The following is a 72,089-nucleotide window of genomic DNA, read 5'->3' on the forward strand; positions in this document are numbered from 1 at the left end:
CATATAGTAGTTTTGATCTTGGTTCCCTTACCTTAAGTTCTAATTATCTTGAGTAGACAATTGGCCCTTGGCTTGGAAACTCGCCAACTCTCTATCTAGGTACTTTTCCTCTTTATCCGTTTCTGAAGCATATGACTTAGAGGACTTACCCTATGAAGCCACAACATTAACCTTCTTAGAATTCATAGTTGTAAATTATTTTGTCAGTAGCACAATATTTGTCCTCAGCTGGGTAACCTCCTGAGCCACCGAATTATCAACAACCTTAAACTCATTGGAAGCCTTAATGGCATAAGTTCCAGAACCTCTCTCTACCTCTCGAGTATGCCACCTTAAGTTGGTGAGAGAGATTTGATCTAAGATATTCGATGTATCTTCCCAATGTAGGTTCATGAATGCTCCACCAGTAATAGTATTCACCATAGATTTTGAATTAGTATTCAGGGCATGATAGAAAATCTCCAGTATATTTCTCCCCAAAATTCTGTGATTAGGCACCATCATTAACTTCTACTTAAACTGAAACCATGCCTTACACATTGGTTCAGAATGCAGTTGCCTAAAGTTATAGATCTCATCCTTTAATTATAGCATTTTATTCAGAGGGAAAAAATGGTCTAAACACTATTTCTGTAACTTATTCCAAGAAATAATAGACCCACAATGTAGTTCCCATAACCATAATGTAGCTTTACCAGTTAGAGAGAATGGGAACAACTTAAGTCTCAATACTTCCTGATCCACCTTGGGTATATTATATGAAGTACAAATCTAACAAAATTAATGAGGTGCATGTTTGCATCATGAGTCAGCAGGCCAACAAACACACCTTTTAGAGTCAACAACTAGATCATAGCACTATAAATTTCAAACTTTACTCCCTAGGGTAACTCAGGAGAAATGATGGCTCCTATCTCGATAGGCTCTACATACCTTTTGTCTTCATAAGTTGGGAAATACTAAAAAGTTAGGGATAATGAAGCTCTGTCTCTTCTACCTTCGTTGAATGCTGCTTGATAATCTGCTTTTTACCTCTGTCTTATTCTCTTTTCCTCATGAGCTACATGATGGGTAGCTTTATTAACCCTCCTTACATTTTCTTCTGCTAATAACTATGCAGTAGTTTCTACAGCTTCCCCCTGAGGAGGTGGGGGAGTCAAGTTTTGTGGATCATTTGGAGGTAGCTCAAGATGAGCTTAACGTCTGTGGTATGATATTCTACGATTCTATTGCAGGATTCTTTCTGGCTTTGGATTAAATGGGAATAAGTGAATTCCTTGACTCCTAGTACTAGGCATACACCGATGTACACCCCAAGAAGAATAGAAAAGTAAAATCCAAAAACCTCAACAATTTCAATCAATAAATATGCAATCGTATTCCCCAAAAATGATGCTAAAATTTGATATCGCACAAACTATACCCTCCATAAAGATACAATATGGTCGCTACCAAATTATAGTAATCCAACTAGATTTAGGTCGATCCCACAAAGAATAGGTCGAATCTGTCTCTTGAACTTGCTGAAGTAGCCAAAAGTGTAGGAAAGTAAATAGGGGGAATTTGTAGTAAATAGTAAAAAGTAACAAGTTGTGAATGCTTTTAGTTGTAAACAATTTGAGATGAGCACTAAGACTGTGTTTTCCTGGCTTCCTAACTCTGTAGGTTTCTTGTGTTCAATCCAACTATCTCATTGCCACACATGTAGAATCTGACAAGATAGGTATTACCAACCGTCTTATGAATGTGGTGATAAATCTCACCCTTCACCTTGTGAGTCTCAAGGTGACGCCTTACTAGCCCTTGTATTTGATACCAATTTAACTATCACCTTGTGGGTATTAAGTTATTAGATGAGGGTTGATAACATTAAATCACCATTGTATCTTGTTTTCCTAATCTCAATCTCTCTTGTGAAGATAATATCGAATACAACTAGGTTCTTAGCATTGAACATTGCTATAAGAATAATTAAACTGAAGAAGATCACAATGCAAGTCAAAATTTTTCGTTGCCTAGGCAGTCTTCTGGAACTTGTGCATATTTTTTGTCTTTTCCATTCTAATCACATCCAACCCTAATCTCCAGCAAAACTACACCAAACACATCATATCTAGATAGACATACCTTCAGATTTGTGAGAGTCCCTTAGGAAAACAAAATCATAATATAACTAAGACACTTAAAATAAAAATAAGACCACTCTGACAGTATACTTTCTTTTAAAACTTATTCAGGATCACACATGCAAACCATTCAAGTATTCAACATCCTCTATTCTTATCAAAGCCCTTAATGCAGTGTAAATATGATACAAGTACTTGAACACAATGGTATCAAGACACAACATTACATTGTGTATAGACACCCCAAGCTATCGACCTATTCACTACCTAAACAAGCAATAACTAGACTACAACCCCTATTTTCTTACATCAAAGAATTCTCGACTTACTCAATTTATGTAATGAAATCCATTACAGGGACTATGTAAAATCTCTCACTCTCATAAATAAGTCAGGTTGTGTGCATTTAATACCATAGGCTTGCTCTTATTTCTATGCTTTAGCTTTTAGATAGTAAAGTTAGGATCACTATAGGTCTTTCCTAGTCTTGTAATGTAGGCTTAGGGGTAGGTATGATACATTTAGGTACAATGATTTATTCCTTCTGGACACTACACTACTCTTGGCTCCACTTTATTATTTCTTTTTTTATCCCTTTTATTTAATATACATACTCAGATTAGGTATGGTTTTGTTTTTAAATTTCTATTATTAAATATATATTTTCTTCAAACTTTATTCATCATAGAATTACCACATCTAATTCTATTTTTTTTTTCTTTTCTTAACTTCTTTGTCAGATCCACATCCAACTATGCACCCTTATGATAGCTACTTCAATTTAGGTGATTTTCTTGAGTTAAGGTACACAATGTCCAAGAAGGGACCAGGCCCAAAATAGGTTCATTGCAATTAAATGAAAAGGTGAATAGGTTAATAAAAGAAAATGGTCACTTTAGGCTCAAATTCGGGATCAAGGAATACTTATTTCTTTTGGTCAGTCCTTTAGGCTAAAGTGCAATAATTCAAACATGGCCTACGATCCTTTCATACCCTTATATCCAACAACTTTTAATGAGACTAATCGAGCAAGTTCTAGATCGCACATACATACCGACTAGGTAATATACCTTTTTCACTCGTGGCTCAAATTTTGTCTAAATTACTGCCTATTCAGTTCATCTTAGATCAACCAGGTTATCCTATTAATAATTTCTAATGCTATGTCTAGATTCTAATTTGGTTACAACCCAACACATGCAAACACTACATTAATATTATTTTGGAGGGATATAATTTTAAATACAAAATTTAAAATAGGTATGCATGCTTATTCATATAGATTGCACCAAGTTATCTCAAATTACTCTAAGTTACAAAAAAATCAAAAACAATATCGAAAAAGTAAAAATATCTAAATATGCTAGTTTTAACTATGATAGCGCAACCCAAGGAGAAAAAACATGACAACAAAAACCCTTGATTGTGGTACACCTTATCCCAACTTTGAGATGATGCACTGTATCTAGTTAAAGATATGAAAATACTTATAATAAAGAAGTAAATACACGCCTATGGCACACAATCACAAAGTCTCCTCTACTGGGGCCTCATAAAGAACCCTAATTTCAGCAATAGTGGCCTCGATAGTGGTTGAGGTGCTCATGTTAATGTGGGCCCCGATGATGGCTGGTGCACTCAATGGTGGAATATAATTGATGTCTAATATAGAACCCCCGCTCATATCAACAACACCATCAACCATTATATCACCTATTTGGGAGCTGCCAGCTCCTCCTTTTATCTCATAGACCAACAACTGGTCGTGTGCTGACTACTTACTTACTGGAACAACCACTCTTAAATCATTTCTTTAATATATACTTTTCCTAATTTTTCTCCCTCTCTCTTCATCCTCATCTTAAATTCTTTCTTTTCCTTTCATACCCTACATATCGGGTACCTCGTCTACCGAGATCTCATCAATAATAGGTATCATAGGAATTGAAATAGTTGGGTATGAACTTGCAACCATATCCTTTATGGTAGTTCTCAAGGTAGTCAACTCCTCATGAATCCCTACTAGATTTGAGGGTTGCTCCATTTTGAGCTTCTTGTTCATTCTCTACTCAAAATTGTCAAACTTGGTCTCCATCCCTCATATCTCATCTCGAATATATTTTTTCACCCAAGGCTACACTTATTCCTCAATATTATATAATTTCTATTCTAAGGTGACTAATCATTTTAGCACATTACTCAGAAAACTCCTACAGAACCAAGGCATATCTATTAATAGGTGGACATAAGAAAATAGTCTTAAGGTTGATAGAGTCGGGGCTAGTGGGGCTAGTGGCATCAGTAGTAGCCTATGGATTAAGTCATTAAATCTTAATGTGTGTGTATCTAAGGGCTTCAAAACCCAGAGTATTAATATCCATGTGCATTCCAGACTAAAATGCACACTGTAGCAATGCCACACCCACCTTTGCTTTGGAAATTAGGTTTGCCTGATCCCAAATCAACCCTAAATTAGTGGTCTGGTGGACCATCACAAATTTATTCACATTGGGTAGCATAATCACCCTTTTATCTAAGCAAATATTCTTCAGCAGATAATGGAAGATATAATCGTATTAGTACTTACGACCTTATCATGGGTCTCTCTTGTAATGATCTTGGCAATGTCGATATCATAGACCTCTATAATACCTTCTACCAAAGCAACCCTATTGATGCTTAAAATGTTCTGTCCTGCTATCAAGATCAATCTGTGGTAAACCAGTGTCTACCATGCTTTTGCCGCAATCTTATGGCTATACTTTGTAATCTTAGAAGATGGCCCCACAACCCATGGTACATTCTCTTGTGCTAAAGTAATGGTACTAGAAATCCAACACAGATGCATAAGCTTGTCTTCCATACCAATTTACTTAGTTTTGACTTTTTTTATTTCCTCAATTCGTTGATCGATTTTGGATGTGTCAGTGGGAAGCTCAAACTCAAAACCATGCAAGAATTCAGAGATTATTTGTGTTGAGTTATTTACCCAAACTCCTAAAATTATCAAAGAGTATAGTGGATCACCACCCTTTTAAGAAAACCTAAGTTTCCATTGTTTCATAGAACTTTTGACGCTTAAAACAAAAAATTATGCAATTACTTAGCTCTTTTTTGTTAGATATGATGTATTTTTGTGTTTGTTTTATAGGAAAATAGGGTCAGGAGCAAAAGAGGAGCAAATGAGTTGAAGTGTTGAAAAGGTACCCACTTACGAGCCATAAGCGGGACTTACACCCATCATTGGTCCCATGGTAAGTGATAGAGAAACATTCTAAAAGTTTGAAGTTTGATTTTGAGATATACAAAGGCTACTTATGGGGTGTAAGTGGCACTAACGACCCTTGTAGGTATCCTCATAAGTGGATGTTTTGAAAGTTGGAGTTTCCTCTGAGACCTACAAACTCATCTAGGTTCCATAGGTAGTAGCTACAGTCCGTAGGTAGGTGCTGACCTAGTTTTTCCTATTTTATTTTGGTTAGGATTTTTAGATGTTTGATGTATTCTAAAAATACCCCATTGATGTTTAGTTATAATTTGACACACTTTTACACACTCTTTATACTTACAATATTATATTGATTCTAAGATACAATTTTGATCTTGGAATCCTTATTCTTGATTTTTATGGTTTGAGATTAATTTGAGATTCTAGTTTTCATTCTTAATTTATTGAGAGATTATTCATTTGATTTCTTTTATAAATTATATGGGTATTCTTGCAAACATGAGTGGCTAAACCTCTTAAATAGGGTCGTGGGAACCCTGATGGAATAACAAAGTAGAAAAAGTGCATAGTCTTTCTTAATTGGTGTTCTTGAATGTATTATGAATTTATTTTGTTTGATTGCTTTCTTAATGATTGCAGAAGTTGAGAACCTACTTGTATTCGACAATAACTCTAAAATAGATATTGAGATTAGGAAAAAAAAGATCAAAATAGAAATTTAAAGCTATCGACCTTCATCTAATTAGCTTAAGACTCAAAAGAAGATAGTTAGTCTGGGATCCAAAATAAGGGTTAGTAGAGAGACACTTTGAGACCCAAAAAGAGATAAGTGAAATTCACCAATGGTGTTCAAAATATGGTTGGTTATACATAACTTGTTAGATTCTGCATGCAAGGCATCAAGATAGTTTGATAAAGCATGATAAGTGAAGTTAGGTGAAACACAGTCCTAGTATTCATATCATAGTGATTTTAACCTAAAGTTATCAAGATTTACTAATTCTACTTTTGTTCTTACAAAATCATCCTATTTACTTTTCTGTACTATCTAGCTACTTCAGTAAGTTGTTGATAGAAAATTTTTTCTTATTTTAAGTGGGTTAGACCCCAACCTTTGTTGGTTGATTTATTTGACAGAGATTGAGTTATACTTTTTGGGAGGTGTAATTTTAGGCGATATCAAATTTTGGCACCATTGCCAGAGAATATAGTTAAAGATTGATTGATCAAAGTTGTTGAGGTTGTTGGTTTTTAGTTTTTTGCTATTCTTGGGATGTATGCTAGTGTATTCCCATTATTTGGAGTCAAGGAAATCCCTTGATCCCATTTGACATTGAGCTAGAGTAAACCTTATGACAGAATCATAAGATAAAGAAGGATGAGCATGGGGTTAAGGATGACCTAAATCTCTTGAATCTACTACCTTTGTATGGTGTTTAAGAGACAATTGTGAAGACCACTACTAAGTTATTGGTTGAAGATAATTGGAGGAGAGAAAATACCCATTGTGAAGCTCAAGAGAAAAGAGAGAAACAAAAAGAAGAGCATTGAGCAACAATCGACAGAGATAGAGATAGAAAAGATAAAGCTCAACAACCTCCAATATATCAGTATTTACCAGTTTTTGATGATCTAAAAGAAAAATTTGGCTATGTCGAGTTTGTCGAGATAGGTGATTTAATTCCTTCTGAGTTGCCTTAAGTAGTGAAGTTTGACATTATAAGTTCTATAATTTATCTGCTTAATCTGAAGGGTGTGTTTGATGGTTTGCTGATTGATGATGCAAACATACACATCATGAATTTTGTTGGAATTTGCACTTCATAAAATTTACCTATCATGAGTTAGGAAGCTTTGATACTCAAGTTGATCCCATTATCTCTTAGAGGTGAAGAGATGATATAGTTAAGGAAACTACCTTGTGGGTCCATCACCAATTGGAATGTGTTGCGAAAACAATTCTTGGACTAATTTTTCTAGCCTTCGAGAATACTGCAGTTGAAGGATAAGATTTATAATTTTAGGCAATTGCATTTAAGGAACTGTACAAGTATTTGTTGAGGTTCAATAAGACGTTGATGAATGTTTCTAATCACAGAATTTCAGGGAGGAATTTGCTAGAGATATTTTTTAAAGCCCTGACTATGAAAACCAAAGCTATTGCTGATACTATTATTTGTAGGGATTTCATGAGCCTTTTTTGGGAGCTAGCTGCAGAAATCTTAGATTAGATCTCTATTATCAATCGATGGTGACATACTCGAGAGGCAAAAAGAAGAGTTAGTACTTATGCTATTGGTCCTTCTAGTGAGCAGAGAGCCCTAGATGATACAGTTTCTCAAGAGGTAGCACTGTTGAGAACAAAAATTGGGTTACTGACTAAGCAGTTTGCAATTATGAATGCTATTGACGTACACGGTAAATATTTAAGGTTTTGTAAATCTGATACTAAGGAGGAATCTAAATAACTAGATAGAGAAATATTGGGTTTCTAAGCTAAGGGTCAAGGTTCCACTCAGGACACTTGGAACTCGAGGCAATAGAATCAAGGCCAGAAATATCATAAGAATAAATATAGGGATAGGAAAAAAGAAAGAGATAGTGATTGGTAGAATTATAAGGAGAAAAGTGGTGCATATGTTCCATCAAGAAACTGGGATGCTGATTCTAAGATGGAAGCAATACTTGATAAGATAGTTAAGGCTCGATAGAGCAAAGAGAGTTTACTTAAAGAGATTAAGGTAGATATTTTAGGATTTATCCAGAAAGTGGAACGCATGTTATTGCCATTAAACAGCTTGAGTAGCAGTTTGGTCAGATATCGACTACTTTGAATGAACATTAATTAGGCACTCTTCCGAAAAATACTATACAAAATTTGAAGAATGAGAATCACTATTTAGCCATCACTACTCAAAGTGGTAAGGCTACTATTGATCCTCACATGTCGATAGTTTATGAGGTAAGGGATACTACTATTGATATTAATGATGCACCTGGAGCTTAAACAAACTGAGATGTTGGTAACTAATGGTGAGACATCACAGAAATCGAAGGGTATTGAGATATGAATTAATAATGATAAAAGAAAGGGTAAGAAGTTTGAACCAGTGTTAAAGCTTATTCCATGACCTCCACCACCTTTTTCTTAATGGTTTAAATAGAAAAATGAGTAAGAAAATTATAACAAGTTTATTACTATACTGAAGGAGTTGAGTATGAATATCCCTCTTCTTGAAGTTATTAAGTAGATGAGTGGGTATCTAAAATTTATGAAAGATTTGGTGACAAAGAAAGATATTGGTGGTTTGCATCCTTGTAGTGCAATTATATCTAGATCTCTTATGCAACAGAAAGGTGACCCGGTGTTTTCAGAATTCCATATACGATTGGGTGATCTAGATTTGCCAGAGCTTTGTGTGACTTGGGTGAAAAAATTAACTTAATGTTGCTGGCAGTGTTAAAACACATGGGCTTGAGACCTTCCAAACCCATGATAATGCAATGACTGATGGCAGATCATACAGTTAAGAAGCCTGTGGGCATATCTCTTGATGTTTTGGTCAAGGTGGACAACTTTATCTTTTTGGTCGACTTTGTTGTCTTGGATGGTAAGGTTGATTTAGATATGCCCATAATTTTGGGGATACAATTTTTAGTCATGGGTAGGATATTGGTGGATATAGAAAGAGAAGAGAATAAGTTCAGGTTGAATGATGAGGAAGTCAGTTCAATATACATAGAGCTATGAAGTATCCAATAGATATGAGGATGATTTTGGTAATAAACTGTGTTGATGACCCTGGAGGCCAACCCTATGGAACCTTGATGAAGTTTGACTAGTCAAGGTACCCGCATCACGCTGCGACGTTAAATCAGGTGCTGCTTTGGAGGCAACCCAAGGTATTTTGTTATTTCTGCATTTGTGATGATTAGTATTAGTATGATTAATGTCATATCTATGCACCTAAGGTGCCGTAAGTATATTACTAACTCTCTTACTTCATAGTAGCTCAGTGCATTGGGGATAATGCATGCTTATTCGATTGGGGGTGGGGCTACTTATAGGTCTGGATGTTCTCAAATATACCCTCACAGGTATCGTACCTGATCTTGGGCATATTATATGTCCAAATACCTATATCTACCCATATTTGGACTTGTTTTGAGAGCAAAAATGTACTAATTTTATTGTATTTAAGCCTAAATTGTGTTTCATATCTAACCGAAATTATTAGTGATGCAGGGTAAATTTCTTATGGATTTGGATAAAAAAATTAGACTCATATATAAAGAAATTGGTGATTGATGGTGTGGAATTAATTGTGTTGATGTGGAAGACCAATTTTATTGAGTCCAAGAGCATGTATAGACGCACTGGAGCAAGAATAGAAGAAAACAGTTGAAAATGAATTGATTTATGACTTAACCAAATTTTTAGTGTGCAATTCCAATAACACGATGCGATATCCATCGCGTAACATCGTCCTGATGATTTGTGACTTAGCCAAAATTTTGAATTGAAGTTCCAGAGAATTGATGCAATAGCGAACGTTGCGTTGCTACTCAACATGATAGTTAATGCAATGCGATGGCGTCCTCAATGCTATAGGCGACGTGATGCATTGGACTAATCAACGTGATAAGTGTCGCAATGTGTCGGTTATTCTTGTACAGGCTATTTTTCCAGCTATATAAAGAACACGTGAACACAAATTAAAGCACTTTTTAGCAAGCATAGCAGCGGTGGAAAAGCATAAAATTCTCTCTGTTAGGGTTCTTAGACATTTTCTGAACTTTTTCACTTCAAGATTAATTTTGGGTATGATTAATTGCTTATTTTAGATGTTGAATTCAAACATGAGTGGCTAAACACCCTTGTTCTGGGGTTGAGGCCAAGAATCTAAGTACTCTTTAATGTACTTTATCGTAGTTTCTTGTTGGATTATCATATGGGTTGCTCAAATTTCTTGAGCTTACTATTTTGATGAATGGATACCATTAGAATAAATCTATATTCCTATGTGAATCTAGGAGGAGAATCGTAGGATAGAACAAAGAAATTAAGGAGCAAGGTTCTTATCTTTTTTATGAAATAAGAGGTTTGGATTAGAATCTAGGATAGGGATATACCTAGAAGCCTTGCTTGGTTCAATTGCAAGAAAACAACTTTATGAATCTAGATGAATTGTTGTATGTCTGCAGAAGTTGTAGTTGTAATATTCAATAGAAAGAAGATTTGAGACTGGTAGACCAAGATTGGACTATAAACCTTGCGAATCAACAGCCTAATAACCAACTAGAATGTGATAAGAAGATAGAATTGTATCATTGTTCGATGTGCTTCAACCTTGGGATTCTCATCAATATTGTTTACAATGATTGCTTGCTTTGCTATTGTCACAAATTACTATTTCTTATTTATTTTTAATTTTTATTCATAATTTCACAATCATCTTGATACGTTACAACACTTAATACCTCTTTGTATAAAACTAAAAGTTGGTTAAATTTCTAGTTGCGTAGTCCTCATGGGAACGATATCTGACTGTCTACATTACTATATTACTTGCACAATTACATGCACTTGTGTGTGCATTTCATCCACAATAAGTTTTTGGTGCCATTGTTGGGGACCAGTATAATTAGTAAATTGCTAAATTTTTGATTTTTGATAATAAGTTTGAGTGTTAACGAGTTGATCTTAGCGGCTGAATTTTGCAGGATTAGCTGACTACTTGACTGACGAGAGATAAAGAGTTGGTAGAGCCCTTTACAGAACCAAAACTTATATTTTAACAAAGGTGAACAGCTCAATATCCCACTCAACAGGTTCAAATAGCTCATCCAGTTGATCCAAATGATCCAGTCGATCCAAATGCCAAAAATGTCCCAGCTCCGGTTATCCCAGCTATTTCTACTCAACCAGCTACTAGACTTATTTGTGATGGGGAAATCCCACTCACGAACCATGAAACTAACAGTATTCGCAAGCCTGATCCAGGTGGTCGATTTGAATTGAAGAAGAATATGGTGCAATTGCTGAATTCCATAGGGCAATTCTTTGGCCTTTCACATGAAAACCCACAGCAAGACATACAGACCTTCCTGGAAATAAGCAATACTTGCATTTCTCAAGAGGTGAATACTGATTATGTCAGATTGACACCTTCTCTTTTTCTTTAATTGGGGAAGCAAAGAGGTGGTTACATGCCAAACCACCACTGTCCATCACTTCATGTGAAGATCTACCTCAGAAGTTCCTTATTTGATTCTTTCCTTTAGGGAAGAGTGCATGTTTGAGAAGTAATATTCTGAGTTTCAGAAAGAAAGGAGAGAATCTATACCAAGCTAGGGAGAGATTTAAGAGTATGCTTAGAAATTACCCTCACCATCACCAGTCTAATGATGTTCTTGTTCATACTTTCATTGAGGGGTTGGACCCAAATACCAAGATTCTCTTAGATTCAGCAGCAGGTAGACAAGCTCTTGAGAAAACTTGTGATGAATTGTACACATTGTTGAATCAAATTTCACAAGGGAATCCTGAATGGCATGATGACTTGAGGAGTGCTCCTACGAAAGTTACAAGGGTATTAGAGGTAGACTAGTTTACTGCATTATCAGCGCAGATTGCTGTAATGCAAAATCATATGGTTACTCAGCTTAATAACATAAAGTTGAGGGTTCCTCAAGCAACAGCTATAGAAAATGCAGTCCAACTGGCAATTTCTTAGTGTGAGGTTTGTGGAAGTAGTGAGCACACAATAGATGCTTGTACTGCTACTCCAAATTCTGTTAATTATATGGGGAGTGCAAATTATCAGGGACAATAGAATTTTGGTAATACGTATAATACCAACTGAAGAAACCATCCCAATTTCTTATAAGGTGGAAATTAGGTACAAAATAATAATCAGTATAAGGGTCCAGTACAACAGAATCAATAGCAGGTTCAGAATAATCAGCCTACTACTCAAACAAGTAATATGGAGGAGATAATGAAGCAGTCTTTAGCTAATCAAGGCAGTTTGTAGTAGAAGTAAAGAGTCAACAACTATAGTTTGCAGCAGAGTTGAAGAGTCAATAGTTGGTTACTTGAAATTTGGAGTTGAAACTCAGACAGATGGCAGGAGCACAACATACAAGACCTTAAGGAGGCTTACCTAGAGATACAGAGGAAAATACAAAATAGGTAAATATAGTTACAACAAGGAGTGGGTTGCAGTTAAAGAAGGCGGTACCTGAGCAGGTTAGTCCCATAGCCGATGATGATGATCTTAAGGCTAATGAGGAGAAGAGGATCAAGGAAAAAGCTACAAGTGATAAAACTAATGTGGCAAAGGAGACTCTACCTCTACCATTCCCTCAAAGACATAGGAAGCATCAAGAGGAGGCCATTTACAAGAAATTTTTGGATCTTCTAAAGTAGGTTCAAGTGAGTCTTTTTCTTGTTGATATTCATCAGAGTGTTTCAAAATATACAAAATACCTAAAGGACATAGTGGCAAACAAGAACCGATTGGCAGATTATGCTATAGTTGAACTTACTGAGGAGTGCACATCCAAGATGCAAAACAAACTACCTATAAAGCTAAAGGATCCAGGTAGTTTTACTTTATAGATCACTATTGGATAGACCATCAGTGCTCGTTGATTGTGTGACTTAGGGGCTATCATAATATTATGCCCATATCTTGGTACCGAAAGATAGGTCTTAGGAGTTCCAGACCCACCACTATTATTTTCTAGTTGAAAGATAGGTCCCTTGCAAGGCTAGATGGAATTATTGAAGATGTCTAGGTGCAAGTGGGATCACTAATCTTTTTGGTGGACTTTGTGATTCTTGACTTTGAAGCTGATCCAGTTGTTCTATTTAGTTTGGGATGCCGCTTCCTAGCAATAAGGCAGTCATTAATTGATATAGCAGCAGAGAAGATGACAATGAGAGAGCTTGACAAAGTGGAGGTTTTTGATGTGTACAAGACATTGAAATTGCCAGCTATATATGAGGAGTTGTCTGCTATATCCATTATAGACCTTGAGTCTGATCATAGGCTGTTGTTGTTAGATGATCCATTAGAGCAAGCTTTAGTGGGTCATGATCTTTATGGAGATGTAGAGGCATTGGAATTAGCCCAAGTCATGGATTTGGCGGTGGTTGAAATGCAAAAGATTCCTTTTGAGCCATTGAGCAGGCCAATTGGCCTATCCCCTAAAGCTTCAATTAATGAAGCTCCAAAATTGGAGCTTAAGGTTCTTCCTCCTCACTTCAAATATGTTTACCTTGGTGATAATGATATCTTACCTATCTGATATGTAGGTAAAGAAATCAATGATAGTCTTGAAAAAAAGGAAGAAGGCGATTGGGTTGTAGATGTCTGACATTACAGGGATAAATTTAGTTTTTGCATGCACAAGATATACATGGAAGAAGGTTTCAAACCAAGGGTATAACAACATCGTAGGTTGAATCCAATAATGAAAGACGTGGTGCAAAAAGAGGTCATCAAGTGGCTCGATGATGGTATTATTTATCTAATTTCAGACAGCAAGTAGGTAAGCCCAATACATTGCATCCCAAAGAAAAGTAGGATGACCATGGCTATTAATGAAGCAAATGAGTTAATTCCCACTCGCATGGTGACTGGATAGAGAATCTGTATAGATTATCGGATGCTAAATGAAGCCACTGATAAGACCACTATCCTATCCTATTCATAGATCAGGTATTAGATAGGTTGGCAGTGTAGGAGTATTATTGTTTTCTTTATGGTTACTCGGGATATAATCAGATCACCATTGCATCTGATGATCACGAGAAGGCTACTTTTTCTTATCCGTATGGCATATATGCATTCGAACACTGCCTTTTGGCCTCTGTAATACATATGCAACATTTTAAAGATGCATGATGGAAATATTCTATGACATGGTTGAAGAATTTGTCGAGGTATTCATGGACTATTTCTCTATTTATGATAATTCTGATAAATGGTTGCAGAATGTTGATCGAGTCCTAGCTCAATGTGAAGAGATAAATTTGATGCTGAATTGGGAAAATTGCCACTTTTTGGTAAAGAAAGGAATAGTCCTTGGCCATAAAGTGTCATGTAAACAACTGGAAGCATATAGAGCCAAAATTGAAGTAATTGAAAAGCTGTCACATCCAGTAACAGTCAAGAGGGTGCAAAGATTCTTGGGGCATATAGGTTTCTATAGGTGTTTTATTCAGGACTTTTCAAAGATTGCAAGCTCGATGTGTAAATTGCTAGAAAAAGAGGCCAAATTTGATTTTGGGGAAGAATGTCAAAAAGCTTTTGAGAAGTTAAAGAAAGCTAATAGAAGCTCCTATTTTGATTTCTCCAGATTGGGAGTTACCATTTGAATTGATGTGTGATGCCAGTGACATGACTGTTGGAGTAGTTTTGGGGCAAAGAAAGACAAGATATTTTTCTCTATTTGTTATGCTAGTAAAGTCTTGAATGATGCCCAGATGAATTATACAATCATTGAAAAAGAGATATTAGCGGCGGTTTATGCATTCGATAAATTTAGAGCGTACTTGGTGGGCACCAAAGTTATTATTCACGCAGACGATGTGAATGGACAACGTCTAGACCATTTGAGGTAGTGTGAATAACGCCTCATGGAGCTGTTGAACTGTGGAATAAAGAGAAGACTAAAATATTTTTGGTGAATGGACAACGTGTAAAGAATTATTGGGAAAATCATGACGATAACCACAATGTGTCTATCACCTTGGCGGATAAGTGAGGCTGAGTTGAGTCGTACGATGATATAAAATAAGGTGCAGCGTGGGAGGCAACCCATGAATGTAATGTAACAAGAGTAGTTCTTTTTCATTTTAGTTGTTAGGAAAGAAAAAGGTATCAAAAATACAAAAAAATGACTTATGCCACGACCAAAACTAAATCGCTGAGTGGGAGAAAACCTACTTTATCTAACATAGTTTGTTATTTTTATTGAAGTACAGGAATGAGAAGTTTGATGGTGGATAATTTCAATTAAGGGCCCTGGAGTAAGTGATATCAGGCTATGAGGTGAAAAAGGTAAGGGGGAATAAAATATTTCCCCCAAAATAATAAAATTTTGCCTTAGAAAAAATTTTGAGGGTAAATTCCAGTAGCCCAATGTGTTACCCATCGTTTCGTGTCCCCATGCTCATGCCCAATACTTAGATAAATTTCAAGGGGGCAATAATTCCAGTGGCTCAATGTGATTACATCGTGTCGCGTTGACCATCATTGCGTTTTCTATCACATCACATCGATTATCAAAAATCAAACACTTAGAAAAATTTTTAAATAACAATTCCAGTGGATCAACATGATAATGTTGTGTCGCATCGCCTGCCGATGCTTTCACTAATGCTATGCGTCGGCTGCCCCAGATTGGTAACCTTTATAATACCCCTTCACGCTCTCATTTACCCCTTTCTTAGAAACCCTAGCCACCGCCCTAAAATCCCTTAAGCGTAAATTATTTTCTTTAAATTGTGTTCTCTCCTGGTAACAAGAACAAGCCTCTTGCTTCATCTTGTACTTCATAACCAAAGGTAAGTTCTTTATTTTTATTTGTTCTGGTCTCACAAACATGATAACTAAAGTTGATTCATGGAGAATTAGTTTGATTCATGCCATGATGATATGAAGTTCACTTTCGAAATTACAAGCTTTAACTATTGCACATTCAGTGATGTAAATGCTAGTTAGTTCTTTAATTTGTGCAGTTGTTTCCCTATATAGGTGTATTTGTGATGATAAATCAATTAGTTAATATACGGGTAGAGTGATTGTGATGATGTGATACGTGAACTCATATCTCACTAGGTGCATAAATGTTAGTTTGAAGGAAGTATGGTTGACATGTAGTTTTTGCATCTTGTGGTCCAAAATGGTGGTATGTTATTATTGCTTTGTCGTACTATAGTTCTTAGGCGTCCATTTGTGTGGTTGATAAAGATTTGGGACAAAATATGATTGCTTGTTGGCTTGATTTGGTTAAAAAAATAAAATGCGCCTTAAGTTGTTTTATGGAGTAAGGATGATCATACATGTTATTCATTGATATGCAAATGAGTTATTTTGCTGCACCATGAAATGAATTTGAACAAAGTTGGGATATTAACGTACACTACATGATGGAAACTAAGTGTGGGGTGGATCCTAATCTCACACCACCTTAGTGGTAGCTATAAATTATTGAATTAAGTGCCATTGACTTGAGTTTATGTTTGACATGTTGAATGCATGTATTTGAGATTATTGAAGAAGGAGAATATGTTAGTGAATGGCTGTGTGTTCTGTAGAGATACTAATGTTGTTAGTTCATTCAGTTTTTTGTGATAAGTAGTTGATGGCCACTGCTATGAGAGGAACAATGGGAAGAATGTATGATTGATTGATGTAGACTAAACTATTATGCTAAGTGTATGTTGAACAGGGGAAGTCTGAGTACTCTGGTTTACTTACTCATGCACTAGTGCTAGCAACTAAGTGTGGGGTGGATTTCACACTTAGTGTTAGCTAGTTTAACCAAGGTGCAGTGTTTTGATGTGTTTGTTGACCATTGTAATTAATAGGTGAAATGTCTAGCCAACCAAGAAAAGGTAAGGCTGAGGCAAAATCCTCTGAGTCCGGATGAAAAAGAAGTACGATAGCACCAGTGGATCGTATACCCCAACCCTCATCTATTCTATATGGGCAGTTTAGGAGGTATGTAAATAAAGGAGTTATGGAAGTAAGAAAGAAATGGTACTCATTACACAAGGAGTCTAAATACTCAGCTGATCAGTTCTTTGACCGACTTGGCTTGATGAAAGAGTTCCCAAGTATAGTACGCTGACTAGAGACACTACATATGCAATTCTTATTTGAGTAGCCCACAGAATGAAATCTTAGCCTTGTTTACAAATTCTAAGAAAATAAAGTCCCGAGCCATAGGGATTCTCTAGTTTAGATAAGGGGTAAGGTGGTCACATTTACTGCTAACACGTTGAATGTTGTCCTAGGTATGCCCGAGGTTGATTCTGAGCCATTGAAGTTGATGAATGTTGAGCCACCCTATCAACACATTTGATATGTATTATGTGACAATCGTTCGACGGCCTGATGAAAGCGTCATAGGGAAAATAGTACTCATGTCTCCCTCCTCTTTTCTCATTTGAACAGGGAGGCCTGTTTATGGGCCAAGATCTTTATGCTTTCCTTATCCACGTGACACATATGATTGAAGTGACACGAGATAGGGTATGTATCATTTATTCCTTTATGCGTGATGATGTTAATGTGAATGTGGGTGTAGTCATCTTTTCAGCTATGAGGAAAATGCGATTTTAGGGAACTCGCCATTATGGATTTGGTGGATTACTGACACGGTTTCTACGGGAGCATGGTGTAGAGGAGAAGGATAGTGATTATAGACCAACTATAAACACTAGTTTATTAGATTTGTCCCGTACTAAGGGGAGTTCACCTTATGGTAATACGTTGACTATGCCCGAGCGCCAGGCTCAGAACGATGAGATCATTGCTTTTATGTATAGGCTTCAGATGTTGTAGTTGAGGATAGGTAGGTGATCTACTACTGAGCAGAAGATTCGAGTGGTAGAGTAGGATTATCCACTCGAGCATCATACCTAGACTATGCTGAGGATAGGTCCTAATTTTGTTGAGCCTATTGATGATGACGTCCCAACGGACGAGGAGCTAAGGCAGTTGAATTCAGATGATGATTCTGAAGAGTCAGATGCTGGTGATGAGTTAGATTCAGAAGCGGGAGAGTCGGATACTGACATAGATAATGGGGATGACATGTGACCAGGGAGTCCTTCCCCACTACATTCTATGCTTATTTTGCAAGCACTAGGACAATGCTACTTTTTAAGTGTGGGGTGGGGCGGAATATTCTCATTTCTTATCTTTTTTTGTGGTTTATGTTGGTTTGGAAAGATTCACCTTTATTTTTGTTTTTGGATGTTTTATTTTGTTGTTTGGATGTAATAGTTAGTAAGATTTCTTTTAGTTTAAAGTATTTATTTTCACTCTTCTTAGCAATTTTAGTTTAAAGTATTTATTTTTGCCCTCTTTGGCAATTCTTGTTTTTTCTTCGTCATAGTTAGTTGTCCTCCCTTATGATAGATGGATGAAATCTGTCCTAAGGGGAGTTCATCTTTACAAGCTGAGAAAGTGATGAGAACACAATTACGACTTGTGAGAAGTAGTTTGTGTTGGGCAATTCTTATAGTGACTTCGAACTAAGTTGTTCTGAAACAAAAGGAAAAATGTGTTATTTTTAGATGCTAAATCTTAATTGGTGTAATATGATTTTTTGGCTTAAATTTGAATTTGACAAATAACAAGATCAGGAACCTTAAGGATCTAACTTGATTCCCAACATGCACCATGAGTGTGAGCACTACCAGAAATTGGGCCTATGGCAACAGACTTTTTAGCGACGCTTGCAAATTCGTTTCCATAGAATACCTATAGCAACGGTTTGAACCGTTTCCACAAATAATTGTTCTATTAGTATTATAATCATTGCTACTGAAAATAAACCGTTGCAATAGATATATGTATAGCAACACTTTTTAAAACTGTTGCCATAGAAGCATCTATGGCAACACTTAGTGAAAAAAAACATCTATTGCATCACTTATTAAGTCCCCTAAAATATTTAATAGAAGTCCGCCAAAATAAATTAATATCGAAACCCTCTTTTTTTCTCCTAAAAATGCTTTCACTCTATCCCTTCCTCATCGACAAAAACTCATTTCTTAATCAATCAAATACCCATTTCTCATCAATCAAATACCTATTTCTTTTGGGTTTGAATTGGCTGTGAGTACAATCGTTTTAATTTCTTTAAACTAGGGTCTTTAATTCCCATCATTGTAATTTCCATTATTGTTGTAAAGGAGTAAAGGAGACAGAAATGGAGTGATGGAGCTGTAATTCATTTCTCATCAATCAAATACCTATTTCTTTTGGGGGTGAATTTATAGCTCCAATTTCTGAGAAAGTGGGAGAGGATTTAGTCCAAATATTTTTGGGAAAATTGAGAGCTTCTAAGAAGGGAAATTCTGACCAAAAAGGTGCTCCTTTTAGCATCAAATTTGGAAGGTTAACTAAAGGTGAACATTTAGCTGCTGGATGGCCTATTTGGTTGACTGTCGTTGCCCGTGAAACAGTTGATGGATGGATTCCTCTTAAATCAAACATGTTCTAGAAATTAGAAAAGGTAATCAATTTTTAGCTATGAAAGTTTATTGTTTCAACGGGAATCACAATGTTGTAAAAGAAAAAAATGATTCTTTTTCCTTGTATCACATAAATTTTTCAACAATAATGATTTTCTAAGCCTCAGAGATCACCTCAAATTGAGCTCTAGAACTCGAAAAATGATAAAATAACTTCAAATCCTGAGCAAAGACTGCATTAGTCACGACAAGTGCAAATAGTTTTCGATAATACTTTTTAAAAAGAATATCTTTTGATAACTTATCATTTTACAAATTTGTTTTCATGTGTATATGTAGTATAAAAAGTTTTATAAATTAGGTATTACTTCAAGTCATGGTCTTGTATTTTACTGGAATTAATCATGTAAGGAAGCTAATAAGAGAGAGATTTGAATCTGAGCTGCGATTTAGTTGATATGGTTTATGACTTTATATTGAGGAATTTAACCTCATATTTTGGCCTTGGTTGCTTAGTTTAATATTTTCTTTGTCTGGTAATTTTAATTGTATATTATTGGCCTATTAATGTAAATTATTTTCTTCTTACGAAGATTCTTTCGTCTTTCAATATCTATAGATTGGACAAGGTACATATAGCAGTGTTTACCGAGCACGTGACATTGAAAATAGTAAAATAATTTCCCTAAAGAAGTTCAGATTTGACAATTTCCAACCAGATAGTGTAAGATTTATGGCATGAGAAATTATAATTCTCTACAAACTTGACCATCCAAACATCGTAAAGCTGGAAGGGATTATCACTTCTCGGTTATCATATGGCATTTACTTATTTTGAGTATATGGAACATGATCTATTCGGATTATTATCATGCCCTAACATCAAATTTAGTGTAGGTTGGTGCATCTTTGACGATGTGTCTTAACACTAAATTTTGTGTTAGATCACTGTTTGAGTGTATCTTGTCTTGCAAATAAAAATGGAAGAAGATTCTATTTGTTTATTGAATTTACTTTTTGTATGGAAGTAGATAAAGTGCTACATGCCATAGTTACTGAGTGGCTTAGAGCACTGCCATTCACGATGGATAATGCATCGGGATATTAAAGTCTCCAACATTTTGGTTAACAATGAAGGATTTCTGAAAATAGCAGATTTTGGAATTGCGAATTTCCTAAGTTCAAGGCACAACGAACCACTGACCAGTCATGTGGTTACATTATGGTTCGGCCTTCTAAACTTCTTTTAGGATCAACGAGTTATGGGGTCACTGTGGACTTATGGAGCATTGGTTGCGTCATTATAGAACTCTTTTTCAAAAGGCTCCTCCTAAAAGGGAGGACCGAGGTCAGTAGTTTCCAAATAACTTCAATCAAACTTTGTGTATTTATCTCACATCTCTTTGAATATGTTTTAGAAATGGGCCATGGGTGATTATAGTGCAAAATTAAAATGACTCTGAAGCCTCCCAAAATCATTCTTCTCTATTGAATGCCTAGTAATTCACTGTTTCTTGTTAATTGTGAAAAGATTCTTATTTTGTCAATCCTGCAGGTTCAGGAACGACATAAAGTTTTCAAGCTTTACGGTTCCCCTACCGATGATTACTGGAAAAAGTATAAACTTCCATTTGCAACTATATTTAAGCCCAAGCAACCATGATAGTACACTTCGAGATAGATGTAAAGAATTACTTAAAAGTGTTGTAAACCTTATTTAAACACTTCTTTCAATAGATCCTCACAAACGTGGAACTACTTCATTTGCTCTCAATTCTAAGGTAAACTTAACAAGGACAACAATGTAGTATGTGAGTTCTTATCTCACTGGAAAATTTTCATTTTGATGGAGTTACCTCATTCTTGTTATTTTACTTTGTGATTTATAGACATATACTATGTTGCTCAGACTCTTCAAAAATGTCTTTAGGTGCGTGTCGGATACTCCAAAAGTATGGCATTTTTGGTGAATCCGACATGGGTGTGACAACGTTTTTGGAGAGATCTAGCAACATAGAATATAGAAGCATCTTGATTGAGGAACAATGGATTTATAGGAATTGCTTATTAGCTTCTCCACTCTTCTGGTTCAGTTACCCATATTGGTATGAGAGATTTCTTGTTATGACTACGTGGAATATTGACAATATTGGTATTTTTGAGAGAAGAAGTATGGGTTGAAGATTGTATTACTCGATATGGTATGCAAATTGGACCGACAACTTCCTATATCATAGTGATAAGTAGACATGATTGTGGTAGTCCCCGCAGTCATTACTTTGTGCGATAATTTAAAAATAGATTTAGAACTTCAATATTAGCTTGTCGTTAAGGTTTTGATATATAGACTAGTGTTTACATACTTTGCTGGTTTACTTCCATATCTAGTCTTAAGCTTTCTTGTTAGAGGCCTCATGTAACAGTATTTCAGTTCCACTTTAACCAAAGCAAACCATTTTGCTTTAGTTTTCAATAACTCTTTACATTTTTCTTCTTGTTATTTATAGAATGAAGGGTAGTTGTTCATTTAACCTTCTCATTTCATAATTTTATATCTTTGCTTGGATATTATGAGTAAATTGAAAGGTGGATAAACTCAATGCAATGAGGAAATTAAGAAGTTGAAATGACCAAGTAATTTCTAGCTTAGCTTTTATACATCTTGTGTCCTTGTTATTCCATTAATAAATGATGAAGAGGAAAGAATGTACTAGTTTAATCTTATTATTTTTTCAATTTCTTTCTGTCTGTTTAAAGCCCAAACAAGTCAAAGGGATTTATAAATTTCTCTTCTATGTTTGTCCTTTTTCCTTTAACTTCCTAACACAATGTTATGGCCTCGTGTGACTAGTTTCTGCCACCTCCATTTTCTTTATATGCTACTACTGGTTTCCTACCCTAAGGAAAACCGTAAAGTGGTAACCAATAAACCAACGTGGTTTTTTCGGTTTTAGGTTCTTGTTGGGGATATAGAGGTAGCTGATTCATCACATCGTAAATGTTTCAAGGTTTGGAAGAAATATAGAGTTCTTCCAAAAAGGTAAAGATGTTTCTCCTCCATTCTTTCCTTTATTCTCTGTGTCTTTTTTCCTGCTTCCTCCTCTGCTTTCCATGCAATCAGCTAGCTTTGGCATAATTGGTTTTACTGTGATTGTTGTTTTTCACTTTATCTTATAGTATCCTTTTCAATAATTTAGGTATCTGCTGGACCATCAAATGTTGCATCCTACTGAAAAATACTATCCGTTACGTCTTGAATAGGAAGAATCCACATTTTACCTATTCCAAGCAACCAAAGGTGTGTCACTTTTCTTTTTAAATTTTACAGTCATAATTTTGGGGTCTTCAAAATAGCCATGTTAAGCTTGTAACTTTTTTTTTTTGAAAAACATCCTTTTCTCGAAACTTAACTAATATAGTAGTTTTCTCATTAACAAATCTATGGTATATAGAAGTGGGTGAATCAATGATGAATTCTTTGAATGTACATACAAGAGTTAAAGGTGGCTTTGCCAGTGTTAGGGATATGACTATAATGCAATTAGAAGACCATCAGGATAGTTTCTTCCTTCTAAAACATAAGTCTTTTTGTATCTTCATCTTATCGTGCAAAGCGTATAGTATGGAAGCTGACTAATGTTTGGTAAAGTGTCCCTCCTGATATGATTGATCATCCATGTACTTATAGAAATATAATTTTTTGTCTAATTTTTTCTGGGGGAAGTATTTGTATCTACTTTTTGATGGATCATTTCTCCTGAATCAAAATTACATATTTACAACTGATGGTCATCCCTTGCCAGTTAGAAGTAATTGGCATGAGAAAATTCCTGAGGCTTATAATCTAAGTTATGGAATTTCTATAAAGGTACATTACCCTTTCCATTAACAAATTATGATTAGTTTGCGTTCTCTAGTTTTGTAAGTAAAGTTGTTTCTTCTTTAATGGCCTTCTGGCTTTTCCTTCTGATTGTTTTTTTCTTCATTTCCAACAGCACGTAGGTGCTCCTGAGCTATTCCTTAAAGCGAAGTAGTTGTATCTGATGCATCAAATCATATACTTGCGCATATTAATTCTGTTGCATCTGATCACATACTAGCACTGATGTACAAATTAATGCTGCCCCTATAGTGTTGATACTTCTGTGTTTACCTTTAACTTTGTGATATTCTTTTTTAGTTTCTTAAATATTACCTAGAGATGGAAAACAAGTAAAGATTCAATAAACCATCCTATGCCAATCTTTTTTAAATGAAATTCAGTGATTAATATTTTCCAAGTTTGGCAACCATTAAAACCTTTCTTTTCCCCCCTTTAACAGCAGACAATGCTTTATAAGAGAGACCACCACGACTATGGAGATAATGATGAATAAAAGGGATAATCTAGTAAGCTTTCTTGTGCATAAGCATTTTAGCATTTTGGCATCTTTGCCTATAGCTAAAGAGGCTATTATTAATGCTCCCACTACTTAAATATTTTCTTTACAAACTTCTGCTACATATTTGTAAGATTAGGATTGCTACCCTTAATAAATAGTAATGATTTGACATGTGTTTGCTTTGTTTCTTTCAGCGTGCTATTATATTTATTTTTGTTTTAATACAGCGTGCTATTAGTTAATGTTTATTTTTGAATCCGTACTTCTTTGCCAGAATGGAGTATGAATTTTAGCTGATGATGTTGTGTTTCCACAGTTAAAGGAAGCTTCAAATGCCAATGGTGTACAAAATGGAGGTTCAACAACATTTGTAACATATTGCAAAGATGACTAAGTCGTGGATCTTCAAAGGCCTTGTAGTGTAATAGTCTGGTAAAGCTCCTTTGAAGTATTAGTTGTTTTAGGTTGACCACATATGCTATTCAGAATGTGTTAAAGCAGTAGGTAGGAAGTTTACTTCATTGTGCTTATGAGTAGTGCTCTTTGTTGTCCATAAGGAGTGTTTGGACCCCAAACATTTTTTTGTATGTAGATAGTATTATATTCATGTATACTTTCTAATTTGTGATGTTTACATATTGTGTTATACTTTTTTTATGTATGTAAATAAAAATTTACATTAATACAAGTGACTATTTTATATAAATCATTTCAATTTAATAACATGTGGAAACAATCGTTGCAATAGATCAATAAACCGTTGCAATAGGTAGTTTAAAAGTATTGCTACAGAATGACAAAAGTGTCACAATAGATGTTATTGAAATGATTTAATGTTATTGCAATAGCTTCTATTACAACGGGTAGTAACCGTTGCAATAGATGAAAATAGGCATCTCAATAAGTGAAAAAATAACTATTGCCATAGGTCAAGATATGGTGACGGCTGTCTAAAACCGTCACCATAGCTTGACCTATGGCGATGGTTCAGAAAACCATCACATAAACCATTGCCATAGACCTATTGCAACACCCGCCTATAGGGCGCTTGCTGAACCATTGCGGTAAAGCTATGGCAATAGTTTTTCTGTCTATTGTAACAATTTTGCAACCGTCACCATAGGGGTAATTTCTAGTAGTGGAGAGTGTTTGCTTGTATTCTACATATATAAGAAGGTTTAGAACTCACCCGGTGTGTTTACAAAGAGAAATAAAGGATGTTGGGTGTAGGAATTGATTTAGGCATGTCTTTGTTAGCCGAATTGTAAGGACTTTCTTTACCTACCCTTATGTATATCCCTAGTTAGCCCCATTGAGACTATAGCCTAATTTCTTTGCTAGCCTCAGATGTAGCCTAATCTTTTCTTTGGTAGACCTTGATTTGATCCATAACTCCCAAGCGCTTTAGTGTAGATGACTAAATGAGTAGGGAGTGTGAAATTGTATTAGAAAAAAGGTGAAAGTAAAGCCCTAAAGAATCGTTATTTGTGTGTTTAATTGTGATGGTTAGTAGTTATAGAAAATTTGAAAGAAATTTCAGTTTTTGTAGCCTAATTTTTGGTACAATAAACCTGTTTTGGCCCTGGTTCGTCTTAGACATTGTGCACCTCAACTGAGGTAAATAGCTTAGGTAAAGGGTGGATATTATAGGGGTGTGTAGCAGTAAATGGGTATAGAACATAGATGAAAGGTGAATAGTGATGAAAAAGAAATATATATACTCCTACCATAGTTTATTTTCAGGGCTTAATGAGAGTTGGGGTGAAACAAATGATGTTTGGAAATAATAAAGTGGAAATTGGGTTGATAAAGTGTGGTTTTTATTGTAGATTGAGATGTATTAAAGCTCATAGGGAAGATAAGTCACTATTCTCCTAAATAGTTCCTACCCATCCCTTAGCCTACATTACAACCATGAAAAACCTATTTGATCCTACATTTCAACATCTGACTATTAGTGGAGTATTACACTAAGGGAAAGCTTATGGTTCATTATCTATCATATATGAATTTTTTTTGTTGAGAGTGAGTGATTGAATTTTGATGTTCCCCTCATGAGAAATATTGAAAAACTATGAGTAGTATGGGGTAATTTTGTTGTTGTGATGGTGCATGCGGATGAAAGTCCAGATTACTTATTGCGTTGTTTGATTGAGTGATTTGATTAAGTTTCCCAACAAATCGGGTGTCACCATTGAGATAATGAGGTTTGAAAAAAATTGTGTATGTGCACAAAAGGGATTTAACATGTTTTTAGAAGAAAAGTCATTGTTGTGTAAGTGCCTAATGCTAGCATAACTCTTATGTTCTGATATGAAGATTGATTGATTGAGTTGCGTGAAATTGTTCGAGGACGAACAAGGTTTTAAGTATGGGGTGGTGATCTTGGGCATATTTATATGTCTAAATACCGATATCTATCCATATTTGGACTTGTTTTAATAGAAAAAATGCATTAATCTTATTGCATTTGAGCCTAAATTGTGTTTTGTATCTAATCGATATGATTAGTAATGCAGGGTAAATTTCTTATGGATTTGGACAAAAAATTAGACACATATTATGAAGAAATTGGTGATTGATGGTGTGGAATTAATTATGTTGATATGAAAGACCATTTTTATTGAGTCCAAGAGCATGTATAGACACACTGGAGCAAGAATAGAAGAAAGCAGCTAAAAAGAAATTGATTTATGACTTGACCAATTTTTTAGTGTGCAATTCCAGTAACACTATGCTATATCCGTCGCATCGCGTTGATCCTGATGATTTGTGACTTAGCCAAAATTTTGAACTGAAGTTCCACAGAATCGACGTGATAGCAATGCGTTGTATTGTTACTCAGCATGATAGTTAATGCAACGCAATGGCATCCTCAATGCTATAGGCTCGCGACGCATTGGCCTAATCGACGTGATAAGTGTAACAACGTGTCGGTTATTCCCGTACATGCTATTTTTGACCATCTATATAAGGAAAACGTGAACACAAATTAAATAACTTTTTGGCAAGCATTGCAATGGCGGAAAAGCATAAAATTCTCTCTCTTAGGGTTCTTAGACATTCTTTTGAACTTCTTCACTTCAAGATTAATTTTGGATATGATTAATTGCTTATTTCGGATGTTAAATTCAAACACGAGTGGCTAAACACCCTTGTTCTGGGGTTGAGGCCAAGAACATGAGTAATCTTTAATCTTCTTTATCATAATTTCTTGTTGAATTATCGTATGAGTTGTTCTTAATTTTTTTTAGCTTACTAGTTTGATGAATGGCCACCATTAGAATAAATCTATATTCCTATGTGAATCTAGGAAGAGAATCGTAGGATAGAACGAAGAAATTAAGGAGCAAGGTTCTTATCTTTTTTATGAACTAAGAGGTTTGGATTAGCATCTAGGATAGGGATATACCTAGAAGCCTTGCTTGGTTCAATTGCAAGAAGACAACTTTATGAATCTAGATGAATTTTTGTATCTCTATGGGAGCTGTAGTTGCAATATTCAATAGATAGAAGATTTGAGGTCGGGAGACCAAGATTAGACTATAAACCTTGCAAATCAACAACTCGATAACCAACTGGAATGCGATAAGAAGATTGAATTGTATAATTGTTCGATGTGGTTCAAACCTAGAATTCTTATCATTATTGTTTACAACCGTTGCTTGCTTTGCTATTGTAAAAAATTACTATTTCTTATTTATTTACAATTTTTATTCACAATTTCTCAATCATCTTGATACTTTACAACACTTAATACCTCTTTGTCTAAAACTAAAAGTTGGTTAAATTTCTAGGTGCGTAGTCCTCGTGGGAACGATATCTGACTGTCTGCATCACTATATTACTTGTAAGATCATGTGCACTTGCGTGTGCGTTTGAGCCGAAACAGAACCACCAGAACTTTACCTTCTTCTGAGTTAACCTAGTCAATGGGGCAGCTATAGTAGAAAAACTCTCCACAAATCTCCTGTAGTAACCAGTTGAACCTAAGAAACTCTGAATATCGATTGGAGTCGTGGGTCTAGGCCACTTCTTAACTACTACATCCTTCTGCAGATCCACCATGATCCCTTCACTAGAAATAACATGACCCAGAAAAGTTAGCCTTCGACCATAATTCACATTTCAAAAACTTAGCCTACAACTGCTAATCTTTAAGGGTTTGCAATACTGTGCAGTGGTGATCAACATGATCCACCTCACTCTTAGTGTACACCAAAATATCATATATGAATACGATGATGAATAAATCCAGAAATTAATGGAAGACCTTGTTCATTAAGTCCATGAATGTCATCGGGGTATTAGTCAATCCAAAAGAGATAACCAGGAACTCAAAATGCCCATATCGGGTACGAAAGGCAGTCTTAGGGATATCTGCCTCTCTAATCTTTAACTAATGATACCCGAATCAAAGATCAATCTTGGAGAAGAACTTAGCACCCTGACGCTGATCAAACAAATCATCAATCCTCAAAAAAGGGTATTTATTCATTACCATTACCTTATTCAATTATCGGTAATCAATAAACGTCAGAAGGGACCCTTCCTTTTTATGCATGAATCATATCGGTTCACCCCATAGAGACACATTAGGACAGATGAAACCCTTGTCTGAAAGATCCTTTAATTTTTCCTTAAGTTCTTTTAACTCAGCTAGAGCCATTCTGTACGGCGGAATAGAGATAGGACGAGTGTTCAAAATAAGATCAATACTAAAATCAATCTCCCTATTGGGAGGGACACCAGAAAGGTCATCAGGGAAGACCTCAGAAAATTCATTTAACACCGAGATGAAATGTAAAGAAGGACCCTCCGAGTTAGAATCTTTAACCCGGACTAGTTGTAGAGACACAACTTAGAGATTAATCTTTGAGCTCTAATATACGATATGAATTTTGCTTTGGGTGCTAGACATTTAAGCCTCCCATTCAATAACTGACTCATTAGGATATTTTTAGATGACCTTACGGGTACGACAGTCTAGAGAAGCATAGCCCGAGTGCAACCAATCCATCCCTAATATGGCATCGAAATCAACCATATCTAATTCAAACAAATCAACCAAATCTCGTAACCACCCACAAATACCACATAATACTTATAGTCTCTTCTAGCAATCAAAGAGTCATCCACTAGGGTAGAAATAGAAAAGGAGTCCAAAATACACTCGAGACCGAAACCAAAGTGCACCGCCAGAAATGGGGTCACATAAGAAAGGGTGGACCTCAGATCAAGAAAAAACTACACATTATGGGAAAATAGTTTGAACATACTAGTAATGATATCTGGAGATGCCACGAGCTCCTGATGAGTAGTGAGATCATTAAGATAATTCCTACCAGTGCCGAACCCAGAAGTAACACCCTTTAGTGAAGGAGATGATGAAGAGGCAACAAGAACCTAGTTTTCCCCAAAAGTAAATCTAGTGGGACAATCCTGCTATATATGTTCGATCTAACCACACATAAAATATAGGTTCCTCCCCTTCCCGCATTGAACACAATGATGCTGACCATAGAATCTGTAGGGAGGGTAGGATGGTGATAATAGGGCCCCATAGTCCTAAGATTGGGCATGTTGTGCACTACAAGAATTACCACCCTAAAAATATTGGTCACCAGATGGCTTTAGGTAGGGAGCACTCGTCGTCGAATAGGAGTTAGGACTCCCCCAATTCTACTTCTTATACCACTTTCCACTCTGTTGCTGGCCTTCACCCTATTTTGAATATCGGAATTTCTTACTCTGGCTCTAACCAATCCCAGCTTGATTTTTTTCTCCTCTTTGAGCCGCTGGATATACACGACCAATCTAGAGATATCCATGTCTTTGTTCAGCAAGGCATCCTTACTCTTAAGATTCTACTCAAGGGATAATCCAAAAGCAAACTTATGCATTCTATCCCTCATGCTAGACACTAACTCAGAAGCATACCTAGACAACTAATGAAATTGCAAGGCTACTCTTTTACAGTCATTCTCCCTTTTATCAACTGGGTCACTGGTTATTGGATCATTGAAACTCAGCATTAGTAACCTCCCCTTAAAGCGACTAAGTATGAGTCTCATCCTCAGGAGTCAGATTAGTGGGGACAGGATGGAATCCATGAGGACTGTCAGATGCAGTGACCCTTGATCGGGTTTAGACCCCAGAAGTTGGACGAGCTCCATCCACATTTCCCTCAGACGAGACTAAAGAAGTTCCACGAACATCAGATCTTCTTGGAGGTATGATAAAAAAGATGAACAGATTAATCAAAGAGGACCAATACCTTAGACTCTTCAGCCCAAAATTAAGACAACAAGAAAGGGAAACATTTCTAAATGTCTCATAGCTCCTTTCTTATAAGTGTGGCATGCTACACACCCAAAACAGAGACTCTACTTGAAACGGCTTTGTGGACACCCAATCAACCATGGACCTGGATCTAATACCACCTTTTTCACAATCAAAACGAGGGACTAGCCGTGATAGGTATCTCCAGTCCTACGTGGATCGGAGATCATTCTCTTCACTTAACCAAACCAACACAATATCCCCAAATGTTGGATGAATTCCAAACATATGAAAAATAGCGCAAACTAATGCTAATTCATGATATGTTCGTACCAACCACCGGTAACTAGACAATAATACATCATCAAATAATTAACCAAACTACCCAAATCCATAGTAATCCAACAAAGCCTCTACAAACTGAGGGTCAATAAAATGTTAGGACATGCCCCGATAAAAGCCGAAACCAATGTCCAAACGATAGTCAAAACATAAAAAGGAAACCACAATATGAACTAAGGTCTTCCAAAGGATGGAAGCTCACTATTTCAATCAGAATTGCTAGCTAATCCTAAATCCAAATCACTGAGCAGGAGATGTGGAACTCTGGCCAGTTCCTACATCACATGGGGATACAACTCCTGAAGAAGGTTAGTGGTTAGAGTGATAACATATAACTCAGGGATAGAAGAACAAAATAATGCCACGATAACAGTTCAAAATCAATACAACATTCAATGCATAATATCATATGAGGTACATATACATATGTAATACCACATGCTAGGGCAGGGAGCAAGGCTTTGCATGAACTTCAAAAACTTTAACCTGGGTTATGTAGCATAACAATCATATAACAAGGCACCCACGGGCTATATGGCCCCAACTCTCCCCTAGTTAGAAGGGCCCCAGTGCATGTAGCCTCACAAACTAGAGAATATCTATATCCGTATATACCTTTATAGGGGATTTGAACCTCCCGACATAGTTAAGGTGACTTAAGAACCAATATATACAATATGGGAGACTCCAACCTCCCATTCATATAACTAATATGGGGGACTCGAACCTCCAGTCATTTAGAAACCTGCACCGGCTAGTAGTTTCTAGTGTTAGTCCTTCGGACCTCCACTTTTATGGCCCGACTGCACACCCCACTCTTAAGACCAATTTAAAACATTTAACATGCATCAATATTTATTAACCCATTATACATATAGTCACCCTATTGGTATTATCATACCAACCCCACTTGCAAGCGTACATTATGCCATAACAATAATTCATCATTTCAGACTTGAACCCATTATCCAAACATGGACATCAAGTTAATTTTACATTTGGGACTCGAACCCATTTAGCCAACCAAACCTCGAGGTTACAATTTAAATCAATATATGGCAATCAAGGCCCGTACAGAGCCATGTATCAATCATTATCATGGTTATGCCAAAGCCTTAGTTCAAAAGCATAATTCAACGTGTGACAATATCATTCTCATTAAAAATTTCATAAATAGGTTGATGACATGCCATTACCAAAGCCAAAAAACATCAAATTTTGGGTTCAACCATGACCCTTCAGTTAAATCACCATCCCCATGCACTCACATGTGCAAAACCATAGTGAAAACATGCATAATCATAATTTAAACCATAGAAAATAATATTCAATGAAATGTATTCAAACCCCTCAACCTTGATTTTATAACAACCATTAATGATTTATGAATAATTTTTAGCATATGGTTTTAGTAAACTAAAAATGAGGGAAGAATCATATGCCATAATTACAAAGATTCACAAAGAGAAATCGACTCTTGAACCCTTAGATGGCCACTTTGGAAAAACCTTAGCCAATTTTTCTTGAGAGGATTTTGAGAGAGCAAAGAGGATGGTTTGATCTTGTAAAGTGTAGAATGAATGTCCCAAAGTGTTTTAGGGATGCAAGGCCTTAAGGGTTTTAAGTAGGAAATGTCCCAAAGTACCCCCACTAAAAATTATAGAAAAGCCGTCTTTGGTTACGAGTCGACCCATCAACTTGTCACCATATTATACGACTCACAGCCATGAGTCGTATCCTATACAGTGAGTTGGAATCCCATATGCTGTCCATCTTACGACTCCATGATCCCACTCGTGACCTAACCATACAAATCGTATTGTCTAGTCGTACTCAAGACAAAACCCAAAGGGATTAGACACTGGAAAACTTACGACTAAGACCTACCACTCGTAACATAGTTTTATAACTTGTAGTGAGTCACTCGTACTCAGAGCAAAAATCAGCCAATTCCACACTGGTTTGGCTATGAATTAGGTTCCTAGAACTGTAATTATACCATACAACTCGTACAATGAGTTGTCAACATGCCAGTGAGCTCAAAGCTTAAGGAATTTCAAGGAACAAAATATAGGGCGTTTCAATCTCCCCCCTTAGTATCATTCATCCCCGAATAATGTGATGAGGTATTTCTAGCAAGATTAGACCTTAAACATCATTTTTATTACCTTTAAGATAGAAAACAAAGATGTTAAGAATACACACATATCTTAAGAATGATTTTCTTGAGCAGGGAATAAGAACGCATACTTGGACTTCATGTCATTTTTGACTTCCCAAGTAGTTTCCTCAAACTTTTAGTTCTGACATAGAACCTTTGCCGAAGCCACGTTATTCATTCGTAACCGATGAACTTACCAATCTAAGATCCTCTCCAGGACCTTTACATCGAACGAAGAATTTGAAATACCAATGTTCTCTAAGGGAACAACCAATGAAGGATCACCCACACATTTCTGCAACATGGACACAGGGAATATTGGATGAATGGAACTCATTCTATAGGTAAAATCCAAATCGTATGCAACATTACCAACCCTTCTCAAAACCAAGTATGGGCCAATATATCTGGGACTGAGCTTCTCCTCCTTCCTAAACCGCATTACTCCCTTTATGGGAGACACATTCAAGAACACCTAATCTCCAACCTCAAACTCCAAATCTCTTTACCTTACTTTTGCGTAGGAGTTTAGGCCATATTGGGCAGTCTTAAGCCTATCTCGGATCACCTTTACCTTTTTCATGGCTTAGTGAACCAAATCTGGGTCAAACATCTCTATTTCACCAACCTTGAACCACCTAATAGGAGATCTTTACCTCCTACCATACAGTGCCCCAAACGAAGTTATACCAATGATAGAATGGTAACTATTGTTATAGGAAAATTCAATGAGAGGCAAGTGGTTGAACCAACTACTACCAAAGTCAATTTTACAAGTTTGCAACATATCTTCAAAAGTCTAAATAGTTCTTTCCGCTTATCCATCCGCCTGTGGGTGAAAGGCAGTACTAAGGCTCACTTTATTCTAGTCCCCAAACCACACTAAAAAGAGCACCAGAAATGTAATGCAAACTAAGTACCATGATCCAAAAATAATCAAGATAGGCATACCATGCAACTTTATGACCTCTTGAAGGAACAACTTTGCATAGTCCTTGATAGAATAATTAGTCCTCACTGGCAAGAAGTGAGAAGATTTAGTCATCCTATCCATGATGACCCAAATGGAGTCTCACTAATTCCGCAACCATGAAAAGCTAGTAACAAAATCCATATTTATTATCTCTCATTTCTATACCGGCAGTTCAATCTCTTAGATTATCCCACCGGGCCTCATGTGCTCTACCTTCACTTGCTGGCACACTATAGACTTAGCAATAAAGTTAGATATATACCGCTTCACGTTATTCAATCAATACATATCCTTAAGGTCATGATACATTTTTGTTGAATTGGGATAAACCATATGCCATGATTCATGAGCCTCGGCCAAGATTCTGCCTCACAACCCATCAACATTGGAAACATACAACCTCCCTTAGTACCTTAAGATACCATCATTACCGATCTCAAAGGCCATCACCTTTTGCTTACCCATATCATCCTTGATCTTCATCAAGAGAGGGTCTAATACCTATTTCTCTTTTATTTTATAACCAATAGATAATTTTGCCATATGTTGCAGAAAACACACCACCGTCCTTAGAGTCCAAGAGATGAACTCCAAGGTTAGCTAAATGGTTAAAATCCTTCACCAGATCTTGCTTATCCTTCTCCACATGCGATAAACTACCCACTGAAAACTGGCTAAGAGCATCAACAACCACGTTAGCTTTACCTAGATGGTAGTAGAGACTCATGTCAGAATCCTTAAATAACTCAAGCCATCTTCTTTTCCTAATGTTAAGCTCTTTCAGGGTGGACATATACTATAGGCTTTTATGATCTGAAAAGATATCCACATGCACTCCATACAGTTAGTGATGCTAGATTTTCAATGGGAACACCACAACTAATAACTCCAAGTCATGAGTCGGATAATTCTTCACATGTACCTTCAATTATCTGGAGGTATAAGCTATCACTTTGCCATGTTACATTAAAATAGAATCAAGCCCCACACGTGACTTATTGCAATAGATCACAAAATGATCAGTGCCTTCAGGCAAAGTCAAGACCAAAGCCAAAGTCAGCTTATCCTTCAGGTTCTTAAAAATACCCTCATAAGCATCGAACCATAAGAACTTTACCTTCTTTTGAGTTAACCTAGTCAACAGGCCAACTATAGTTAAAAAACTCTCCAAATATCTCTTGTAGTAACCAGCTAAACCCAAAGATCTTCAAATATTGATTGGAGTCGTGGGTTAAGGCCACTTCTTAACCACTGCAACCTTTTGTGGATCCACCATGATGCCTTCACTAGAACTGACATGACCTAGAAAAGTGATAACGTTCAACCAAATTTTGCATTTCAAAAAAATGGCATAAACTACTGATTCTTCAGGGTCTGCAATATTGTGCGGAGGTGATCGGCTTTATCCACCTCACTCTTAGAGTACACCAAAATATAATCTATGAATATAATGATGAATAAATCCAAAAACTGATGGAAGACCCTGTTCATGAAGTCCATGAATATTGCTGGGGCATTAGTCAACCGGAAAGACATAACTAGGAACTTAAAATTCCTATATCGAGTATGAAAGACAGTCTGAGGGATATCCACCACACTAATCATTAAATGATGATGCCCGGATTAAAGATCGATCATGGAGAAAAACTTAGCACCCTAAAGCTGATCAAATAAATTATCTATCTTTAGAAGAGGGTATTTATTCTTTACCATTACCTTATTTAATTATCGATAATCAATACATATCTGAAGGGACCCATTCTTTTTACACACGAATAATACTGGTCCACCCCATGGAGACACATTAGGATGGATTAAACCCGTGTCTAAAATATTCTTTAATTGCTCCTTAAGATTATTTAACTTAGCTAAAGCCATTCTGTACGAGGGAATAAAAATAGGACAAGTGTTCGAAACAAGATCAATCCCAAAATCAATCTCTCTATTGGGAGGGACACCAGGAAGGTCATCAGAGAAGACCTTAAAAAATTCATTACCCACCTAGATCAAATATAAAGAAGGGCCCTCTGAGTTAGAATCTTTAACCTAGACTAGATGATAGAGACACCCCTTGGATATTAATCTCTAGGCTCTAAGTTACGATATAAACTTCCCCATGGGTGCTAGAGAACCACCCTCCTATTTAATAACCGGCTTATTAGAAAATTTAAATATGACCTTATCGGTTTGATAGTCTAGAAATTCATAGCATGAGTCCAACTAATCCATCTCTAATATGACATCAAAATCAATTATGTCTAATTCAAACAAATCCACCAAAGTGTCCCGACCATCCATGGATACCTCACAAACCTTATAGACTCTTCTAGCAATCAAAGAGTCACCCTCCAGGTAGAAATAACAAATAGATCCAAAATACACTCAAGTCCATCACCAAACAATAAACAAGCACCCAAGTCCAAAGTAATCTAACAAAGCCTATACGAATCGAGCGTTTATAAAATATTGGGACATGCCCCCGACAATAGCCGAAACCAATAGCCAAAAGACAGTCAAAACATAAAAGGAACCACAATATGAACTGGGGTCTTTCGAAGGATGGAAGCTCCGATTCAATCTGACTCGCTAGCTGATCCCAAATTCAAGTCACTGAGCAAGAGATATGGAAGTATGGTCACCTCCTGTATCGCACGGAGATAAAACATCTGAAGATGGTTTGAGGTATGAGAGCTAACATATAACTTAGGGAAAAATAAAATAAAATGCCACGACAAAAATTCAAAACCAATACAACATTCAATGTATAATATCATATGAAGTACATATATATATATAATACCACATACTGGGGTAGGCAGTAAGGTTTAGCATAAATTTAGAAAACCTTAACCTGGGCTGTGTAGCAAAATCTTCATATAACAAGGTACGTACGAGCTATTTAGGCCCAAATATTCCCTATTATTAAGGGCCCCAGTGCGTGTAGTAGTATGACCCAGAGAATATCAAAATCCGTTTATGTATTTATGGGGGACTCAAACCTCCCGACATAGTCAAGGTGACTTAAGAACCAATGTATACAATATGGGTGACTCTAACCTCCCATTCACATAACTAATATAGGGGACTTGAACCTCTCGATCATTTAGACATCCGCAATAGCTAGTGTGGCTTCCAGTGTTAGTCCTTCGGACCTCCACTTTAACAACTGACTACACACCTCTCTCATAAGCCTAATTTATAGCATTTAACATGCATCAACATTTATTAACCCATTATACATATAGTCACCCCATTGGTATCTTCATACCAATCCCACTTGCAAGCATACATTATTCCATAACAATAATTTCATTGTTTAGGACTTAAACCCAATGTCCAAACATGGACATCGTGTTAATTTAACATTTGGATCTCAAACCCATTTAGCCAACCAAACCCTAATGTTACAATTTAAATCAATCTGTGGCCATCAAGGACTTTACAAAGTCTTTTATCAATCAATATCATGGTTATGCCAAAGCATTAGTTCAAAAATATAATTTTACTTATGACAATATCATTCTAATTTACAATTTCACAAATAGGTTGAGGGCATGCCATTCCTAAAGCCAAAATCATCAAATTTAGGGTTTAGCCATGACCTCTCAAATAAATCACCATCCCCATGCAACCACATCTGCAAAACCATAATTAAAATATGCACACAATTTAAACCATAGGAAATAATATTCAATGAAATACATTCAAACCCCTCAACCTTCGTTTCAAAACTACCATAAATAATTCATGAACAATGCTTTAGTATGCTTTTAGTAAACTAACAATGAGGGAAGAATCACATGCTTGAATTACAAAGATTCACAGAGAGAAATTGACTCTTGAACCCTTAGATTGCCATTTTGGAGAACCCTAGCCAATTTTCCTTGAGAGGATTTTGAGAGAGCAAAGAGGATGCTTTGATCTTGTAAAGTATAGAATGAATTCCTTAAAATGTTTTAGGGACGTAAGGACTTAAAGGTTTTAAGTGGGAAATGTTTAAATTACCCCCAACTAAAAACTATGGAAAGGCTATCTTTGGTTATGAGTTGACCCATCGACTCGTCACCAAATCATACGAATCGTAGCCTTGAGTCATATCCTAAATAGTGATTTGGACACCCATACACTATCCATCTTATGAATTCATGATCCCACTCATGACCCGACCATATGACTCATATGGTCTAGTCATACATAAGATAGAATCCAGAGGGATTTGATATTGAACAACGTACGACTCAACCCTACCACTCGTAACATGGTCTTACGAATCATAGTAAGTCACTCGTACTCAGAGTAGAACATAGAAAATTCCTTATTGGTTTGGTTATGACTTGGCCCCCTAGACCCATAACCATGCCATACGACTCTATGATGAGTCGTCAATAAGGTAGTAAGCTCAAACCTCAAGGAATTTTCAAGGACCAAAATCTAGGGTATTTCATTTATGGAACCACTTACGAGTGGTAAGTGGGAATTAAACCTATCATATGTCCCATTGTAAGTGATAGAAAAAGATTATGAAAGTCTAAAGTTTTGTTCTAAGACATATGAAGGCCACTTACAGGTAAGTAGGTCCGTAGGTAGGTGCCGACCTAGTTTTTTTTTTTATTTATTTTAGTTTGGATTTTTAGGTTTCTAATGTATTATATAAATACCCCATTGATGTTTTTTATTAGTTGACACAATTTTATGCACTCTTTATACTTAAAATATTATATTGATTGTGATATATAATTTTTTATCTTAGAATCCTTATTCTTAATTGTTACGGTTTGAGATTAATTTGAGATTCTGGTTTTCATTCTTTATTTATTATGAGATTATTCATATACTTTATTTCATGAATTATATGGGTGTTCTTGTAAATATGAGTGTATAAACCTCTTGACTAGGGTTGTAGAATACCTGACGAACTAACAAAGTATAGAAAGTGTAAAGTTTTTCTTAATTGATGTTCTTGCATGTATTATGATTTTTTCAGTTTGATTGCATTCTTAATGACTATAGAAGTTAAGAACCCACCTGTATTTGAAATTAACTCTAAAAAAGAGGTTGAGATTAGGAGAAAAAGATCACAACAATAATTTAAAATTATCAAGCTTCATCTAATTAACTTGAGACCCAAAAAGAGATAGTTAATCTTTAATCCAGGACAAGGGTTAGTAAAGAGATACTCTGAGACCCAAAAAGAGATGAGTGAGATTCACCAAAGGTGTTCAAAAGACAGTTGGTGATATATTACTTGTTAGATCTAGTATGTAAGGCATCGAGATAGTTTGATGAAGCATGATAAGTTTGCAGAGTTAGGAAGTGAAGGGTAACACAATCCTAGTATACATCTCATACTAATTTCAACCTAAAGTGATCAAGATTTTTTACTTCTATTACTGTTCTCACAAAATACCCCTATTTACTTTTTTGTACTTTTTGGCTACTTCAACAAGTTCTTGACAGAAATTTGACCTATATCTTGTGGGTTCAGCCTTAACCTTTATTGGGTTATTTATTTGATAGCTACCATGTAATACTTTCTAGAAGGTGTAATTTTAGGAGACATCAGAACCCTTGTGGATGCATCTGTTTTAACTCTATTTGGTAGGCGGTATGATATTTCTAAACTAGGGCCAGTCTATATCTACCAGATTCTCTAGTCATCCATTCAAAATGGTATTTTCTAAATAATGCTTTAAACTATGGCATCTCATACATTTGTCTTGTCAATAGCTTTGGCTCAAGGCAGAACCTCCTCTTTGGCTTCCCAGTATTTGGGAAAATTGCACAGTCCTGCTCATTTAGTTTTTGTATTCTTGGGTACCCCCTTAGATTGACAACCAACATTGGAGAAGATTCAATCTATAAACTAGACTGGTCCAGTGGAGGGGGTGAAATATCAAGTGAAGGTCTATCACTTGTAGCCTCATCATCACTATCTCCAACTTCTTCTGAACTATATCTCGACCCTTTATCACTGAAGTTGCTATTAGATGTAGCCTTATCTCTTTTTGGGAGGTACTTTCCTCTCTAACCTCATCACCTCCAAAGTCAGACCTAGAATCCTCTTCCTTTTTTAGAATAGGGAAGGAAAGGTGAGTGTGGTGGTGATTACTGAGTGTTTTTTCTTTAGGGCTTGGATTTCTAGCCCCAAGGCAAACTACTCTTGGTTAGACTATCCTTGAAATAAGGTATTACTTAATGGATCCACTCGACTCATGGTCATTATTAATTGGTTCACCCTTAATTGCTGTGTAGATTAAGATTTTTTCATGGGAGCATGCCTGGCCCCCTTAGTGGTATCATTCTTTGGTGTTATCATACCTACGATGGTTATCTTATTACTTAAACTAGAAAGAATAGGAAAAAAACATTAATAAAAATAAAAAGTGAAAGTGTATGCCACCACTACAAGTTAAGTTATGACTCATTGCCAGATGCATACAAGTTATTGACATGATCGTAGGGTAAAGAGGTGTACTAGTTATATTTATTGTTGACCCGATGACTCCACCCTATGATTCATTGGGTCACTCGATGACTCATAGGATGAACCATCATAGGAGTCCCTGCTAATAGGTGCACTTATAATTGGTTCACCCAATGACTCGTTGGGTCACTCATAGGGTGACCAATGATAATTTTTTAGTTTGGTGAGGGTTGCACCATACAGTGAGGGACTAGGTCCCTTAAAATCAATCATAGGTAATAAAATAGTAAACTAACTAGGAACATAAACAGTGCAGGAAATGTAAAGAATGCAAGATTTAACGTAGAAATCTCCTTGCTCAAGGAAGAATTAACTATGGCTTGTCCTTACAAGCTCTCAAAAGTTCACTATAATCAACTTCTTGATTACAAACTCAAACTTGAACCTAACTCCAGGCTCCTTTTTGTTGTAGTAACTCTACTAAAATCTCAACTTGACAACTTTGTCAACATTCCTCAACACTGGTTAACTCTAACCAGTTTCAACCTTAGGAAACTCTACTTAAAGCACTCTCAAAGTAAAAAGAAAAAACATTACTCTTATATAATGTGTAATTCATTTACAAACTCAAATTGGACTTAAGAATATTTGTTATTTTAGCACACAAAAAATAACAACTTGAGCAATATTGAATTTGAGTTTTTGACTTTTTTTGCACTCTTTACCTTTCCATGTTTACAAAATACACTTGATAGAAGGGAACCTTAAATTTAAACTTACAATCAAGAATCAGGAAGTCATTCGGAAATATGAAGGATTCTACCTTTTCCAACACATTACATAAGATACAAATAAAGTTTTTCATAGTGTGATCCACCATCAAAAGTCTTATAGAGGTCGATTTAGGTGAACCCAACCCCAACTACTTGTAGGCAACTAGCAACATCAAGTTAATGCTAGTGCCTAAATCACATAAGGCCCAAGTAAAATTTAAAAACCCAATAGTACAAGGAATGGTGAATGCTCCCGAATCTTCTTTTTTTTTACTAAAGATCGAGAGGTAATGGCGCTACAATGGTACATATTATCAACAAGCTCAAACTCATTGTCCTCTTCTTTGTTACCAAATCTTCATGAGCTTTGAATATCTTGATATTTTCTCTAAAGCTTCCATAAGAGGAATGTTCATAGATAAATCTTTCAGCATAGGCATAAATTTTTGGTATTTTCTCGCTTCAGATTTCTTATTTAATCTTTGGGAAAAGGTAGAGGAGTTTAGGAAATAGGCTTCAAAGCTAGTGTGATGTCTTTACCTTTCCCTTTGTTAGTATTAACTTCTCTGACATACCTTTCTATTCATCACCAAAGTATTCATTTCTTATACATCATCAATGCTTATGAGATCACTTTTCATGTCATCAACCATATGCATGGGTGAATCAGTAGTGGTATTACTGCTTTGAGTAGTAATATCTAGACAATGACTACCATTTTTAGAATTCTAAATAGTATTGCTTAGGAGTGTGTTCGGCTGATGTTTTGCAATATGGCAAACACTTGTCCGAATTGCTACTCAAGCTATTTAATCACAGTTGCATGTTACTCCTTCTTTTGACTCAAACTCAAAATATATGCCTTGATTTCCTTGAGGTAGTTCTCATGGAGCTCCAACCTCTTAACCATTTTTGCCAGCAAAGCTTCCATCTTTGAGTTTCTAGATTAGCATCATTATTTCTTGATGGAACATAAGTACCACTTATGTCCTTGTAGTTCTCTTACAGTCACCTTCATGCTCTCTTCTCCTATCTCTATACCTATATAGTTGTCTCCATAATAGTTTTGACCTTGATTCCCATGTCAGTGTTCCAATTGTCTTGGTTAGACCCTTGGCTCTTGTCTTAGAATCCCGTCATTTATCTATTAAGATACTTAGCTTCTGCCTCAGAGTCTGAATCTTCATGTCTAGAAACCTTACCTCATGTACCCACTGCATTGACATTATTTGCTGCAACTGCTATAAATTGCTTAGTAAGTAAGATAATATCTATCCTTAGTTGTGCCACCTCTGGAGTCATTGTTTCATATAGTGCTCTTTACTTATTGGAGGCTTTATTTGCATAAGTACCGATTGGCATGTTTCCTACAAAGAATGTCACCCTCAGTTGGTTTTAGTAATAGGATCTAAGATTTTGGAAGCCTGCTCCATCATGTCTGCTACCGCCTTAGTATTAGCATTAAAGGCTTTATAGAAGACCTCAAGCAAGTTTTTTGCGATAATTTTGTTATTTGGCATGCTTTGATGTTTCTTATTGAATCTCAACTATGTCTCATATAATGCCTCTGAATGCAACTGCGGAAAGTTATATCTCATCTTTTAACTGCAATATTCTGGATAGTGGGAAAATTTGGTCTAAGAATAGAGTCCTCAAATCATTCCAAGTAGTGATAGATCTATGAGATAGCTCCCTAACCATGTAAGACCCTAGGTCTGTACCCCAGATGCTACACGGTGCTTACAACTTTGAAGGACCGCAAGCTAACCCATGATTGGAACCTACTAGGAGCACTGAATAATAATACTGAAAGTAATGCAGAAAGTAGGCTGAAATGCCATAAGGTTCAGAATCTAAACTATTGGTAAAATATAATATCTGATGAAAACATCTGAAATATTGAATACTATCTGAAAAACCTCTAACTGAACTGTCTGAATTGTGGAGTTGATGGGATAAGCTCCCAACTAACTCCAACTACTTAAATACTAAAATAAAAATTAAAAAAAAAACATATCCCTGATAGATGAGGACTTACTAACTAAATCCGACACTGTTGGTTGAATTTGAATCTGTCTATGCGTGGTTGGGAAATTAAGCATCTGAACCTATGATATGAGACATCATAACACAAAGATAAAGTGTACGTCAGTACATGGAATGTACTAGTATGATAGATGAGGTAAGGCTGAATGCAATGGTTCATATGCATGCACTGTAACTGAATATGAGAGCACATAGATAACTGAAGTTGCTGTAAATACTGAGTGTGCAAATGCAATATTATACGTATATGTTTATACTATATTTGAGCTTTTACTAAAGCTAAATACTGAGTTCTAATAACTGAGCAACTAATATCTAAAGTTACTGATAACTAAATTTTTTACAACTGAGTGACTGTGTTTGAAAGTCCTGATTCTATAGAACTAAACTGAGTTCTATACTGAGACTGGAAAAAACACTGTGGGAAGTAATCATCTAACTGAGATGCCCCTCTCTGAACTGATTGGGGTCCAACCTGTAACCCCAGCTGGAAGGAAGTCAGTACCGTGCAATGGGTAAAGATAAGCTGAAGAGTCACCCTCAATCTGGCAAGTGCTCTGACTGAGAATGGTGGTTCCCTCAATCTGGTAGGTAACACCTCATCAACCCATAATCTAGCATGTTGATGTCTCAACCTATGCTGCTACATAGTTTTAGAACACAAAGACTGGTTTTGAGGATCACACCCTCTACTCCCATCCTTGGGTTCACTCGGTGCTGAATCCTACCTCCAAATAAATAGACATTAAATGGATTTCTAAACTGTACTAGGCTGGACTGAATTATTATTGATCGTGTTAACTGACTGAACTGAACTGGGTTTGTTGAGTTTTAATATCTAACTGAATATCCTAAGTTCTGTACTGACTGAATACTACTGATCGTGATATTTCCTCAGACTATCTTATAACTACTATAGCTCTAGATCACAACTGTATTTTTGGGTATTGAATACCCCTAGGACTCAATAGCATGAAAAGTGAAGCATAGCATGATCTTAAAAACACAATAGTACTTGCTTACTAACAATTGTATTTATGTAGATGCTTTATCAAATACTTGATATACATGAACTTGTGCATGAATGGAATCACATAATAACATGTCGTGCTTTCACTAGTCAATTCACCTAAGCATTTTAACAAAAACTTGGGAAGCATGGTTATTTCATATAATAATAAACACATAAGTATATCATGGATACTATATTCAACTTGTAGTTCAAGAGTTCAACATGAAAGATCACATAATTCAATCAAGAATTTCTTAGTTTTCATGAAACTTGTAATAAATCATGGAATTTATACCCCAAACATCAAATTTATACATGAACACAATTCAATTCTAACATGTAAATCATGAAATCATGAACTTGTAGTTTTAAAAAGAGATTCTTGGACTCTATGGGTGAAAGGAACCCATAGATGATTACTTAACATACCTTGGTAGATGAATTTGTGTGGATTGATGGTGTGTTCTTGAAGCTTGAATTTGAAATTAGATTCCCTAGGGTTTTTTCTTGAGAAGCTTTGAGAAAGAATAAGGAGTTTTTCCTTTACGAAGGCTCAATCGCGTGTTTTGGGGGATGATATAAAGTGGGAAAAAGACCCATTTACCCCTCTGGGCGTGGAACTAAAAGAGCAAAAATCATGCCTAGTGATACGCAGATTGATGTGCTGTGTTGATGCCATCAATGTGATGAACAACGCGCCACATCAAGTTTGCATTGGTTCACTGGAATCTGCACTCTGAGTCTACAAAAATATTTGTCGATGCGATGGGCGATGCAGCGCTTTGAGATCGCGTTGACCCACAGTTTTAGTCATTCAAACTTGATTCAAATGAGGTCCAAAAAATCCCAAAATCACCTGAAGTGACCTATTGACATTCCTGATCATGATTCAATCCAAGGATCGAAATTTTAAGATCATATGGGTCATGAAATAAGATCAGCAACTTATGAAGGCTAAAAACAATTCTAAGTGTAAATACTTAGCTAAAATTTCTTAGTCTGAGACCTCTTTTCATGCTCGAAAAGACCGAGTGAAGCTTAGGATTTTGTGGGGCCTTACAATATATTCCCCTTGGGAAACATTCGTCCTTGAATGAGACTGACTAAGATGAGAATATGGATAGATTGAATTTACACACTGGACATGCACAACCAAGGCATGATTTCATGACTAAGACTACTGATGTACTGAGTTTGCACACTGAACATGCATAACTGAAGCATGACTATAATCCAAAAGTCATGACACATGATTAATCTATTTCATGAAGGTATGCATGATATAAGAATGCTATGCAACTGCAATAATATAGAGTTGTAAATGTAATTTGAGCATGGAAATAAGTAAATTCAAGGAAAATTTGTTACCTTAAGCTGAGTCTAAGTTTGTGGAGAAGAGGTGAGGGACTTGGTCCACATATCTACTTCAGCTTCCCAAGTATCTCCTTTTACGGACTGATTTTGCCAAAAAACTTTGACTAGAGGAACTTCTTTGTTCCTCAGTCAGCGAATTTGATGATCAAGAATTTCGACTGGCATCTCTTCATAAGAGAGGTTGTTCTTAACATATATAACCTCTATAGGGACTACAACTGTTGGATCACCTATGCATTTCATTAGCATGGAGACATGAAACACTTGATGCAGTAAAGCTAAATCTGAAGGTAACTTGAGCTCGCAAGCTACCTTTTTGAAATGGTTGTGAATTCTGTAAGGACTGACATATCAGGGACTGAGTTTTCCCTTCTTGCCAAACCTCTTCACCCACTTCATGAGAGATATTTTCAAGAAGACAAAGTCACCGATCTCAAACTCAAAATATTTTCTCCTCACATCTGCATATGATTTCTATTGTCTTTGGGCTACCATAAGTCTTTCTCTGATCAACTGAACCTTCTCTAAGGCATCAAACACTAGATCAGGCCCTACTACTGCGGTCTCTCCTACTTTGAACCAACTAATTAGAGATCTACATCTCTTATTATAGAGTGCCTCAACCGGAGCCATCTGAATGCTGGAATGATAATTGTTAATACATGCGAACTCAATCAAGGAAAAGTTGTCATCCCAACTATCCTTAAAGTCCATGGCAAACGCGCTTAATATATCTTCTAAAGTCTGAATGGTCCTTTCTGCTTGACCATCTGTTTGATGGTAGAAGGCTATACTGATGTGAACTTGGGTACCAAGACTTTTTTGGAAGGCTTTCTAGAAGTAAGGTGAATTGCGTACCTCTATCTTAAATGATAAACAACAGAAATTTGTGCAATCTGACCAACTCTCTGATAACGCTCAACTTACACATCAATTTAGTACAAGGCGGTCGTCGTCAATATATTTACCCAACTTTGGAGTTAGGGTCAAATCCACAGGAAATAATATGAGTGGAGATTAAACTAATTTGAAACTAAAGCTACAAGTTAAATTCAAACAACTGACACAAAAAGACAAAATTGCGGTTTTTAATGGTTGAACAACTGATTGTTGGTAATTAAGAGTTTATGAAATAACCAAAATTATGTTCACTAGGGTTTACGGTACATGAAAATGCTACAAATAATTAAGGTTCTCACGGTGGTTAGGATGACAAGCTATCTTTATCGATGGTATGCTCAAATGTCTCTCGACTTATTCAAGCGTCTAATTTCCTAATTCTCTCGGACTTAGGGAATCGCAACTGACTGCCCAGATTTTACCTCAGGTTAATCAACCTTGTTACAATGCTGATTATTATACGAATCCTTTCTGAGTCTGTTAATAATTCACTTCCTACTGTTTATGATTTCTTTCTCAAGCAAACCAAAGTAGGTACACCTATTGTTGCAACCAACAGACATAAATTATAATCTTAGAATTATCAAGAAATCCTAACACTTATTAAACCTTGATTATTGAACACCTTATCATGACCTAACCCAAGATTCCGTAATCCAGGTTAAAAGAGTTTAGCTACTCATGACACATGAAACAAGCATGTAATTTGAATTCATAACTGAAAGGATTAACTTACAAAGATGAATGAAATTGAAAGTGAACTTGTATTTGAATCACACGACAAAACACTCAAATATTGTTCTTGAGATAGGGAGGAAATAATATCGTCTGTTCTCCTCAATAATAGATGAATTATGCTGAAAACCCTAAAAGTGCTATAAATACTTAATTCTAAATAAGAAAAAAAAATTAAGGTTTCATTTTTCACTTTGGGATAGACAACGGCGATCTTGACGGCGTGTCAGACGTCTGACGACATGTGCAGGATGTTGTCAAAGATTCCAGTGAATCGTTATCTTCCGATTCTTCTGACGGCTAATCTGACGGCGTGTCAAATATGTGAGGGCGCTTCTGAAATGTCATCATATTTCATCTCAACTCTTCAGGTTCTGTCTAAGCTTGATGGCAACTTTGACAGCCTGTCCCATGTTTGACGATGCTTCAAAAATGGCGTCAGCTATGCTTTAGCTTATTCGCACCAGATTTCAGCTGATTTATTCTTCTTTTCTTTGGTTTTCTCCCAGATCACTTGTATTTGCATTAAAACAATAAAAACAATCAAAAACAACAAATGTTGCTTAAGAATTCACAATTATTTTGAGTTAAAAACCTCAAATATGTTAGCATTTGCTCACACATTAACACCCTCAACTTAAAATAATTACTTGTCCTCAAGCAACCAAAACATAACTTAGGAAGATACAAAGTACAATTGGCAGTCACTCATTCACATAAGCTCACATACACTTTACCTTCTCCAAGGTCAACTATTTAAAACATAACTGTGTATACTATTGAAGAACAACAATGTGACACATAGGACTCAAGATATGGCATAAATTCAGCAACACAATCATGCATGCACCAGCATTGCACTACCCAAATAAGTTATCTACTTGTAACATACCTAATGTGCCCTCACAACAAAGAAACCCCTTTCTCACTTATATCAGACATCAAATGTTTAACATAGGGATAATCCACAGATCCTCACTCTCAGAATAAAGTTCCAATCATTATATGTCATTTGCCATAGGCTTACCCTTATTTTCATTACCAAGGTCTTCAGACATGTTAGCTAGGATCACTATAGGACTTTTTCTCGGCTTGTAATATAGGCTAGGGGCTGGTATGATATTCAAGGGTATTTAAAGATTTATCTTTGTTCAAAGCCCCACATACCTTAATTGATGAAATTGAAAAAGAAGCTTGAACTTGAATTCTTATTTTTTCTTTTGAAGATGATTTCTTGAATGCCTTAAATTGAAAATCTTGAATTTTGAGTTATCTTGAAGAATGAATGGAGGAAATTGTATTTCTTGGAGATAAAGCTTTGAGTTCTTGGGTTTTCTTAAAGAGGATTTTTTTGAATAATGGTAGTAATATGCTCATACTTAGGTTTAATCCTTTGTTTTTTATGAATTAGGGCAAGTGGAATTTACTAAATTGTCCTTTCTAGAAATTAAATCTCAACTGGGAAAACCCTAATTTGGTCACCCACCACGAAACGCCGCTATCACGGTAGCTCACTTGATAAGGGACAATTGGGAAATTGGACTTCACCGCGATGTGGGCTAATCATGTGCCCCACTGGAAATTGACAAATGGGAACTGGGACTTCACCACGACGTGGGCCAATTGCAATGGTCTACTGGAAATCAGACAAGTGTTATTTTTCATGTCACCGCAATGTGGTGCTGCTCAATTTGAGATACTGTCTTTACTAAAAGTGTCATAACTTCTCAACCGAGTATTGGATTAATGCAAAATTGGTATTACTGGAAAGATAATTCAATTATCTACACAATGTTGGGTCTAGATATGGAAAATTCTATACAAATCAAGATTTATTCATTTTTGAAGTTGACCCTTGACACACTAGGGGATAAATTAAGCTAGGAAAGGTATGGGGTATTACATGTTGTCACCTATTTCTTCTCAGTCTTTCCCTTGAATATAGTGCGGCTAAATGCTTTACCTTGTCTTGCCTAGCCTTTTCTTTCCTTACTGCTTTTCGAGAAACTATTTTCCAAGCATTTTTTTCCTCCATTAGCTGAGTAGTGACCTTCTCTCGAGTTTCTTCAATATCATGATGAAGTGGTTGATTCAATGTTGCTGAGTCATCATGAACACCTCTGTTCCGAGCCCTTTGATCATGAACACCTTCTCTCCCCATTCTTTGATTCTGCCTTAAGGTTCATTCAATCTCAATATTAATTGAAATTAGGGGATTGCCTTGACTTTAAGTACTATTCATACAATGGGGTGTGCCATAGAAATAATAGAAAAGTAAAAATCAACAAACAAAACCAAAAACTTCAATAAACTCAATCTATCACTTCGCAATCGTATTCACGTCAAAATTTATCATTGTCCAAATTAGACCTCCTAAAAAATATAAAGTGGTAATTTAATCAAATATATAATCTAACAAGGTTGAGGTCGATCCCATGAGGAATAGGCCAAAATTTCATCAAGTGTTTGTCTATGTTATTGGCAAGTAAGTAAATATAAAGGGAATTTTTGTGAAAGTAAACTATAACTGTAACAGTTATAGGTTGATTGGATTATTTTCAATATGAGACAAGCACTAGGATTGTGATCCCCATGGTTTCATGATTCCACATATCGTTCATGCTAGCATACTATCCTGATGAGTTGTATGCAAAATCTAACAAGATATGTATCATCTAATCATCTCTTTACCTTGGTTAAATAAATTTCACTCCTCTCCTCCCAAACGTGGAGCGTTGCATTACTAATCCTTATTCTGAGATATTAGACTAAATATCCAGTTAAGGTTTAACTTAATTTGATAAAGATTGATAGCTTCAAATCTCTGTGTTATTTTTTCCCAATAGCTATATCTCTCCCGAGCAAGTACAAAATACAGAAAAGTTACGAACATTTGCAAATTTCAAAAAAGTAATTAAAATGATGGAAATACCAATATATCCAAGCACACTGGTCTTGAATGACTGTGCACCTAACTCATTTTGTTAATTCATTATGGTCCTTCAACCCTAGTCATGGGGTTTAGCTACTTATAATCATAAGTACGCAAGAAGAATTCATAGATGAAAGCATAATTGTGCACTTACTAGATAAGATGAAAAACTTTGAAATCTCAAATTGAATAAAAATTCTAAAAGCCAATGTCAATAATTCCAAGGTCAAGAATATTTCTAATAACCTCAAAATAATGTAATAGTCCATAACCTTAAACAAGAAATCAAAGAAGTGTATTTATAGACATAACAAAACTTTTCTAAGCAAAATAGGATTATAAAGTTGGAAATAATGACATCTCTGACAACGAGTTGTATAGACTGACTACGACACGTTGACAGTCTTTCTTCCAATGCATAGTCATATTATCCTTCTTATGATGATGACTCATCTTAAGGTTGTACAAGTCATGGGATGGCCCATCCCCGCTATACTCTTTATCATGCTATCAAGACTTTTCTTTAAATGCTCAAGATGCCTACTCAAGATGACTCATTATGAGGCATGATGACTCGTAGACTTCTCTCATCACATTCTTGTCCTAAAATTTCTCCAAGTCAGTTAACATGCTGAACCCAAAATGACTTCTTAGTTGCGACTCATCACGTATCACTATGAGTCATTTCCTACCATCATCATTACTGGTACCAAGTTGGCATCTTTAGGACTTTATCCGTTTTGCTCAAAATGATTCTTCCATATGACTTGTAGTCTATCCTTACAAACCATAGGCCCTTTATCTTTATCATCTAAGATAATAAACCTATTGGAATGATGATGACCTGGACTAGGATTCATATTGTAACCCAACGACTCATTACCTAGGCAGTCTTCTGACACTTGTGCATATTTTATGTCTTTTCTATTCCAATCACATCCAACCCTTTTGTCCTACAATACTAAACCAAAGACATCATACCTAGATAGAAATAATTATTATTTTGCAAGATTTCCTTATTTTAAGCATTTTAAGTATTGTAATTCCATGACACGTCAATAATATTCAGTGTCGGAACCATGTTCTCCTCCATAAGAATATTTTCAATCGTTCATTTTGTTCATGAGTCAAATTAAGCCTTTGAATTGAAATTTTACAGTGTCACTTCTTTTATTTTTTGAGGAAAATTTAATATTCCTTCATGAAAATAGTAGAAAAGTTTATAAATTGAAGCCATTTCTTGATTTTATGTTTATCATGTTCATGGGGCTATTTCAAATCATTTGAACTTATGTCAAGCTTATGTAGTTATCTTATGTTTCATGGAGTGTTTTTAAGAAGAAAACATGAGATCTATGAAATATATCTCATGTTTGAAAGTTCTATTTTGTGTAGTAAATATATCTTATAAATATATACTTTCTTATGAAACTAAAATTTGGTTTTTGAAAGAAATGCTTTTATCATGTAATCAAGATTCATTATATTTTATATAGTTTTGAGTAAAGACTTACCAATAATATAGTTTTATGATACACACACACATATATATATATTGGAAAAATTATTTGACATTGAGTATGATATGAATTTAGATAATAGATGTCTTGAAACTATGTATGTCAATGTTGGATAGGATCGTGTCATTTATTCGAGGGATTCATCTTTTAACTATAAGAGGCTTAGTGGATCCATATTTCACTTACTATCTATACCTTAATAAGGTATACTACAACTCTCTCAATGGGGTAAGATGTTGGAGATTAGGAGCTCACGTGATGTGTGTTGGTTATAAGAAACTAACCAAAATAAGAAAATTCAATATTTTATTTAAGTATTAATTTTGGCAGCATGCATGCACCTATTCTAAATATGTTTTTTCATGATGTCTTGCATGCAATTTACATGTTATAGAAGTTCAGTTACTCAATTTTAGCTCATATTTTAGGCAGTCAGAATTTAATTTTACTTCTTGTTTTCTGCAATTAAGACATCTAGTTTATCTCATTATTTTAACTTTTCAGTATATGTTTTATTCAAAAAATTAGTGTGTTGTATATCAGTATCCAATTATTCAATTATCAGATATTATGTTGTTTTCCTTCATCTTCATTATATATCATTCATTTCAAACACTTACATTATTCGAAACTACATTATTAACTGATGCAAATTGAGATACTTAGGCCAGTACAATGAGACTTTCTACTAAATTTAATCTCCTCAGCTTGTGGTGAGTCACTCGAATTATGTCTAGTTATTAGTAGCTTAGTAGTTCAGTATTGTAGTCCTTACTTAATAAAGGTAGACCGAAGGTCTTGTCCCAATAAACGGTACTCAATTATATCAGTAGAGACTTCCATGGACAACTAGTGATCCGTCAGTCAATTGTATTCAAATTTTTAGTCTATAAGAGGATGTCTTACCTTATTTGAAAAGTTTGAATCTATATTCATGTATCTCAGGCTTCCTCTTATCTTCAATATTCAATTTTTGGTTGAATATCAAACCAAGAGTCCGCTCAAACGTGACTCAAGGTACTGATTGCACCTAGTATAATGTAGGCTCAGGGCGTGACATCGATCAAGCCAATTCTCAACATAGGGGATATTTTAGAAGAGTAGAGAGGAAGTTGAGGAAATAGAGGGAGAGAGAAAATTGGAAAGATTAGGAGGATTTGTTTATCCAAATTTAGCCTAAAATCAAGGGATATCCATTTATGAAGTTGCTATATTTTATAAACTATTGTTAGGTTGGGTTATTGGTTGTCATTTTTATAAAAATGAAAATTTATAGTCATATTTCTCCATATGATGTAAAGATTTTAAAGTAATGTTTCTTCACAAAACAACGTCTTATTATACTATATTGAGCTGATTTTTGAAAAAAATAAGTAAAGTGATTTCAAAAAAATGATTTTGACCAGTTTTGTTAGTGAAATAGTTTTTCAAGTGAATATTTGTCATGATCCAAAAATTAGGTCATGATGGAACTTGGCATGACCTAGCCTTGACAAGTAAGGCAATCATCAAAAAGGAAAGATAAACACAACAAGTAAAAGAAAATAGACAGGCGAGACTTCTAGAATGAATCAGATCAACAAAGAATATAAATAACGCAGAAAGTCTGAATAATATAAAACCTAGCATCTGGTTTCATAAGTATAGAGCTTCTAAATATAACTTAGAAATACTGCAATATGAATATCTATCTCTAAAAACAAGTAAAGGCATATAAAATAGGTAAGAGGAGGTGTGAAGTCAACTCTGAAAGCCTAGAGCACTCCAATACCTTGATCATCACTCACATAAGCAAGAAATTGACAGTTACATCCTATGCTCAAATTTGAATTTGCACTGAAAGGGCACCGTAGGGGTGAATACGGTCCACTTATACACAGTAGTTATCATAGGCCGACTAAGCAAAGAAATAATATAAGTGAAAAAAACTATGAGCACATCACCTGCAATCAGGAAAGTCCTAAATGATAGCTCACATGTTTCCATTAACAGTTATAAATAAATAAATACTGAAACAAAATGATACACATATACACAAAAAGTATACAAAAAGTAAACACACGACAAAGAAACTAATAAATCACACAAGATGCATATGAAATGCAATGCAAAGGTGATGAAATAGAATGGAGAATGTCATCGCATGCCTTTCTATATATACCTACCGAGCTTGCAACTCCCAATATAGGATCCATGGGGGAAAGGGGGGGAGGTTTTCCCATCCCATATACTAAAATCATATCTCAACATCTCAACCCACCTCTCCTACTCATGTTCATGGAGAGGACTTTTATAAAAATCTCTCATTTTCTTACAAAAATAGTGTTTTCCAATGATACTAGTATCTTGTGAATGTAGATGTATGGAATGAGGATGTAATGCTCACAATAAACTTATAAGATATCTAATCCACCCAGCACATATATAAGTGAGCCGAGAAATCAACTCAATATGTTCGCAATTCATGATTATCAACTCAATTATGAACTATCAGAATAAATATGCACATAAGACATCATTTAGATCATATCAACCCCTAACTTAAGCATTTATATCACGATAAATGGAACTAATTCTAAAAAAGGCCTAAAATAACATTTGAAGCCCCCGCACAGGCATTATATCTAGAATAAGGGCATTTAAATGCACAAAGATGACCAATGATATCAAATAAAGCCCCCACATAGGCAAATGCAATATCAGATATTTCAAGTCAACAACAATAGAATAGAAATCCTCACACGAGCATACAACAATGATAATACTCTTGAAATATAAATTCCATAGTTATTTTTCCCAACCTATAGCATTCTTTATTTATATTAACTACCCAACTCAATTTGAATGAAGTTAAGCCATAACCTACCTCAAAACTATGTAACCCCAACCTAAAGAGTTTCAACATCGAGCTTTCCCTTACGAATAATCTCAAAATCAACTACAACATCCAAATATAGAATCTATGCATTAAAAGAAAGCTAACGGTACCCATATTCAGACCAAATCCAAAATGGGTTCAAAAATCAAAATTTTGTTTTAGAAATATATTTCCCAAGGTTTTAGGATTCTATAGTTGAAAACCCACAAGAAAATAAGTTAAAACGAGGTCTAAATAAAGAAATATCATTTTTAAGTTTACCAGTAAAAACCTCAAAATTTTATTTTAAAATTATGATTAAAAGGTGATTCTAAAGATGTAATCAATGAAAAATCATGGGGATATGAGTTTAGAGGTCACCCACATGAAACCCGATGATAATCCTTGAAAATTGCCTTTTGTGAAGCTTGGAGTTTTTAAAATGGTGAAAATTAAGAAAATGATTTTATATACAGTGGTTGCCACTTAAGCGGCTAAGTGAAAATTTAAGAGGTAGCAGGCCGCTAAAGTGGCTTCCGCTTAAGTGAACCTTGGTCACTTAAGCAGCTACCCCAGATATTAGCAAATGCTAATTTTGGTGCAAGCTTACCAAGTTCCGAATGGAAGCTCCGAATTTGATTAGGACCCCAAAGAGACAAATCATATATGCTATTAGGATAATTTCAATGTTCTAGATTCAATCACAATGTCACATTTAAGAAAAAAAGATTATTTTCAAAAAATTAATCCTCGAGACCCCTTTTTCACTATTTTCTAGATGAAGGGTCAAAATATAAAATAATGATCCCGAATTCAAAAAAAACCATGCTACTAATATAAATTCAACATTTTAGACCAAATAGAAATCTCCAAATTATCATCCGACACTCAAAATAGCAAATGTTGATCAAAGTCTACCATATGACTTTTTAAGCCTCTAAAAACTACAAACTCATCAAAATCTCTCTCGATCACATCGAAAACCATGCCAACAATCCTCACACCCCAACATTAACATATAGCAACTATGACGAAGGGCAAAGTGGTCAAAACATATAAAAGGTAAGCTTTCACAAATCAGGTCATTACAACAGCCACCACTAATACTCTAGTTTGTCCTCGAACTAAAACGCATAGAAATACCTGAATTGGTAAAAAGGTGAGGTAACTACTATATATGTCAAGCTCGGCCTCACAATTACCCTCCTTAAGAGGATGATGTCTTTACTAAACCTTAACCATAGGAATATCTCTAAAATGCAAACATCTGACATCCTTAGCTAAAATGGACACTGGCTCCTACAAATGTCAACCTCTTATCCAACTAAACTAAATCACATCAAAACACATGAGGCTCATCTGAAATATAATTCCGAAGAGTAGATATATGAAAAACTTAATGAATGGCTGAAAAGTTTGGAGGTAAGGCCAACTCATAAGCAACTTCCCTAAATGTTTGAAGAATCTGAAATGGTCTAATGTACCTAAAGCTAAGCTTTCCCCTCTTCCCAAATCTCATAACGTCCTTCATGGGCAACACACGAAGGAAGACTCGATCACTAATCCCAAATATCATGGCACAAAGCCTATGGTCCGTATAACTTTTTTGTCTATTCTGGGCTTCCTAAAGCCCATCCTGACTCATTCGAATCCCGTCTAAAGACTCTCAAATCATGTTGGTACGATGGAGTCCAACTTCTAAAATATCAAACCAAATAATAGAAGATCGATAATGCCTACCATAAAATGCCTCAAAAGGTGCCATCTTAATACTCAGATTATAGCTATTATTATATGCAAACTCTCTTAAGGCCAAATACTTCTCCTACTGGCCTCTAAAGTCCATAACACATGTGCTAAGCATATCCTCTAAAATCTAAATAGTCTGTTCCAACTGACTATCGGCTTAGTGTGAAAAGTCGTGCTAAGGTCAACTTGAGTATCCAACTCATACTGAAAAGTCCATAAAAAATAGAAGTGAACACTAAACCTCTGTTTGAAATAATAGACTCGGTCACCCTATGAAGACGAACTATCTCACAAACATAGATATGGGTCAACCTCTCGGCACTAAAGGAGATCTAAATAGTATGAGATGAGCCAATTTAGTCAATCAATCCATAATGACTCAAATATTGTCAGACCCAAAAGAAACATGAGGCAACACACTCCCAAAGTCTATAGTGATCCACTCCTACTTTACCCAATAATCGGGAATCTCTGAAGTAAACCACCTAGTCTCTGATGATCAACCTTCACCTACTGAAAACACAAGCAATGAGCTACAAAGTCCACCATATCCTTCTTTATACAACTCTACCAGTAAAGCTGCTTCAAATCATAATACATCTTAGTCACCCATGGACGGATAAAATACCTAGAACAATGCACCTTGTCCAAAATCAATCTAACCCACCCACCAACTTTAGGTACATAAACTCGACCTCTAATTTTCAAAATACCATCAAAATCAAGAGACGCCATCTTAGCCTCACCACTTAACACATTATCTCAAGTCACCCTCAAACTATCATCATCATACTATTGAGATTGAACTGCTCCATTAAAGAAGATCTAGCATTGACAAAGGCTAAAACACACTCGGGTGTCAAAATATCAAGCTTAACCATCTAGTTAGTAAAAAACTGAACCTCCAATGCTAAAAGCCACTCTTAGGTCAAGAGATGAGCTAAAATACCCACACTAGTTAACTTTCAGCTCAAGGCACCCACAACCATATTAGCTTGCCCAGATAATACAGAATAGTAAGGTCATAATCCTTAAGGAACTCAATCCCATGTCACTTATTTATATTAAGATCTCACTGAGTGAAGAAGTACAAAAGGCTAGATGGTTTGAGAGAAAATCATACAAGGAACTCCATTCAAGTAATGATGCCACAACTACAATAAAAACACCATGGTTGCCAACTCTAAATCATGTGTAGGGTAATTTTTATCATGAGTCTTCAAATGATGAGAGGCATAAGAAATCACCTTACCTTCCTGCATTAACATCGCACCCAAACCAACACTAAAAATATCACAAAATATGGTAAAACTCACGCCCTTCTTAGGCAAAGTCAGAATAGAAGCCGAAGTCAACAATTCTTTGAGGTTTTGAAAGCTCTTCTCACATACATCCCCCCATTAAAATACCACTTTTTTATAAGTCAACTTGGTGAAAGGAGCCAAAATAAATAAGAACCCCTATAAAAATCACTGATAATAAACCGCTAAACCAATAAAACTTCAAATCTTGATAGGACAAGTAGGTCTATCCGAATCAAGAATCACCTCTAGCTTGGATGGGTTAGTCATAATACCATCCTTGGTCACCATATGATCCAAGAAAGAGATAGAATCTAGCTAGAACTCACACTTACAAAACTTGGAATACAACGTCATGTCATGCAAGCTCTAAAGAACAATTCTCAAATGCATCAGATGGTCCACCTTGTACTTGGAATAAAGTAAAATATCATCTATAAATACAATCACAAAGAGTTAAGATACAGCCAAAATACATGGTTCATCAACTCCATAAATGTTGCAGGGGAATTGGTCAATCCAAAGTACATGACCAAGAACTCATAATGGACGTATCGAGTTTAAAGCCATATTTGGAACATCCAAGCTCTAATCTTTAACTGGTGATACATCAATCTCAAATCAGTTATGGAAAACACAGAAGCACCCCTAAGCTAGTCAATAAGATCATCAATACGAGAAAGAGGATACTTGTTCTTCATTGTCACTTTCTTCAATTGCCTATAATCAATATACATATGCATCGAACCACCTTTCTTCTCACAAACAAGATAGGAGCACTCCATGGAGATACACTAAGTCTAATGAAACCCTTACTTAACAATCCTACAACTGCTCCTGTAATTTCTTCAACTCAGATGGAGCCATCCTTTATGGAGAGATAAAATAGGCTAGGTGTCTGACTCCACATCAATAGAAAAATCAATATCACAACCCAAATACATACTAGACAAATCCATAGAAAACACATTCATAAACTCATGAATAACCCAAATAGAATCTATAAGAGATTATGGGCAATAATAGTATCATGGACATGAGAAAAATAAGACAAACACCCCCTCTTTATCATGTGATGAGCACATAGAAAATATATAATACCCTTTATACCCAAATTAAGCATGCCCTTTTAAGCTAACCTCGGCACACCCGGTATAGCTAAGATCACGATCTTAGAATAACAGTCTAAAATATCATGATAAGGAACTAACCAATCCATACTCAAAATAACATTAAAATTAATCATATTTAAGATAGTTAAGTCTGCCCAAGTCTTATAGACTGCAGAGGTAACCATACAAGATTTATATGTCCAATCCACCACTACAAATATCCTACAAGGGTAGAAATAAAGAGCCATAGCAAGAGGCTCACGTGTAACATCTAAACTAAAAAAATAATATGTAGACTTAGAGAAGACTATAAACCAGAATCAAATAACACAACAATATACCTATATCAAGCTGGGATGATTCATACAATAAGTGCATTAGAAGCCTTTTTGCATATCCTAGGTATAGCATCACATTGACCATGTTCACTTTTAGAAAAAGTAACCTGCAACCACTTCCACAATCTCCTATATCTATACTTCTAGCAACTCTACAACCACTGGCACCACCCCTACAACTTTGTGAACTACCCCTTACTGCTGAAATTAAACTAGGGAAAAGTTAAAGTTGAGAACTCTATTGAGTGGGTCCATACACAAGCGAGGGAAATACTTGGCCATATGTCCAAACTCATCATATGCAAAACATCCCATTTGGCTTGACTCAATCTAAAAAGGTGCGAATGAACTTGAATGACCGCCATAGCCTAAAGAAATAATCTTGAAACCTCCACCCACATGATTCAATATCTAACTACCAGAAGCCGTAGAATAGGAAGGTCCACTTCCTGATCCTTATAATGCTGCCAAAACTATCCCACCATGATAACCATGAGAACCTCTACTAGTAAATTCTCTACATTGAGAGGCATGACTAATAAACTTACCCTAATAATGAACCTTCTTAGTGCCTCTCTAAGTTGCCTGGATAATAAACTTGGCCATCTAGATATACTCAATAATACCCTAAAAAGAAGCCCCCTGCAACAAAAATCTAGTTTGTAACCTACTAATATGTATTATGAAACCCCTTCATACACTTTTGAATCACATCAAACTTGGTGGAGATGCTAGCGGTTGAATATCTAGTAAGGTGTGAAAGTGTGCCTCATACTCAGTAATAGACATAGAGTCCTACTTTAAATGGTCAAACTCATCATACATCCAATGTCTCAAACTATATGTTATAAATCTCTTTAAGAAGGCCTTGAAAAACTAAGTCCAAGTCATACCAGGATAACCTAAAGGCCTATAATTAGAAAATGACCTCCACCAATCCCTATCCACACCCATCAACTGATAGGTGCTATAAGAAACTCTATGAGACTCAAAGGATCTAAGATTACATAACTTTTCCTGCAATCAATCAAGAACTTTTAGGCATCCTCTCCAATAACTCAACTAAACTTGAGAAGAACCAAGAAAATAAACCTCTCAAATTTCTTCTAATCATCAAATTACATAGATAAACCCAAAGCAACCAAAGAAATAGTAAGTCTAGTAGGCAAATAGTCTACACGTAGGGGTATCAAAGATCATGGCTGTACCAAAGAAGTAGGAATACCATAAGAAGATATTGACACTGAGGGAGGAATGTTATTAAAAATGTGAGGAACACCAAGTACACTTAATAGAACACCCTTGAAATGACTCAAGAAATAAACCAAAAGATCCTGAACCTTGTGAAACCTAAGTTGGCCCTGCATTCTCTATCTGACAATCATTCCTAAAATACACAACCTTAGCGTCAAGAGAGGCCTCTCTAGCATGTTATCTATTTATGATAGCTCCTTATGCCTGCCATTTACCTTGGGGTTAATTATGACCCCTACCTCATGTTTTAATTAGGGTCCCCATGTCGGGTGTCGACTTAGGCTCTAGCCTTTATAGATTTAATCCTTACCATCTGTACAGTAAAAATAAAATATAAGTTTTAAATGATGGGTATGAACAATCTGCATGACAAGAAATTAAATTAGAGAAGCTTTTATGAAGATATCTTATAGCCTCTCTAAGATAGATATAACCATTTATATAACAATTTGTGAGACTCTATTAGAAATCCCACTCTTACACTTATGGGATGAATGAAACTGGTTGCTTAGATACTAATTTATCACAATCCAAAAACTAGGTCATGATGACACTTGTCGTAGCCTAGCCTTAACAACTAAGCCAATCACTAAAAAGAAAAGATAAAACCAACAAGTAAAAGAAAATAGTAAGGCGAGACTTCTAGTACGAAGTCAGGCAAAAAAACATAAATAAAGGAAAAGTCTAAATAACATAAAATCCAACATTTGGTGTCATAAGTGTAGAGCATCTAAATACAACTCAGAAATATTAAAATATGAATATCTATGTTTAAAAATAAGTAAAGACATATAAAATAGGTAAGAGGAGATCTAGAGTCAGCTCTGAATCCCCAAAGCATGCCAGTACCTCGATCACCACTCAGATAAACACAAAATCATCTGTCGTGTCCTATGATTATACTCATATTTGCATCAAAAGGGCTTAGTAGGAGTGAGGAAGGTGCACTTGCACTTAATAGGTATCATTAGCCGACTTAGCAAAGCAAGTCACCTGCAAGTAGAAACGTCCCAAATAGTAGCTCACAACATCTTCACTAACAGTTCAAAATTAATAAATACTAAAATAAAATAACAAAAATATACATAAAAAGTATACAAAAAGTAAATACACGTCAAAGAAACTAAGAAATCACAAAAGATGCATATACAATGCAATGCAAAGGTAATGAAATGGAATGATAAAAGTCGTCGTATGACTTTCTTTATATACCTACCAAAATCATAGCTCTCAACATAGGACCCATGGTGGTTCTCAACCCTTATACTATAACTCATTCTTAGTATCTTAATCCACCTCTTTTGTTTGTGTTCATGGAGAGGATTTTTAATAAAATGTCTTATGTCTTTCAAAAATAGTTTTTGTTAATAATACCATTATCTCATAAATGTATATATATTGAATAAAGATGTAATGTTCACAATCAGCTCAATATAAAAATATTCAATCCATCCAATACAAATCTAAGTGAACCCAAAAATAAACTCAATATGTCCATAATTTATGATATCAACTCAATTAAGGATCATCGTAATAAATATGTATGTAAGACATTATTTTGACCATATCAACCCCTAACTTAGACATTTCTATCATAACAAAGGCAACTAATGGTCAAAAGGGCCTAAGATAACATTTCAAGTATTTGTGTGGGCATTATATCTAGACCAAAGGGCATTTAAATGCACAAATAAAGACAATGATATCAAAGAAAAATATAAACCCTCACACAGGAACACAACAATAATAATAATATCTAAATATAAACTTCATATTTATTTTCCCCAACCATAGCATGCTTTGCTTATATATTAACTACCCAAATCAATCTAAAAGAAGTTAAGTCATAACCTACCTCAAAATGATAAAAACCCAGCCTAATGTGCTCCAACATGAATCTTTTCCCTTATGAATAACCTCATAATCAAATATAATATTCAAATATAGTATCTACACATTAAAAAAAGAAGAAGCTAAACATACCCATCAAAATGGGTCCAAAAAATGAGTTCAAAAATAAAAGGTATAAAATCTAAATTTTATTTTATAATTACATTCCCTAAGGTTAGAGTAGTATAATATGAAAATTCACGCAAAAATAAGTTTAAAACAAGATAGAAATTAAAGAAAAATTATTTTTAAGCTTTACCGATAAAACATAAAAAAATCATGATTAAAAGATACTTTTGAAGATGTAATCAATGGAAAATGATGGGGATATGATTTTAGAGATTAACTACACAAAACTCAGTGAAGAAACCCTAGAAAATCACCCTTTTCCGAAGGTTGGAGGTCCCAAAATGGTAAAGAATCATGAAAAAAAAAGGTTATATATAGTAGATGCCGCTTAAACAACTAACACTAAAGCAGTACCAGACCGCTAAAGTGGATAGCGCTTAAGTGAGGCCTTCTGCGAAAACGGCTACCTCTTAAATAGTCTTGGTATGCTAAAACACCTACCACTTAATCAAACCTTGGCCGCTTAAGCAGTTGCACTAGATATCAACAAATGACGCTTTTGGTGCAAGCCTACCAAGCTCTGAACGGACCCTCGAGATTTGACCGAGACCCCATAAATACAAACCATATATGCTACTAGGATACTTTTAATGCTCTGGACTCAATAGAGGCATCAAATTTTTAGAAAAAGGATTATTTTTGATAAATTAACCTCTGAGATCCCTTTTTCACTATTTTTCAAATGAATGATTAAAATATAAAATAAAGATCTTGAATCTGAACCAACCATGCGACTAACCTTTCAATATTCCAGATCTAATAGAGCTATACAAATCATCATTCGATACTCAGAACAACAAATGTTGACCAAAGTCAACCATACGATCTTTTAAGCCTCTAAAAATCACAAACTCATTAAAATCACTCCTGCTCACCTTAGAAACTGTGCCAACCATTCCCATGCTTCAAAATCAACATGTAGCATTTAAGGGAAAGGAAAAATGGTTAAAATATATAAAAACTGAATTTTCACAAGTCAGGTCATAACAATATGTTTTTCACTCACAAAACTTCAATACTTTTTAAAAAAATTAAATGCATGTCAAAACAATTAATTTAACTTTCAAAATACTCTAAAACATTTTTAAATATCATATTTTTTTGTATTTAAACTTCTTATAAATATAATAATTTTGAATTTTTCACAATTTCTAGGTCACTCAAGTCCAAAAAGTACATTAGTTAACTTTAACATTTCAAATAAATCACTGAAAATGTTATATGGGGGGTTGCACCCCAGGAGTTGTCGCACATCATTCATTTTTCACTGTTCCACTTTTCTTAGTGATCAATTACATAAAGTATATACCAAATAAAATAATTCAATTTTGAATTACAAATCAAGCTAAGAATGTAATGTATATTGTGTATATCACATATCCATACTACAAATGTTAAGTGATAATTATTAAAAGGATGAAGTAGAGTAGTTTTTACTATTCCATTAAAAAGTCTGTTTCTCTGTTTTTATTATTTTTTGTTAATTTTTACTATACATAGCTGGTAGGTAGTTGGATGTAATTTTTTTTAGTTGGATGAGTTGTTGAGTCGGTTAGAAGATATTTTAGTGAGGTGTAGGATTGCGTATAAATAGTGAGGATCATAGATATTTTGTGTAGCTTTCAAAAGTTCAATAACAGTTTTTCTTTCTTCTTTATTTTCCTCTGCACTTTCTCTATTTTCCTTATTCACATCAATGGAGAATTGAGATTACATGAACAATTTTGACATTGTATCGGAGCCTTGTTCTATTGCTTTGATCAATTTTTTTAGAATACAGAGATTTTGAGTTCTCTAGTAGAGCTTTCTAAAGAGTTCTTGGTATAAATTTTCTGTAATTTCTTCAAAGTTTTTCATCAATGGCTCCTCCTAAGATAGATTAAAATAAACCTCAAATAGATTAAACTGACCCTCTTTTCATCGGTACATCAGATGCCTTAGGTGTTGTGTTGATTCCTATCAAATTATTTGGATCTGATAATTATGGAGTTTGAAGTTGTTCAATGCGAATTGCTCTTCTTGGAACATAAAAGCATGGATTCATTGTTGGTGGTTGTAGCATGGAATCATACAGAGAAAAATTACATAAGTAGTGGTATACCTGCTATGCGATTATGCTATCATAGATAATGAACACTTAAAGTGAAGATTATTTGAGTGGAATTGTGTATGCTACTACAACATTTATGGTTTGACAGGACTTAAATGAACATTTTAACAAAGTCTATTACATGAGAATTTATCAATTGCATAGGAAAAACAAAAGGTACTGATTCAATTTCCACTTATTTCACTAAGTTGAGAAATCTCTAGGGAGAATATGATGCACTTGTACCTCGTTCAAGTTGTGAATATCCAAAATTAAAGGACTATGTTGATCATTGTAATAACCCTTTAGGTCATTTTCCTTTTTCCTTTTATTATTGCCATTAGAGCTTTTCTATATCTACCCCAAATCATTTATGACTTACTAGAACTAAGAGTTTTGTTACTAGGCTGTTCATTTAGTTTTTAGTGTCAATTTTCTATTTTGATGTCTTCACTGGTTCAAATTATCTACCATATAAAAGCTTTAGTTAAACGACCTCATGCCAATTCTGATCATTTAAGCAGCACCGAAATGTCGATTTTAGCTTAAGTGGACTCTTGGTTTGGGTATCAAAGCACACAGGTTTATTTTGACTATTAGTCGAAAAGTTAAGAAAATAAAAATTAGTTGTGGGACCCACTTTTTATTGAAACTACCTTGGATGGAAATTTTTATTGCGCCAGTAAGTTTAAATCGTTGAAGGTATGGTTGCATAGTCTATTTGTGTATACGGGATTTTAGATGAATCCCGAGGGGTTGGCAGAGACTTGAAATTTTATTTGTCTCAGCTGGTGCTGAAGCACTGGCGATTGTGAGTATCGGGTCATGATAGTGACACCCGGATACCTGGGATAGGTATAAAGAAACAATTTCTAGCTTATTTTGGCCGATTCTTTACCTATTCTCTTGAAAATTAAACCCTAAATAGTGAGATAGCTTAGGATTGTGGCTTGTAGGTAATTTAAGGATCTTAAATAACGATTATTTCTTGATTCTCCTTTGAATTTGAGGTAAGATTCCTCTAGTTTCACAGTTGATTTTCTCATTCTTTGTCCAAAATCCCTAGAACTTTGGGGGCTTAATTTTAGACCTAAATATGCTTAGATTTCACTATTTTGGTTGTAATTACTCCTTGAACATAAGAAAATATTGGGTTTCCCTCAAAAATGCAATTTTCGTAGATGGGACCCACATGGGATTTTGGTATGATTTTTGAACCCAAAGCAGAATGGCGTAATATGAATATCACTATTCTCGTATTAATGAGTAGATTGTGGTTTTGATAGCCTTGAATCTTACAGAAGATTCTCAAAAGGGAAAATAAGTGGTTTAGTGGATTCTTTAAGCATTCTTTAGTGTTCAGGTAGACTAGATTTTCCCCTTCATAGATTGAGGTATGTCATAGTATGTTTATGATATTGTGTTATATTTTGGGTGAGTTTTAAGTATTGGTGATCAATTTGGAAATACTTGGATTAGTTGGATCTTCTAAGCCATTCAAAAATTATAAATTAGGCGTTTTGTCTTAGTTACTTACATCGTTAGTAGAATTTCTATCTTAGGGATAATTAAGGATTTTTTAACATCTAAAAGTGGATTTAGATACCTTAGCATAGTCTAGGGTAGAATTTACTTAGTAGTAGATTTTGGGGATTTAGAAGAGGGCCCTTGACCCACCTTAGGCCAAGATTGGTGTTAGCTAATGAAAAATATTTTATACACTTGTTATACGTCTTGAAATTTCTTATTGATGTAATATTGAGTAACTTTGGAACTTGATAGTGATGAGGGGTTGGATATTGAGAGTTGAGGCTTATCGGTTATGCAAGCGATTATACTAATAATTGAGCTAGTGATTATGCTATTGCTTATGATATTGAATATATATATTTACTTGTTCAAGTTTAGATAATGATGATGATATACTACCGATTTAAGTTCGAACATTACTATGACATTAATGGCATATACCCATTTTAAGCTCAGAGGATTATTATGATATTGATGGTATGATTATCGGTTCAAGTCTGGATATTGCTATGATACTAATTATGATATTGGTAGTGAAATATGATAGTGATGATGTGGGTATCAGATTTGAGTTTGGAAGTGGAGATTGTTGTAATATGGGATAATATAGATAGCTTTCGGTTGTACCTTGAGGATTTGTAAATGATGGTGTTTCGAGTTATATTATCTTTAAGTGTACCCTCCAGGCTTATGGGGGCCTGCATTGGGTTATTTACTTTTCTGCACTTATTGGCTTATCAGGGCCAATGTTATAATTATAGTTGCATGTGTTTGATCATTATGTTAAGTTATTATTTTGGTTATTCACTTATTTATGCGTATCAATGTTGGAGTGGATTTAGGTTTGACTCTATCATGACTTAGTTATGTTGTCTTGCATTTTATCGTACTTATATCATGATTTAGCATAGTTGGCCAATGATACCTACTGAGTACCTATGGTTTTGGCACTTATACTACACTTCTGTACCTTTTTGGTGAAGACCCAAGTACTAGTTGCCACCGTTGATTTGAGGACCGTGCTGTGGCTAATTCAAAAATAGGGTGAGCTCTTGGAGTTGGAGTTTCCTCGTTTCCTACTATCTTAGTTATGTCTAGTCTTTAGTTTCGAGACAAGGTTGTATTGATTATTTTAGACTTAGATTGTATTTATAGTAGCTCTTGTACTGGCTCTACCAAGTTGTGGTATGATTTTTTATATTATGGCTACCTTTAGACTATTTTATTGTCTTACTTATTTCTATTGTTGCATTGTCTAAATTTGCCTTTATTGCCTATTTCCACTAAGTTCACCCATTGTAAATAGCTCCGGGTTATGGTTTAGTTTAACTACTAGTGGGTTTAGTAGGTGATGTGCTATGATTTCATAGCACTTTCGATGGATAAAACTACGAAAATATGTTGTTACTTAGGTCATTTTTTAGATATGATGTGTTTTATATGGTGTTGTAGGAAACCACGATTTGGGAGATATACAAAAGAAAAAAAGTGAAAATTGAAGTTTTGGACCACCTACGTGGGCACCTACGACCTATAGGTACTACCTATGGGGTGTAGGTTCCATAACAAGTGTCAGAGAGTTGAGAAATAGAAATTCAGATGTTGGAAAAAGTGACCCTGTCACCTATTATGGAAACCTATGACCTGTATGTGCCACCTACGTTCCATATATGCAATTCTAAGTTTCAAGAAGTTGAAGTTTTCAGAGATCCAACAGGTGTTTGGGAGTCTGACACCTACGCGGGGCCATCTACGACCCCGTAGGTGCCACCTATGGCTCGTATGTGGCTTCGTAGGTGGTCACCGACTCCAATTTTACTCTTTTGTTTTATATTGGTTTCCTAGGGTTTCCATGTATACTATAAATGCCCTTTTGACATTTTTATTTAGTTTATGCACTCTTATCATTCAAAAATATATTTTTGCTTTCTAGATTAGCTTTTGACCTTGGGGTTGTTATGTTCTTGATTTTGGTTGATCTATTAATTTGAGACATTGGGTTTTCATCATAAATTAGTGTGATATTGATTTAATGCTATCAATTAGGAATTCCTTGGATTGTTACACAACGATGAGCGGCTAATTCCCTTAGCTAGGGTTGTGGGAACCCTGACAGATTAACAAAATAGAGAATGTGCAATGTTGTTCCAAACCAATATTCTTGCATGTATTGTGATCATGTTCAGTTCAATAGTTTTCATAGCGGTTGAAAATAGTAAGAACCTACCCATATTCGCTATTTTACTTCAAAAGAGAAGTACAAATTAAGAAAAGAAGATCACAACAGTAATTTGAAGTTAATTATCGATATAAGCTAATCAAATTCATATACTTAAGCTAATTATGTTCATCTTATTAAATTGAGACTCTAAAGGTAAGTTTTAATCTGGAATCTAGGATAAGGGTTAGTAACACGATACTCTGAGACTTAAAAGATAAAGAGTGAAATTCACCAATGAGTCCATAAGACAGTTGGCGATACATAACTTATCAGATTTTGCATGCAAGATATTTGGTTAGTTCCATAGAGCATGATAAACCTAAAGACTTAAGAATCCAGGGAGGACACAATCCTAGTTTTTGTTTTAGATTTATTTACAACTACAGGCATTCGAGTTTTGTTACTAGTTACTGATCAAAACAAATCCCCCTATTTACTTTTTCTGTACTGCCTGACTGTTTCATAAGTTCAAGAGATAGTTCTGACATATTCCTTGTGGGTTCGACCCCTACCTAGTTGGGTTACTAATTTTTAACATCGACCGTTTGATACTTCTAAAGAGGTGTACGTTTGGTTGACATCAAAATTTTGGCGCCATTGCTGGAAATACAATTACAGAGCTGTTAATTGAAGTTGTTAAAGTTTTTGGGTTTTATTTTTCTGTTCTTCTTGGGGCATATGTTGTTGTATGCCTAGAACTAGGAGTCAAGGCAATCCTTTACTCCTCCTTTATCCTAAGCCAAAGAGAATCCAACAACCAAATCGTAGGATGTCAGAACACAGATGAGAAGGTGAGCTTTAAGGGGTTCGACCTAACCTAAATGATTTGCCTCTCCATTCATTGGGTGTAATTTAGGATACTGCACATCACACTACTGAGCAATTATTATCTACAACAAAGGCAGCAAGGGATAATAAGGTTGTCTGTCATGCAGTCCAAGATGCAGAGCTAGGAAGGTAGAGACCGACAGTTGATCGTCAAACAAAACTCGATAGAGGTAGAAGAGGTAGAGCTCAAGTACTCCCAACATATCAGTACTGGCGAGTATATGATGATCCAGAGGACTTAGGATACGTTGAGCCTACTGAGATAGGAGCTATCATTCCTCCTGTATTGCCACCGAATGTAAAGTTTGATATCACCAATGCTATGATCTAACTGATGAATCTAAAGGGTATGTTTGCAGGCTTGCTGAAGGATGATGAAAACATGTACCTTATTAATTTCATAGGGATTTTCTTGTCATATACTATACCTAGGGTGGATTAGATAGCTCTCAGACTGAGGTTTTTCCTATTTTCTCTAACTAGTGAAGAGATATTATGGTTAAAAGAACTTTCTCGAGGATCAATCACTACTTGGGATACGTTGCGAAGAAAAGTTTTTGACTATTTCTTTCTTTCGTCTAGAATGTCTATAAATTTAGGCAATTGCATTTTGAGTCAATGCATGATACATGGTTTCAATTTAAGAATAAGCTAATGATGGTGCCTAACCACATATTTTTAGGCAGAGTTTACTTGAATATTCTACGGAGCCCTTAATACCAGTTCCATAGCTATGGCAGACACTATTATTTGTGGAGTATATATACAACTGTGTTAGGAAGCATCATTGGTGATATTAGTATAGATGTCACTCGCCAACCGAGGGTGGAATACTCAGGAGGCAGAGAGAGGCACTAGTACTTATGCTATTGGTGCTTTTAGCAAGCACAGAGTTATTGATGACACAATGGTGTATGAGTTTGTTCAACTAAGAACTGAGGTTGGGTTATTAAAAAAGTAGTTCATGACAAGAATTCTGTGAAGGTGAATGCAGTTGGCTCATAGGGTAAAGCCTCTAGATCATACGATTCTAATTTATAAAAAGAGAAAAAATATATAAATAGAGAGTTGGTGGGTTTTCGAGCCAAGGGGCAAAGGAATCAAGGTTAGAAATACTACGAGGATAGGTATAGAGATCAAAGACAAAACAAACACGGTGATTGGATATGCGAGGATGATTACAAGGAGAAGAGTGGTGCATATGTCCCACCAGGAAGCTGTGATACTAAGTCAAGGTAGGAGGCAATATTGTCCAAACTAGTAAAGGGTTAGAAAAGTTAGGAAAATTTCCTTAAGGAGATTAAGGAAGATATTTCAAGGTTGACTTAGAAGATAGAATTACATGCGATTTAATTAATCAATTAGAGCAGCAGTTTGGGCAGATGTTTGCAACCTTAAATCAAAGGAAGTCGGGTACTCTTCCAAGCAATATAGTGTAGAATCCTAAAAAAGATGGTCACTGTCTAGCTATCACCACTAGGATAGTGTTGAGGTTAATGAGAAACCTGAAGAAGAGAATAAGAAACCAACTGATGTTGATCAAACTATTGAGAAGGAGAAAGGTAAAATAAAGATTGATGAGCTAACAATAAAGACTATTGTACGACCTCCCCAACCTTTTTCCTAGAGGTTGAAGAAGAAGAAAAAATGAAGGAATTTAAAATTTTTATTACTATACTGAAAGAGTTGAGGTTGAATATCCCTCTTATAGAGGCTTTTGAGCAGATGCTTGGGTACTCAAGGCTTATGAAGAAGTTAGTTACAAATAAGAGAGGTGTCACTTATGAGGACGTCAATGGGTTGCATCACTATAGTGCAATCACCTCACGATCTTTATCACGAAAGAAGGGTGACCCCGAAGCATTCACGATCCCAAACACTAATGGGACATCTAGGTTTACCAGAGCAGCTTGGGTGCCAACATTAACTTAATGCCATTGGCAGTATTCAAACAGTTGGGTTTGAGACCTTCTGAACCTACATCCAAATGGTTGTTGATGGTATATCATACCGTAAAGAAGACTGTGGTCATATCTTATGATGTCTTGGTTAAGGAGGGAAACTTCATCTTTTCAGCTGACTTTGTTTCTTGGATTGTGAAGTTGACTTTGAGATGCCCATAATTTTGGGAAGACCATTTTTAGCTGCGGGTGGAACTTTGGTGGATATGGAGAAGGGGATTTTAAGTTCCAACTATATAATAAGGAGGTCACATTTAATGTTTATAGAACCATAAAGCAGTAGACCGATATGAGAGTGTTCTCGGTGATAAACTATGTTTATAACTCTGGTGTCTATTTCTATAGTTACGTTGATAGAGTCTTAGTAATCAAGGTACCTGCGTTGTTCTGTGATATTAAATCAAGCACTGCATAAGGGGAAACCTATGGGATGGTTGGTCAAGTCTGAGTAACCAACTTAGCCACATTGTGCCGCGATGTTAAACCAAGCACTGGGTGCGAGGCAATCCACTATTTTAGTGTTCATGTTATTTTTTGTTTTTAGGTGTATAGCATGAGGAATAATGATAGTGCCCAAACGCACATGAAAGTGTACGTGGTCTCACCAAGTAATATGTGGCCTTAAAGAAAGCCAAGTATCGATCCCACAGGGACTAGTTACAACAACTATTCAATTCTAGTTCACTTATTAAGATTAACTTGATGCAAAGTATAACCAAAAGAGAGTTTGAAAGTTGTAAACTAATATTAAAGTAAACAGTGTGTAAAGTAAAGACTTGAGGCAATCAATAGAGTAAATCCTAGAGTTAATACACTTAGAATAGTCATACTATGCTATTGAACTTCATTCATTAGATCACTTATCTTGGTTGTTGATTCGTAGGGTTTATCTCATGATCATGTTCTCCCAACCTCTAATCGTCTACCTAACTTGGACATTGCAACTACATCATTGATCGAGGATGTAATAATCTAATTAAGTGCTTAAATCTATCATTCTACATGTGAACCAAGTAAGGCTTCTAGGTACATCCCTGTCCTAGTCGCTAATTCAAAATCCTTATTTCATATAAGAATATGAACCTTACTTTATTCATCCCCATGTTCTATCTTCATAATCCCCCTCTCGAGATCAAAAGTTCAACAATATATATATTATAAGGGTGTGTAATCCTTAAAATAGTTAATAAAAAAAAGGATGAAAAACAATCAAATATGATAAACAATCTAAACAAATTCAGTTCATAATGATAGCAAACATGTTCTTGGCCTTAACTCCAGAGAAGGGGCGTTTATCCACTAATCGCCATAACCATAATCCAAATACTTGAATATAGGATTAAATCTATTAAAAAACTAAATTTAAAGAATATAAACCCTAAATAACATTTTTAG

The 72,089-nt window shown here is 35.4% G+C and overlaps 1 pseudogene; it reads left to right on the forward strand.

Annotated features, from left to right (window-relative positions):
• The first annotated feature begins 18,023 nt into the window (after positions 1-18,023).
• LOC107865147 lies at positions 18,024-21,250 on the forward strand (annotated as a pseudogene).
• The last annotated feature ends 50,839 nt before the right edge of the window (positions 21,251-72,089 follow it).

The sequence above is a fragment of the Capsicum annuum genome, chromosome 3, assembly GCF_002878395.1.
Source record: "Capsicum annuum cultivar UCD-10X-F1 chromosome 3, UCD10Xv1.1, whole genome shotgun sequence".
Classification (NCBI taxonomy): domain Eukaryota; kingdom Viridiplantae; phylum Streptophyta; class Magnoliopsida; order Solanales; family Solanaceae; genus Capsicum; species Capsicum annuum.